The 71,864-nt window shown below is 44.6% G+C and overlaps 1 protein-coding gene across 1 annotated transcript; it reads right to left on the reverse strand.

Annotated features, from left to right (window-relative positions):
- Window positions 1-28,764: 28,764 nt before the first annotated feature.
- Window positions 28,765-43,147, reverse strand: CD2 (CD2 molecule). Its single transcript, XM_032249619.1, has 5 exons — window positions 42,982-43,147; window positions 42,526-42,846; window positions 36,975-37,208; window positions 33,041-33,163; window positions 28,765-29,508 (listed from the first exon to the last, which is right to left on the reverse strand). The coding sequence occupies exons 1-5, from the start codon at window positions 43,040-43,042 to the stop codon at window positions 29,189-29,191; spliced, it is 1,059 nt and encodes a 352-aa protein (XP_032105510.1). The 5' UTR covers window positions 43,043-43,147; the 3' UTR covers window positions 28,765-29,188.
- Between the last annotated feature and the right edge of the window lie 28,717 nt (window positions 43,148-71,864).

Consider the following 71,864-nt stretch of genomic DNA (forward strand, 5'->3'; position numbering starts at 1 on the left):
ATGTACCCAGAATGAAAAAAAGGTAGAGACAGAAATATGAGAGATAGGAAATGGAAGTTAACAGACATGGGAAACAGAATGATGTCTGACATCTTAATTAGAATTCCAAATTTCCTGTCTTTTTTTAATGTTTTTTTGTTACAGGGGTCTCAGCCATGAATCTAGGTGGGTCAAAAAAGATATTTTTCCTCCCTTACAGTATGAGTGTGTGTGACTGCCTTTTCAGTGAGAGTATAAATGGTGGTGTCTGATCCTGCCCTGTAAGGAAGTGGGAGCACATCTGGCTCTGAGACCCTGCCAGAAGGCAGAAAGAAAGCTTCCTTTGAGGAATGCTCCTCATGAAGACTTCCCCTTAAGAGAAGTTACCCCTGAGGAGAATTACTCCTGAGGAGTGTTCCCTCTGAGAAGAGTTCCCTTTAAGATGTGCTCCTCCTAAGGAGTGTTCCCCCCTGAGGAATGCTCCCCCTGAGGAGTGCTCCCCTGAGGAATGTTTCCCTTGAGGAGAGTTCCCCCTGAAGAGTGCTCCCCTAGTAAGCACCCCTGAGAAGTGTTCCCCTGAGGAGTGCTCTCTCAAGGAGTGCTCCCACTGAGCAAGACTCCCTTAGCCTTTCCACACAGACTATCCTCTGAGCTGTAGCTTGAGAAGAGAGTCCCTTCCCTGGAAGAGGGGACTTTCTGGCTTAAAAAAGGGTGGATTTCTCTTCCAACTTCTAGACAGCTCTTGGAGGCTACTAGTGGAGGGCTCCATGGGATTGACAGCTACTCAGGAGAGCCCCGGGCCAACTGCCCTGCCAGTCACGGCCCCATTTCCTCTGCCATGGGGCCCTAAGGCCCAGTATGTTCTCAGCAGGGCTGGCCACAGGCAGGGCTGTGAACGGAGAGCGTTTCCCCAACTCCCTTCCCCACAGTAGCCTCCTGCCCCTTGCTACCGTTTCTGTGCCTTCAGCACCCTTGCAAAAATGCTCTTCTTCCCACACAAAAAGGGCTGCACTCAGCTTTATACATAACAACCAATACTTGAAAGCACCCAAGATACCCTTGAGTAGGTGAATGTGTAACCGAACACAGGTCTGGCTGCTTTGCCACTTGGAGGGGCCGATGACAAGAGTGAGGTATGGTAGAAAGAAAGTGACTTTCTTAACTAAAACTAGTAAAGGGGAGGTGACCAGATCCCCAGCCAAAGTAATCACTTCAAATTTCTGGGGAGAAAGCAGGAGTTTACAAAGGGGACCTTCACGTAGGAAGCACGCAGGAGTTGTGCTGAGTACAAGATCCGCATGTCCTGTTCTTGGTGGCTCTCTTGGGTCTCAGTCCACCTGCAACAATTGGCCGGGTTGTTACTGAGCTGCCTTGAGGTAATCTCTGGAATTTGGTAGGTGGGTCTCCAGGCTTGGCCTGTCAAGATTAGCCCCTGGAAGGCAGCTTTGATAATTTTTAGATGACACTGTATTAAATCCCTGTGTATTCCATAAAAAAAAAAAAAAAAAAAAAAAAATTAGCCCCTGGAACTTCTAAATGAGCACACAATTAGATACAAGCATACAGTTGTATGCTTTGTAAAATGCAAAGGGAGTACATGGTGGGAAAGGGCGGGACACACAGTCTACTTTAAGCTTAAGGGAAAAGGCTTCTGCGGTTTGCTTCCAGGCTGTATTTCAAGACTAGGGAGAAAAGAGAAAGGGGACATTTTTAAAAAATGCATGTTGAAGTTAAGCTCTTTGGTTACAAATGGATAAATAAACTATTGTACATCCAGACAGTGGAATATTATTCAATGCTAAAAACAAATGAACCACCAGGCCATGAAAAGATGTGGAAAAACATGAAATGCATATTAATGTGACTTGGTAAAAGCCCCATAAAACTGCATACCTCAACCATATGTCGGCTTTCTGTTGAAACTGCTCTCTGTAACCCTGATGTGACAGGCGAGCAGTCCAAACCCATGCCATCTTGGCCCCTGCGACTTGTAATAAGTAACTAAGGTCTGTCATTTCCACGCTACCCAGGCAATGTGTAAACTAACGCTTATCTTGACTTCTGTGAACCACTTAAGTAACAATCAGAATGTCCGAAGCCTCACCCTCATCTCCGCCCAGGACGTGATTTACAGAATGTCCAAGTCCATTGGCCTTCGGAGTGTCTGAAGCCCCTCACCCCCACCTCTGCCCCTCACCCTCACCCCCAAGGTGGTTTACGGTTATAAAAGGTCTTGACACCCGCCTTTCGGAGCCCACGGGTTGGAGAGACGTGCGTCCTCCGTGGCCGCCGGCAGTAAAGACCCTGCAATTTGGCATACTTTTGTCTTGGTGTTGACTTTCTATGCTCGCTCCAGTACAACATTACTAAGTGAAAGAAGCTAATATGAAAAGGTTACATACTGTATGACTTTCTGGAAAAGGCTAAATTATGGAGGCAGCCAAAAGATCAGTGGTCGCCTGAGGTTAGGGGGAAGGAAGGATGAACAAGCAGAGTGCAGAGGATTTTCAGGGCAGTGAAACTACTCTGTATAGCACTTTAATAGATACATCTCATTATACATTTGTCCAAACCCACAGATGCACTTAAAGAGTGAACCCCAATGTAAACTTTGGATGGCAATGATGTGTCAGTGTGGGTTCATCACTGTAACAAAGGTACCACTCTGTTGGGGATATTGATAATTCAGGAGGCTATGCCTTTATAAAGGCAGTGGGTACATGGGACATCTCTGTATCTTCCTCTCAATTTTGCTCTGAACCTAAAACTGCTCTAAAAATAAAGTTTTTTTTTTTTTTTTTTTAAGCAGCACTTTTCTGGGATGATTTGCATTTTAACAGAGTTCAAACCCTTAAACCAGAGGTGAGCAGCCTTCTTTGCATACCATTTCCTGTCCATTGAAATGAAAATGCAAGGAAACCAACAGGGATTCTCAAGACTTGGAATACTTGCTTTACTGAATAAAGGAAATGTCAATGAGGAAACTGGCGTGACTTTTTAGTCACTAACAAGTTAGTATCTGGACATTCATCCTGAAAATCATTCACCAGTCTGGTGGTTCTTCCATGTAGATGTCCGTCCTCAAGTTGCTTATCACTGCTTTATGCTGAAAAACATAACGTGTTTGTTTTTGTTTGTTTGTTCAAGACAGGGTCTCGCTCTGTCACTCAGGCTGGAGTGTGGTGGTATGATCACGGCTCACTGCAACTTCTGCTTCCTGGGATCAAGCAACCCTCCCACCTCGGCCTCCTGAGTAGCTGGGACCACAGGTAGGCACCATGACGTCCAGCTAATTTTTTTGCATTTTTAATAGAGACAAGGTTTTGCCATGTTGCCCAGGCTAGTCTTGAACTCCTGGACTCAAGAGATCTGCACTCTTCGGCCTCCCAAAGTGCTGGGATTACAGCCATGAGCCATGGCATGCAGCCCAACGCGAAGCTTTAATAGTGGAATTTCAGTTATCATATGGTGGTATGGGAGCCACCAAGGCGGCAGCAGGGCTTACTAGTCTCTCAGAAACCACACCTGGGCGCTGTGTGTGTCCAGGGCTCTCCTTGGACATGGCCCTGAGTCACTAATCTTTGTGAAGCATAGATGGAGATTTTCTTCCTCATCTCTAACTAAAGCTTCCAAGAAAATCCTGCCACTGAGAGGTCAGTGGTATGACACACTGCTGACAAGTGAGCTAGTCCCTAAGCAGCTGGAATTTCTGTTCTTTTGTTCCTCCTTGCTTTCTCAAGGAAACATATTTTTATGGTGTAACCAATATTCACAGCTGAATCTCTCTATCAGCTCTGCAAGGGCAGATGATAACACAGTGACCCATCTAGGTCACAGGCACCTGGTCTCTTCCTGTCCAGGCTTGCCTCTCCTAATAGACATATTGGTGTGCGGTCCATTTATTCACTGGAACACTCACTGGGCCTGTAGCAGTCTTTCCTCAGGTAACTCTGGTGTCACTGGGCTATTTCTGATGTTGGTACTCTGGTTTTTTGTTGTTGCTGTTGTTTATTTGTTTTGTTTTTATATTTGGTTTTTGTTTTTTTAGACAGATTCTTGCTCTGTCACCCAGGCTGAAGTGCAGTAGCAGGATCTCAACTCACTACAGCCTCAACCTCCCAGGCTCAAGTAGTCCTCCCACCTCAGCCTCTCAAGTAGCTGGGACTAAAGACATGAGTGCAGCACCACGCCCAGTTAATTTTTTTTATTTTTATTTTTTGTAAAGACGAGGTCTCACTATGTTGCCTAGCCTGCTCTTGAACCCCTGGGCTCAACTCATCCTCCCACCTTGGCTTCCCAAAGTGTTGGGATTATAGGCATAAGCCACCACACCCATCCTAATGTTAGTACTATTTTTTTAAGTTAGTTTATTTTATTTGTTTATTAATCTCAGTAGGTTTTTGGGAAATAGATGGAATTTGGTTAAATGAATAAGTTCTTTAGCAGTGATTTCTGGGATTTTGGTGCACACATCACCTGAGCAGTGTACACTGTACCCAACGTGGAGTCTTTTATCCCTCATCCACCTACCATCCTTTCCCCCGAGTCCCCAAAGTCCACTGTATTCTTCCTGTGCCTTTGTGTCCTCACAGCTTAGCTCCCACTTATGAGTGAGAACATACGTTGTTTGGTTTTCCATTTCTGAATTACTTTACTTAGAATAATGGTCTCCAATCTCATCCAGGTTGCTGCAAATGCCATTATTTCATTCCTTTTTATGGCTCAGTAGTATTCCATGGTATACATATACAACATACTCATTGATTGATAGGCATTTGGGCTAGTTCCATATTTTTGCAATTGTAAATTACGCTGCTATAAACATGTGTGTGCAAGTATCTTTTCTATATAATGACTTATTTTCCTCTTAGTAGATACCCAGGAATGGGATTCCTGGATCAAATGGTAGATCTACCTTTAGTTCTTTAAGGAATCTCCACACTGTTTTCAATAGTGGTTGTACTATCTTATATTCCCACCAACAGTGTAAAAATGTTCCCTTTTCACCAGATCTATGCCAACATCTATTATTTTTTGATTTTTTGATTACGGCCATTCTTGCAGCAGTAAGGTGATATTGCATTGTGGTTTTGATTTGCATGACCTTCACAATTAGTGATGTTGAGCGCTTTTTCATATATTTTTTGGCCATTTGTATGTCTTCTTTTGAGAATTGTCTACTCATGTCCTTAGCCCACTTTTTGATGGGATTGTTTGTTTTTTCTTGCCGATTTGTTTGAGTTTCTTGTAGATTCTAGATATTAGTCCTTTGTTAAATATATAGGTTGTGAAGATTTTTCTTCTGCTCTGTGGCTTGTCTGTTTACTCTGTTGATTATTCTATTGCTGTGCAGAAGCTTTTTAGTTCAATTAAATCTCATCTGTTTATCTTTGTTTTTGTTGTGTTTGCTTTTGGGTTCTTGGTCATGAAGTCTTTGCCTAAGCCAATATCTAGAAGGATTTTTCCTATGTTATCTTCTAGAATTTTTATGGCTTCAGGTCTTAGATTTAAGTCTTTGATCCATCTTGAGTTGATTTTTGTGTAAGATAAGAGATGAGGATCCAGTTTCATTCTTCTACATGTGGCTTGCCAATGATCCCAGTACCATTTGTTGAATAGGGTGTCTTTTCCCCACTTTGTGTTTTTGTTTGCTTTGTTGAAAGTCAGTTGACTATAAGCATTTGGCTTTATTTCTGGGTTCTCTATTTTGTTCCATTGGTCTATATGTTTGTTTTTATACCAGTGCCATGCTGTTTTGGTGACTATGGCCTTATAGTATAGTTTGAAGACAGGCAATGTAATGCCTTTAGATTTGTTATTTTTGCTTAGTCTTGCTTTGGCTATGCAGGCTCTTTTTTGAATCCATATGAATTTTAGGATTTTTTTCCTAGTTTGGTAAAGAATGATGGTGGTATTTTGATGGGAATTGCATTGAAATTCTAGATTGCTTTTGGCAGTATGGCCATTTTCACAATATTGATTCTACTCATCCATGAGCATGGGGTGTGTTTCCATTTGTGTTGTCTCTGATTTCTTTAAGCAGTGTTTTGTAGTTTTCCTTGTAGAGGTCTTTCATCTCCTTGGTTAAGTATATTCCCAAGTTTTGTTTTTGTTTTCTTTTCTGTTACTGCTAAAGGGATCGAGTTCTTGATTTGACTCTCAGCTTGGCCGCTGTTGATGTATAGCAGGGCTACTGAGTTTTGTACATTAATTTTGTATCCAGAAACTTCGTTGAATTCATTCATCAGTTCTAGAAGCTTTTTGGATGAGTCTTTAGGATTTTTTAGGTACACAATCATGTCACCATCAAACAGTGACAGTTTGACTTCCTCTTTACGAATTTAGATGCTCTTTATTTCTTTCTCTGGTCTGATTGTTCTGGCTAGGACTTCCAGTACTATGTCGAATAGAAGTGGTAAAAGTAGGCATCCTTGTCGTGTTTCAGTTCTCAAAAGAAGTGCTTTCAACTTTTCTCCATTCTGTATAATGTTGGCTGTGTATTGTGATAGATGGCTTTTATTACCTTAAGATATGTCCCTTCTATGCTGATTTTGCTGAGGGTTTTATTCATAAAGGATGCTGGATTTTGTCAAATGATTTTTCTGCATCTATTGAGATGGTTGTGTGAATTTTGTTTTTAATTCTGTTTATGTGGTGTATCACATTTACTGACTTGCAGATGTTAAACCATCCCTGTATCTCTGGTATGAAACCCACTTATCATGGTGGATTATCTTTTTGATATGCTGTTGGATTTGGTTAGCTAGCATTTTGTTGAGAATTTTTGCATCTATGTTCATCAGGGATATTGGTCTGTAGTTTTCTTTTTTTGTTATATCCTTTTCTGGTTTTGGTATTAGGGTGATAGTGGCTTCATAGGATTACTCAGAGAGGATTTTCTCTTTCTCCATCTTTTGGAATAGTGTCATTGGGATTGGTACCAATTCTTTGAATGGCTGATAGAATTCAGCCATGAATCCATCTGGTCCTGGACTTTTTGTTGTTGTTGGTAACTTTAATTACCATTTCAATCTCACTGCATGCTGTTGGCCTGTTCACAGTTTCTGTTTCTTCCTGATTTAATCTAGGAGGGTTGTATATATCCAGGAATTTATCCATCTCTTCTAGATTTTCTAGTTTATGCATGTAAAGGTGTCCAGAGTAGCCTTGAATAATCTTGTATTGCTGTGGTATCAGTTGTAATGTCTCCTGTTTTGTTTCTAATTGAGCTTATTTGGATCTTCTCAATTCTTTTCTTGGTTAATCTCACTATTGGCTATCAATTCTATTTATCTTTTCAAAGGACCAGTTTTTTGTTCCATTTATCTTTTGTATTATTTTTGGTTTCAATTTCCTTTAGTTCTGCTCTGATCTTGGTTATTTTTTTTCTTTCCTTTTTTTTTTTTGTTGAGACTGAGTCTTGCTCTGTCACCCCGGCTGGAGTACAGTGATGCAACCTTGGCTCACTGCAACCTCTGCCTCCTGGGTTCAAGCAATTCTCCTGCCTCCGCCTCCTGAGTAGCTGAGACTACAGATGCATGTCACCACACCCAGCTAATTTTTTGTATTTTCAATAGAGATGGATTTTCACTGTGTTAGCCAGGATGGTCTCGATCTGATGTCATGATCCACCCACCTCAGCATCCCAAAGTGCTGAGATTACAGGTGTGAGCCACTGCACCCACCCAGTTATTTCTTTTCTTCTACTGAGTTTGGGTTTGTTTTGTTCTTGTTTCTCTAGTTCCTTGAGGTGTGACCTTTGATTGTCTCTTTGTATTGTTTCAGACTTTCTGATGTAGACATTTAGTACTATGAACTTTCCTCTTAGCACCACCTTTGCTGTATCCCAGAGGTTTTTTAGGTTGTGTCACTATTATTTTTCAGTTCAAAGAATCTTTTAATTTCCATCTTGGTTGCATTGTTGACCCAATGATCATTCAGGAGCAGGTTATTTAATTTCATGTATTTGCATGGCTTTGAGATTTCCTTTTGGAGTTGATTTCTGATTTTATTACACTGTGGTCTGAGAGAGTACTTGCTATAATTTCAGTTTTCTAAAATTTGTTGAGACTTGTTTTGTGGTCTATCATATGGTCTATCTTGGAGAATGTTTTATGTACTAATGAATGGAATGTATTATGATGAATAGAATATATTCTGCAGTTATTGGGTAGAATATTCTGTGAATATCTGTTAAGTCCATTTGTTCTAGAGTATAGATTAAGTCCATTGTTTCTTTGTTGACTTTCTGTCTTGATGACCTGTCTAGTGCTGTCAGTGCAGTATTGAAGTTCCCCACTATTATTGTGTCGCTATCTCATTTCTTAGGTCTAGAAGTAATTGTTTCACAAATTTGGGAGCTCCAGTGTCAGGTACATATATATTCAGATTGTGATATTTTCCTGTTGGACTAGTACTTTCATCATTATATAATGTCTCTCTCTTTTTAACTGCTATTGCTTAAAAAAATTTTTTTTTCTGGTATAAAATAGCACTCCTGCTTGTTTTTGGTGTCCATTTGCACGGAATATCTTTCTCCACCCCTTTACCTTAAGTTAATGTGAGTCCTTATGTGTCAGATGAGTCTCTTGAAGACAGCAAACGCTTGGTTGGTGAATTCTACTTCATTCTGCCATTCTCTACCTTTTAAGTGGAATTTGGGCCATTTACATTCAATGTTAGCATTGAGATGTGAGGTACTGTTCTATTCATTGTGCTATTTGTTGCCTGAATACCTTGGGGTGTGTGTCTGTGTGTGTGTGTGTGTGTGTGTGTGTGTGTGGTGTATAGGTACTGTGATATTTGTACTTTAAGGAGGTTCTATTTTGGTGTATTTTTTTTTTCTTTAAATTTTATTGCATTTTAGGTTTTGGGATACATGTGAAGAACATGCAAGATTGTTGCGTAGGTATGCACGTGGCAGTGTGATTTGCTGCCTTCCTCCTTATGACCTATATCTGGCATTTCTCCCCATGCTAACTTTCCTCAATTCCCCCCCTCCCTGCTGTCCCTCCCCTATTTCCCCCCAACAGACCGCAGTGTGTAGTGTTCCCCTCCCTGTGTCCATGTGTTCTCATTGTTCAACACCCACCTATGAGTGAGAACATGTGGTGTTTGATTTTCTGCTCTTGTGTCAGTTTGCTGAGAATGATGGTTTCCAGGTTCATCCATGTCCCTATGAAGGACACGAACTCATCATTTTTGATGGCTGCATAATATTCCATGGTGTATATGTGCCACATTTTCCCTGTCCAGTCTATCATTGATGGGCATTTGGGTTGGTTCCAGGTCTTTGCTATTGTAAACTGTGCTACAGTGAACATTCATGTGTATGTGTCCTTACAGTAGAACGATTTATAATCCTTTGAATATATACCCAGTAATGGGATTGCTGGGTCAAATGGAATTTCTATTTCTGGGTCCTTGAGGAATCGCCACACTGTCTTCCACAATGGTTGAACTAATTTACACTCCCACCAACAGTGTAAAAGTGTTCCTGTTTCTCCACATCCTCTCCAGCATCTGCTGTCTCTAGATTTTTTAATGATCGTCATTCTAACTGGCGTGAGGTGGTATCTCAATGTAGTTTTGATTTGCATTTCTCTAATGGCCAGTGATGATGAGCATTTTTTCATATGTTTGTTGGCCTCATGTATGTCTTCTTTTGTAAAGTGCCTGTTCATCTCCTTTGCCTACTTTTGAATGGGCTTGTTTGTTTTTTTCTTGTAAAGCTGTTTTAGCTGTTTGTAAATTCTGGATATCAGCCCTTTGTCAGACGGATAAACTGCAAAAATTTTTTCCCATTCTGTTGGTTGCTGATTCACTCTAATGACTGTTTCTTTTGCCGTGCAGAAGCTGCGGAGTTTGATTAGGTCCCATTTGTCTATTTTGGCTTTTGTTGCCAATGCTTTTGGTGTTTTGGTCATGCAGTCCTTGCCTGTGCCTATGTCCTGAATCGTTTTGCCTGGATTTTCTTCTAAGGTTTTTATAGTGTTAGGACTTATGTTTAAGTCTTTAATCCATCTGGAGTTAATTTTAGTGTAAGGTGTCAGGAAGGGGTCCAGTTTCCGCTGGTGTATTTTGAAGATTTGTTTCAAGATTTGGAGCTCCTTTTAAGCAGTTCTTACAGTGATGGATTGTTAGCGGTGAATTCTCTCAGCATTTGTTTGTCTGAAAAAGACTGTATCTTTCCTTCATTTATGAGGCTTAGTCTCACTGGATACAAAATCCTTGGCTGATAATTGCTTTGTTTAAACAGGCTAGGAGGATAGGGTCCCAATCCCTTATAGTTTGTAGGGTTTTTCTGCTAAAAAATCTGCTGTTAATCTGATAGGTTTTCCTCTATAGGTTACTTGATTCTTTTACCTCACAGCTCTTAAGATTCTTTCCTTCATCTTGTCTTCAGATAACTTGATGACTACGTGCCTAGGCAATGATCTTTTTGTGATGAATTTCACAGGTGTTTGTTGAGCTTTCTATATTTGGATGTTTAAATCTCTAGCAAGGCCAGGGAAGTTTTCCTCGATTATTCTTCAAATGTGTTTTCCAAACTTTTATATTTTTCTTCTTCCTAAGGAACACCAATTATTCTTAGGTTTGGTCATTTAACCAAACTTGTTGGAGGTGTTGTTCATTTTTAAATTCTTTTTGTCTTTGTGAATTGGGTTGATTCAAAAGCCTTGTCTTTGAGCTCTGAAGTTCTTTCACTTGATTCTATTGCTGAGACTTTCCAGTGCATTTTGCAATTCTCTAAGTGTGTCCTTCATTTCCAGATGTTGTGATTGTTTTTTATTTGTGCTATTTTACCAGAGATGTTTCCATTCATATCCTATATCATTTTTTAAAATATCTTTAAGTTGGACTTCACATTTCTCTGGTGCCTCCCTGACTGGCTAAATAGTCAACCTTCTGAATTCTTTTTCTGGCAATTCAGAGATTTCTTCTTGGTTTGGATCCATTGTCGGTGAGCTGACCTTTTGGGGGTGTTAAAGAACCTTGTTTTGTCATATTACTGGAATTGCTTTTCTGGTTCCTTCTCATTTGGGTATACTATGTCAGAGGGAAGATCAGGGACTCAAGGGCAATTGTTCAGATTCTTTTGTTCCACAGGGTGCTCCCTTGATGCAGTGCTCTCTCCTTTCCCCTAGGGATGGGGCTTCCTGAGAGCTGACATGCAGTGATTATTTTTCTTCTGGACCTAGCCACCCAGCGGAGTGGCTCCAGGATGGAACTGAGGAGTGTCTGCAAAGAGTCCTGTGATGTGATCCATCTTCAGGTCTTTCAGCTGTGGATACCAGTACCTACTCTGGTGGAGGTAGCAGGGGAGTAAAGTGGGCTCTGTGAGGGTCCTCAGTTGTACTTTTGTTAAATGCACTGGTTTTGTGTTAGTTGGCTTCCCACTTCTAGTTGTATATGCTGGAAAGTTGATGACTGCGACCACCCATGAGAAGCAGGGCAGGTAACAGCCAGAAAAGAGCCCAGGGGTCTTTTCTCCCAGAGGTGGAGCTTGCAAAAGCGCATCAGCTGCGGTTGTACATGCAGTACACAGGCTTGCCCTAGGGTCAGGCGGTGGGCAGGGCCATAGAGCTACCAAGGGATTGTGTCCTTTGTCTTTGACCACCAGGGCAGGTACAGAAAGACCATCAAATGGGGGCAGGGTTAGGTGTGTCGAGTCTCTTTGGGCAAGGCATGCTGTGGCTGCTGTAGGGAATGGGGATGTGGTTTTCAGGCCAATGGAGTTATGTTCCCAGTGAGATTATTGCTTCCCCTGCTATATCACACAGGTCTCCAGGGAAGTGGGGAAAAACCAGCAGCAACTGGCCTCACCCGGATCCCACACAGCTCAAAACACTGGTCTCACTCCCACTGTGCCCCACCACAACACCAAGTTTATTTCCAGGTAGTCAGTGAGTATGGCTGAGAACTTGCCCCTGGCTACAAGCCCCTCAGCTAAGAAAGCAAACTGATTCACTGCTCCTAGGCGGTCCGACAGAGGCTGCAGTGGCAATCCACCTCCTTCCAAGGATCTGTGGATTCTCTCAGCTTTCCTGGTATGTTCCTGTGGCAGTTCTTGGAACAAAATTCACGATGTGGATCTCCACACACTGCTCTGTTCATCAGTGTGGGATCTACAAGATGATCCTGCCTCCTATCCGACATTTTCCTCGGTTTTCCCTAATGTTAGTACTCATAAAGCCAAATTTGCTCCCAAGGCATCCTATAACATTAACCTCGATGCCCTTGACCTTGAGACAGGAGTAAATGGGGCAGCTAAAGTATCTGTGGGCTGCTCTCTGACAAGAGGAAATCCACTTCTTGAGAGCATCACCTTCTTTTTTTTTTTTTTCTTTTTTGAGATGGAGTCTTGCTCTGTTGGCCAGGCTGGAGTGCAGTGGTGTGATCTTGGTTCATCACAACCTCCGCCTCTTGGGTGCAAGCGATTCTCCTGCCTTGGCCTCCCGAGTAGCTGGGACTACAGGTGCATGTCACCATGCCCTGCTAACTTTTGTATTTTTAGTAGAGACAGGGTTTTACCATGTTGGCCAGGCTGGAATCGAACTCCTGACCTCGCGATACTCCTGCCTTGGCTTCCCAAAGTGCTGGGGATTACAAACATGAGCCACCGTGCCCGGCCTTTTCTTAAGCACCCCCATGAAGGCTAATGGGCAACCTGCTGATTGTGAGGGTGGAAGAAGATTCAAACGTTCAAACTGATGTCTTTTTTTTCTGGGAATTGTGTCTCTATTTTTTCCAAGCCACGTCATGCAGGGATCATGTCGTGTGAGTGGGGAGCCTGCCTCAGGCCCCTGGGCTCTTTTCTGGCTGCTACCTGCGCTGCTTCTCATGGAGGGTCCCAGTCATCAACTTGCCAGCACACACAGCCCTGTGCCAGTTCTCAGATGAGTCCTGGCCAGCCCCATTTTCACACAGGGATCTGGTTCTTAAAGCAGACCCCTGGCTCCCAACCGTCACGCCCAGGCAAACATATTATTTAAAAATATTTATTAAGCATCTATTATGTTTCAGGTGCCATGCTAAGCACTGGCAATTCTAAAGCAAACAAGACATAGCCCAGCCTAGAAGGCAGGCACTAGTAAGTGACCGCTCTGAAATGTCAAGATGGTTGTAAAAGGGGCTAGATATCAGAGTGCTATGGGAAATTCAGGAAGTGGGGCAGCTGGCACTCTATTCTAAGGTTAGGGAAGATGGTGGGGGTCTTAGGTTTTTGCCTAAGATGTTTAAGCTGAGATCTGAAGAACACATAGTAGTTGGTTAAATAAGGCAGTAAGGATGGCATGGACATAGGGTCAGAATGAGAGAAAGTGGCATAATTAAAGAACCAGATAAAGTTGACTATGCCTGGAACTCAGACATGGGGTAGGCATGCAAAGCGCCGCCATGGAGAAGCATGCAGGGGCCAGGCTGGGAAGTGCTTCAAACAATGGCCGTAAAAAGTTGGTCCTTTTTCTTTGGAGAAATAGAAATAAGATGAATTTTAAGTAATGCTGTGTTTTTCATAACTTTTTTTTTTTGAGACAGAGTCTCACTGTGTCACCCAGGCTGGAGTACAATGGCACCCTCTCGGCTCACCACAACCTCTGCCTCCTGGGTTCAAGCAGTTCTCCTGCCTTAGCCTCCCAAGTAGCTGGGATTACAGGTGCACGCCACCACACCTGGCTAATTTTTGTATTTTTAAGTAGAGTTGGGGTTTCACCATGTTGATCAGGATCTCTAACCCCTGACCTTGTGATCCACCCACCTCAGCCTGCCAAAGTGCTGGGATTACAGGCATGAGCCACCATTTTTTTTTTTTTTTTTTAATTAAAGGCTAGAGTTTATTTACTGCTATCAAAGAGAGCAGAACATACTTTGTTGTGATGTTACAGAAATTCCTGAGCACCAAACTCTTCACAGTCACATTCTTATAAGCCAAATAGCAACTTCATGCCACAAAAATATACCATAAAATTCATGGTCAGGAAATGAACTTAAACTAAGAGAACAAAAATCTAAGTATTGTTTTTAATGATATCCCTCATGTTCTTTCTCCTAGATCTGCAATTATTGCAAGACTCTGGTTCTATCATATTTGTATGGACAGTTTTTGATGGCCTTACTTTGGGCTTCCCCTAATTGTCTGCAGAATGTCTAATTTGTCTTGGAATAGTCAGTACACCTACCCCCCCCAATTACACACTCCAAGGAAGTTACGAAAATCAGACCTGGAGTCCAGTGGACCCTTAACCCAGCTTTCCCCAATGGTGGGAACTTATATATCAGCATTGCAATATCAAAACCAGGAAATAGGTATTAGTGCAATACTATTAACTAAATCACAAATTTTAATTTGGTTTCACATGAACTATATGTGTGTGTGTGTGTGTGTTCCTATGCAATTTAATCCCATGTATACATTCATGTAACCACCACAATCAAGATTTTGAACTGGGCCATCATCATAAAGGAGCTGCCTCACACTATTCCTTTCTATTTGCTTTCCTTTGGTAACTACTGATTAGCAGGATTGTTTTTAAGGTATCTTCTTGTTGCTGAGTACTGTTTTAATCTGTTGTTTCTAGTTGCTAATAAAATTCCATGCAAGTATCACATTTCATTTACCCATTCTCCTGGTCATGACAGAGTACCTACAAATCTTTATAAGAACAGACTTCATGGGCCCATGTGGGTACTTCTCTAAGATGTATTAATATATAGCCCAGAGTGAATTTTTTGGTGCCAAATGCTGTACAATTTGTTGATTTGACTCAGCAGTGCCAGATGCTCAAAACGTATTCCTTTGACCAGAGCCTGAACATTTAACACATAGCAAGAGTGGATGGGGCCGGAGATGGTAACTCAAGTCTATCATCCCAGATCATCCCAGTACTTTTGGGAAGCGGAGGCAGAGGATTGCTTGGGCCCACGAGGTTGAGACCAGCCTGGGCGACCTAGGAAGGCCCCATCTCTACAAATAATAATAATTTAAAAATTAGCCAGATGCAGTGGCATGCACCTGTGGTCCCAGCTACTCAGGAGGCTGAGGTGGGAGGATCACCTGAGCTGATGAGGTCGAGGCTTCAGTGATCGTGCCACCGTGCTTCAGCCTGGGTGACAGAGCAAGACTCCTTTTCAAAAAAACCAAAAAAAAGAGTGGATGAAAACATAGTCTTAACTTCACAACCACGTGTCCAGGTAAACTGGACATTCATCATTAGAAGGGGGCCAATTAACAATGATGGCAAGAGCTTCTATTCCTAGCCTATTAAGGCTTTTGATTAAATGCTTGGTTTTACCCCTTCCATCCATGCATACATTAGTATAATCATAGTTTTTCTCCTTTAGACTATGAATGTTGTGATTTTATTGATAGATTATTTTTATGTTGCATTTCCTTACATTACTTGAATAAACTCTACTTCATCATGATATGTTCTTAAAAATACAGTGTTGAATTTGTTTGTTAATATTTCATCTAGGATTTTTGCATCTACATTTATATGTGAAATGGGCTTGTACTTTTAAAAATCTATTCATTTATAGTTAATTGTTCACAATATTAATTATTAATTTTAAAATCTCTGCTGTGTCTGTGCTTATTTCCCTGTTTGTATTCAGTTTTTAAATTTGTGCTTTCTACCTCTTTTTTTTTCAGTTTAGTAGCCTTGCCATGAGTCTATCTTATTAATCTTTCTGAAACACCAGTTTATGGTTTTATTAGTTTTCTCTGTTTTGTTGCTGTTTTTCTCGAGGTCATTGATATCTGCTCTATATTATTATTTCTTGCTATCTTTCTGTTTCTTTGCTTGTCCTTTCCCCATATTCTTGAGTATTACTCTTTGTTTTCAATCTTTCTTATATCTTGATAAATGTAATTAAAGTTATACCTCTGTCTCTAAAAGCTACCGTAGATGTGGCCTTCAAATTTTGATAGGTAGTGTTTCATTGCCAGTTTAATATATTTATTAGCTTCCTTTGTTATTATTTTATTATTAAAACTTTCATTTTACTATTAGACCAACTATTAACAATTTGTTTTCTGGGCTTTCTAGAAATAATACATTTCTAGAAAAAAAATTATATTTCAAGAAATAACATATTTTTAGAAAAATGTTCCCTAGTAATCTGTTTTTTCACTACCTTTTTGAAAAATATTTTATAATTTTAATTCATTATGATTGAAAATATATTCTTGATAACATTAATTCATTAGACTTTCTTTTGTAACTTTGTGGCCTAATATATGATTAATTTTGTAAATTGTTTCAGATATGTTCAAAAAGAATATGTGTTCTCTGTTGGCTATAAATAAAGCTTATTAATTAAAAGGCTCAGATTTCTATATCAGTGCTTTTTCCTGCTCAACCCATTCATTCTGAAGACTCCATTTCCTCCTCAATAATTTTTTTGTGTTAAACTTCCAATTAAAATTATTAATTTATTTGTTATGAAGTTCCATCTTTTGCCTTATTTTTTTGTTGCAATATTATTAGATGCATATGTGTTTGCTCTACTATTCTTTCAACCAGCATGGTTTCCTTCTTTGTCCTTCGAATATTTCTATTAGATATTAAGATTGTTGCCTCAGCTTTCTTTTGGATCACATTTACTTTATTTTCAACCTTTTTGTATTCTTTTGTTGTAAAGTTGTCTTTTGTAAAGAATATATAGTTGGATCTTTTAAAATGCCCAATTTGAGATGCTCTCTTTTGATTGGTTGTTTAACCTATTTACATTTCTCATAATCACTTTATATTATTACTTGTTTCTTCCATTTTATTTCACATTTTTCACTACTGATACCTTTTTCTAAATTTTACTCTTCACTGAGTAGAGATGATTTTCTTTTTCTGGTTTAAAAGAACATGTTTCATTTTGGGTTTTACGGTGGTTAAGATACACACGTGTTTGTTTATTTATTCAACCTGACTTATTAAACTTATGAATGCCTATTTCTTTCCTGTAGTTTAGCACGTTCTCCTATGTCTTTGGATTCTTCTTTCTCTCTCCCCCACCAACACATATAACAACAACAGCAATAACACACACACAACTGATATGGTCTAGATAGAATTTTAGTTCTGGGTTTTTGTGAATGTGGTTTTTAATTTTTTCCAACAGCCTTTGCTTTTTTAAGACAACAATTAATTTGCTAAGTTATTTAATTGCCCTAACTTCGCATTTCTATACAACATCTGTTATATTTGTTTTCCTGTAATTTGAATATATCTTCCAAGGGTTTATCAAAGTGAGTCTTGTATGACACAGATCCTGAGATTTTGTATACCAGAAACTATGGTTTTTATGTTCAGATTTTCAAAATTATACCTTCACATTTCATTGTCAAGTTGTCTATAGATAAAATTCAATGTACAGTAGACCCTTGGAAAATTTGAGTGTGAACTGCAGTGGTCCATTTTATGCAGATTTTTTTTCAACCAAATTAGATGAAAAATATGGTATTTGTGGGATGTGAAACCCACATATACAGAGAGACAACTTTTCACATACATGGGTGGGTTCTGCAGGGCCAGCTGCAAAACCTGAGCATGTGCAGATGTGGAGATACGTGGGGGTTCTGGAACCAGTCCTCCACATAAACTCGGGGATGACTGCACGGCCCGTTTAAAATACCACTTCTTTGTCTTCTTGCATCCAGCATTGTTACTGAGAGGTCTCCTGTCAGTCTAATGATAGTTCTTTTGTATGTTTTTCTCTCTGAAAACGTTCTGAAAAATTCTTATAGTCTTTGATGATTCTAATTCACAGTACAATGTCTAATTTTGAGGTTTTCTCTCTCTCTTTGGCTCTATATTGTAGGCTCAGTTTTCAGCTTTATGTTTTTCTCCCATGGAATCTCTATTATCTGAATATCAGTATTTTTATCCTTCGTATCTCTTATTTTTTTCTTTGTTAAAAAAAAAACCCTTTTTACTTTCCCTGCATCCTTGCATAGGTCTTTGCAATGATTTTGCAGGTTCTTAATTCAATCCTTAGCTGTATCTATCCTGATTCACACTTCAGCTATTGTGCCCTTTGTTTCAACAGTTATATTTTTCATGCCTGATATTTCCTGTTGGTTGTTCTTGCATCATATTGCTCACATCCTCCCTGATCAGGTTTTTGACAAGCCAGTGAACCAGCTTGTACTGCTGGTACCTTCCTTCAAAACTGCAAACTACAGAACTGTAGATGAGAAAAGCTACAAAAGAGAAATAATCATGGACATGACAAGCTAACATACCATTGAGAACTTTCTGAGAAGACTGAAGGCTCTTTTGAGCCACAAAGTGAGCAAGCACATGTGGGGGGATGGATGTCTGCAAACTGGGGCAGAGAAGGGCAGGCCAGGGGAGAGCTGGTAAACTCTCTCCTTCACCCCCTTCCTGCCTCATCACTGCAGCAATCATCAGCAACAGTGTTGCCGGCCCGGTGGTGGAAAAGGGGATATGAGGAGAGGTAATCTGAAGGCAGTGCAAAAAGAAAAAAAAAGAAAAGTGTATGCAGCCAATTCTCACTATTCATGGTAGTTAGGCTCTATAAAGTTATTGCAAACACTGACTTAGCAAACAGTGAAACATTGCTCTCAGGGGAAATACAGGGTTAGATTCCTGTGAGCCTTAACACTGGGTGAGGAAACAGTGAGTCAACTGATCAATACAAAACCTAATTTTACGTGTTTCTGTTTAAAGACATCTTATTTGAGATATATTGTTGATGCATTAACATTGAACTCATGGCCAGGAGCACTATGACTCATGCCTCAGAAAAGCTTGTATAACACGTGTTTTCTCTGTAAGCCACATGCATAGTTGATAGTTTGCCTAGAATACTAAGCTGAAAACTTCCCAGAATTTAAAAGCATCACTTTGCTGTCTTCTAGCTTCCAGTATAGTTGTTGAGAATCTGGTGCTATTCTAATTCTTTCTAATTCTTGATCCTTGATATTGTGTCTCTCTCTGTCTCTCTCTCCACTGTCTTTTCTCTTCTTCCTCCCATTACCTCTTTTTCTCTTTCCCTTTCTAATCTTTCTCCCAGTGTTCCAAAGTTTTACAGTCATACGTCTTGGTGTGAATACATTTTCTTTCGTGGTACTAGGTCCTTGGTAAGCACTTTAAAGAAATAGATTTCAGCTGGCTGAGCATGGTGGCTGACGCCTATAATCCAAGCACTTTGGGAGGCTGAGGTGGGTGGATCACCTGAGGTCAGGAGTTCAAGACCAGCCTGGCCATCATGGTGAAACCCCATCTTTATAAAAAAAGAAAAAGAAATAGTCTTCATTTTTCAGGACAGTTTTAGATTTACAGCAAAATTCAGCGGAAGTTATAGAAATTTCCAGTATTCCCCCACCTGAGCTCACACACATAGCCTTCCCCATTATCAACATTTTAGACCAAGACTGGTGCATTTTTTAACAATTGATGAGTCTACATTGACAAATCATTATCACCCAAAGCCCATAGTTTACAGTAGGATTCACTCTTGACGTACATTCTGAGTTTGAACAAATGTGTAAAGGCATGTATCCACCATTACAGTATCAACTGAAGTATTTTCAGAGCTCTGAAAAGTGTCTCCTCCTCCCTTCCTGCCATCTGACACCTGGCAACCACTGATCTTTTTACTGTTGCCATAGTTCTGCCTTTTCCAGAGTGTCAAATAGTTGGAATCATATGGTACGTGTAGCCTTTTTAAATTGGCACCTTTTACTTAGAATATGCATCTAAGTTTCTTCCACGTCTTTTCATGGCTTGATAGCTAACTTCTTTTTGTTTTCTTTGAGACAGAGTCTCACTCTGTCTCCCAGGCTGGAGCACAGTGGCGCAATCTCAGCTCACTGCAACCTCTGCCTGCCGGGTTCAAGCGATTCTCCTGCCTCAACCTCCCGAGTAGCTGGGACTACAGGCACGCGCCACCACGCCCAGCTAATTTTTGTATTTTTAGTAGAGAAAAAGTTTTACCATGTTGGCCAGGCTGGTCTCAAACTCCTAACCTCAAGTGATCCACCTGCCTCGACCTCCCAAAGTGCTGGGATTATAGGCATTGAGCCACTGCGCCCTGCGATAGCTAACTCCTTTAGTACTGACTAATATTTTGTTGTCTGGATGTACTACAGTTTATTTATCTATTCACCTATTGAAGGGCACCTTGGTTGCTTCCAAGTGATGTCATTGTAAATAAAGCTGCTCTGAGCATGTGTGTCCAGGCTTTTGTATGAACACAGTTTTCAACTTCTTTCAGTAAATACCAAGGAATATGGCAGCTGGATTATATGGGGCAAGTATGTACAGTTTTATAAGAAATTGCCAAACTGTCTTTAGAAGTGGCTGTACCGTTTTGCATTCCCACCAGCGATGTTTGAGAGTTCCTGTTTGTCTACATCTTCACTGGCATTTGGTGTTGTCAGTATTCGGGTGTTGTCATTATTCTGGCCATTCTAATAGGCATGTAGTGGTATCCTAATTGTTGTTTTAATTTGCATTTTTCCTGATGACATATGATATAGGGCATCTCTTCATATGTGTACGTGTTTGTTGTCTGTATATCTTCTTTTGTGAGGTGTCTGTTAAGGTCTTTGGCTCATTTTTTCCCCCCATTTATTTATTTTATTGCATTTTAGGTTTTGGGGTACATGTGAAGAACATGCAAGATTGTTGCATAGGCACACACATGGCAGCGTGATTTGCTGCCTTCCTCCCCATCACCTACATCTGGCATTTCTCCCCTTGCTATCTCTCCCCAGCTCCCCACCCACCACCGTCCCTCCCCTATTTCCCCCCAACTGACCCCAGTGTGTAGTGCTCCCCTCCCTGTGTCCATGTGTTCTCATTGTTCAACACCGGCCTATGAGTGAGAACATGCGGTGTTTGACCTTCTGCTCTTCCGTCAGTTTGCTGAGAATGATGGTTTCCAGGTTCATCCATGTCCCTACAAAGGACCCAAACTCATCGTTTTTGATGGCTGCATAATATTCCATGGTGTATATGTGCCACATTTTCCCTATCCAGTCTATTGTCGATGGGCATTTGGGTTGGTTCCAGGTCTTTGCTTGGCTCATTTTTAATACGGTTGCTTGTTTTCTTATTGTTGAGCTTTAAGAGTTCTTTGTATATTTTGAATAATAATCCTTTAGCTGACATGTTTTTTGCAAATATTTTCTCACAGCCTGTGGCTTGTCTTTTTATTCTCTTGATTGTCTTTCACAGAGCAAAAAATGTGAATTTAATTTAATTTTATTTATTTTTGAGACAAGGTCTTGCTCTGTCACCCAGGCTGGAGTGCAGTGGCATGATCACAGCTCATGGCAACCGCTGCCTCCCTAGCTAAGATGGTTCTACATAGCCTCCTTAGTAGCTGGGACTTTAGGTGCAGGTCATCCTGCTGGGCTAGTTTTTAAAGAAAATTTGTATAGAGACAGGGTCTCACTGTATAGCACGGGATGGTATCAAACTCCTAGGCTCAAGTGATCTTCCCACCTTGACCTCTCAAAGTGCTGGGATTACAGGCGTGACCCACTGCCCCTGCCCAAGAAAATTTGAACCTTAATGAAGTCTAGCTTACTAAGTTTTTCTTTCATGGATCTTGCCTTTGATGTTGCATCTGAAAAGTCACTGGCAAGCCCAAGGTCCTCCAGATTTTCTCCTATGTTATCTTCTAGGCATTTTATAGTTTTGCATCTAATAATTAGGTCTGGAGGCCTTCTTGGCCTGGAGTCACCGCGGTTTCCTGCTTCACCTGCGCTCGGTGGGAACCTGCGCTCTTCCCGCGACCCGGAGGCTGGGAGCTCAGATCCAGCGCTTCCACCTCCCCACCGTGCGCTGGGACCACCCAGAAACCCCCCGTCAACCTGGAGCCCTAACATCCCACATCTTACTGCTTTCACCGCCATAACGTAGCCTTGAAGAACTTTGCCAAACACTTAGGTCGTCACTCATCTCATGAGAGGGAGCAGGCCGAGAAGCTGATGGAGCTGCAGAACCAACGGGGGCGGAGTGTTCCTTCAGGAGTCAAGACACCAGGCGGAGAGCCGGCTGATCGAGATGGAATGCGCCTCGCACGGGAAAAACGTGAACCGGTCACTCTTGGAACTGCATAAAACCGCCCGCTTGTGTCACCTCCTTGAGACACATATCCTGAATGAGCCGGTGAAATCCATCCAAGAACTGGGTGAGCACGCGACCAACTTGAGCAGGAATCCCGTGCGAGGCGCACTCCATCTCGATCAGCCGGCTCTCCGCCTGGTGTCTTGACTCCTGAAGGAACACTCCGCCCCCGTTGGTTCTGCAGCTCCATCAGCTTCTCGGCCTGCTCCCTCTCATGAGATGAGTGACGACCTAAGTGTTTGGCAAAGTTCTTCAAGGCTACGTTATGGCGGTGAAAGCAGTAAGATGTGGGATGTTAGGGCTCCAGGTTGACCGGGGGTTTCTGGGTGGTCCCAGCGCACGGTGGGGAGGTGGAAGCGCTGGATCTGAGCTCCCAGCCTCCGGGTCGCGGGCCTGGCAGGGTCTGTGGGAGAGACGGATAAAGAGAGGCTCATTTCCCACAGCCGTGGGGTGACCTCGCCACCAAAGCGGGGCCTGCGTGTTGGGGTTTCCTTTACCTTTTCTGTAAGTTACACCAAAACATTTATGTGAGTTCTGTGACTTGTACCCTTCCTTAAAATAAAGAAATTAGGTCCCCTGCCCCCAAATTTAGGCCTGTAATTAATTTGAATTAATTTTTATGAAATCTGTTAAATCTGTGTCTAGATTCATTTTTCTTTTCGTGTATGTGGATGCCCAGTTGTTCCAGCACTATTTGTTGAAGAGACCATTCTTTCTCCATTTTATGGCCTTTGCTCCTTTTTCAAATCAGGGGTATCCAATCCTTTGGCTTCCCTGGGTCACACTAGAAGAGGAAGAATTGGGCCACACGTAGAATACACTAACAAGAGCTGATGAGCACAAAGAAAAATAAATTGCAAAAAAATCTCATAATGTTTTAAGAAAGTTGACGAATTTGCGTCAGACCTCATTCAAAGTCATCCTGGGCTACATACTGCCAATGGGCTGAGGGTTGGACAAGCTTGGATTAGATGATGAAATTTATATGAGTCTCTTTCTGGCTCTCCATTCTGTTCCATGTAATCTGCTTATCTCTTCTTCTGCCAGTACCACACTATCTTGACTACTGTAGCTTTATAGTACATCTTGAAGTGGGGTAGTTTCGCTCTCCAATTTTGTTCTCCTTCAATATTATGTTGGCTATTCTGGGACTTTTGCCTCTCCATAAAAACTTGAGAATCACTTTAATATCTACAAAACAATTTGCGGGGATTTTTTTTTTTTTGATGGAGTCTCGCTCTATCTCCCAGGCTGGAATTCAGTGGTGCATCTTTGCTCACTGCAATGTCTGCTTCTCAGGTTCCAGTGATTCTCCTGCCTCAGCCTCCCAAGTACCTGGGATTACAGGTGCGTGCCACCACGCCCAGCTAATTTTTTGTAGCGATGGGGTTTCACCATGCTGGCTAGGCTGATCTCAAACTCCTGACCTCAAGTGATCTGCCCACTTCAGCTTCCCAAAATGCTGGGATTGCAGGTATGAAGCACTGCACCCAGCCCAACTTGCTGGGATTTTGACCAGAATTACGCTGAATCTATAGATTGAGTCGGGAAGAACTAACATATTGGCAATATTGAGTCTTTCTACCCGTGAACATGAAATACCTCTCCACTGATTTGGTTCTTCTTTAATTTTGTTCATTAGAGTTTTGTAGTTTTCTTCATGTAAGTCTATACATAAGTATTTCATTTTTTGAGTGCTAATGTAAATGGCATTATGCCTTTAATTTCAAATTGCACTTGTTCATTGCTGGTATATAGGAAACTGATGAACTTTTTAATATTAACCTTGTAAAAATTAATTAATACAATCTTGCTATTAATATAATCCCTTATTAGTTCCAGTATTTTTTTGTGTGGATTCTTTTAGATTTTCTACACAGATGATCATGTCATCTACGAATATAGTTTTATTTCTTCCCAACCTGCATACCTTTTATTTCCTTTTCTTCTCTTATTGCATTAGCTAAGATTTCTAATATGATTTTGAAAAACAGTGGTGAGAAGAGATCCTGATTCCTGATTTTACCAGGAAGTTTAGAGTTTCTCATTGTTAAGTAAAATGTTAGGTGCAGGTCTTTTTTGTAGATTTTTCTAATCAAGTTGAGGAAGTTTCCCTCGGTTCCTAGTTACCAAAAAAATTTTTTTAATAAGCAAGTGTGGATTTTGTCAAGTTTGTTTTTTGTGTCTACTTATATGATCATGTGATTTTTCTTCATTAGCTCTTGGATGTGATAGATTATACCAATTGATTTACAAATGTTGAACCAGCCTTGCATACCTGAGATTAATCCCGCTTGGTTGTAATGTATAGTTCTTTTTATAGATTGTCAAATTTGATTTGCTAATATTTTTTGGAAATTTTTGCATCTGTATCTGTAAGAGATGTTGGTCTGTAGTTTCTTTTTTGTCGTGTCATTGTCCGGTAGGCAATTAAAAAGACCAGCATTAGGCCAGGCACGGTGGCTCAAGCCTGTAATCCCAGCACTGTGGGAGGCCGAGGCGGGTGGATCACGAGGTCAAGAGATCGAGACCATCCTGGTCAACATGGTGAAACCCCGTCTCTACTAAAAATACAAAAAATTAGCTGGGCATGGTGGCACGTGCCTGTAATCCCAGCTACTCAGGAGGCTGAGGCAGGAGAATTGCCTGAACCCAGGAGGTGGAGGTTGCAGTGACCTGAGATCGCGCCATTGCACTCCAGCCTGGGTAACAAGAGCGAAACTCCGTCTAAAAAAAAAAAAAAAAAAAAAAGACCAGCATTTTCCCCTGTTCCCTCATCCTTTTGCTCTGTGTTACTGTAAATAAACTAGCAGGATGCTTTGTGAAATAAGGTCCTGATATTGTTTTCAGGAAAACCCTGCTTATGAGGCCAGGGAGGTGACAGAAGGCTGGTGACTCAATCTAGACTTTGCGAGTTAGTCTCACTGATCTGTTCTTTAGCTTTAAATGCCTCTGGTACAGGATTTTATCATCCATTTGTTCCATTTGAGCCAAAGTTAGGAAACTGACTCGGATGAATCATACTCATAGCAGACTAAGTCACCACCTTACAGAGTGCTTACTTATCAATTTATAATGGGCCGTGTCTCTTTCCAATAACTAGTCCATTTATATGTGCTATCTGGGATATTCCTTCTTGCGTATCATGCAAGAAATAAAGCTCACAGTTTTCAGATGCATTCTGTACACAAGGATCTATTAGTTACATGACATACATCATTTCCATTTAGTCCTCACTCTAAACTTGTGAGGTGTTATCCTCATTTAACAGATGGGAAAATCAGTTTTCACGGAAGCTGAATAAATTACTCAAGCTTACAAAGCCAGTGAGAGAGAGAGTCAGAACTTCCTGGCTTCGATACCTGTGGGTCTTCTACTGCATTGAACTTCATGGGCACAGAACTAGACACAGAGACGATCTCACACAAGATTTACATGACAGTGGAGTTCAAGAGTTAGGAAAGGTCTCTCCCGGGAAATGACGTTCTGTCTGAGCTCTGAAAGAAGAACGTGGACAGGTGAAGAGCCAGGTGAAAAGTGTGGACAGTGGGAACAGCATGTGTGGTAGGAACAGCGTGTACAATGGTCCTGAGGTGGCAAGTTTATTGGTGAACTTGAGTCTGAGTAACTGCAACCCACTGAGCATGGGTAAGAAGCCTAACAGTAGCAAATGAACAGAGGACGAGGAGCAGGAGGACTGAGATGAAATTGCCAGTTTTCAGTTGAGACACTTTTGGAGCTAAGTTGCTCCAGCTGCGAGGATTAGACTACTATTTAGGGTGGACAGATAGGCGATCAGAAACCTCTAAATTTTCTATCTTCATACAACCCTCTAGGGTGTTCCAGTACCTTAATCTGTGTGGATATTTTTTCCAACATGGCTGGCCTTCTCGTACTGGAGATTTCCTTGTGGAGGAATAGTTAACCGGGCTAAAGCTGATGATTTTTCTTACAATACTGCATTATCTACAGTCTCCAAGGTTGCCTACAACTTGAATGCCCTTCGGAATCAGCTGGAAAGATTGTTAAAAAATATATATATATTTGACCCCCAACCTAACTTACAGAATTGTCAGCCTTTTTTTTTTTTTTTTTTCCCCACAAGCTCTATAATTTATTCCTATGCAGCTGGCCTGACCACTTCTTAGAATGTCCATGCTCTGGGACAAGTTCAGTGGGACTTCACACAGTGTCAGACAGGTGGGTGACAGCAGCATAAATCTTAAGCAAGGTTCATGTTTCTCACCTAATGGTGGAGTTTCCAGCAGGGCAGAGAATCCATCTTACCCTCCCTAGGTAAGGAGGACAAGAATGTTGTGTATGTTCACTTCCCTTCTTTTCAGCAGGACTGTGCTCACGCATTGAATCAATTGGCTAGTGACAGCTTCAATAAAGGTGCTGGGTATGACATCGAGACATGGTCATTGTACTCAAAAAGCTTCTTTTTTTTTTTTGAGACAGAGTTTCGCTCTTGTTACCCAGGCTGGAGTGCAATGGCGCGATCTCGGCTCACCACAACCTCTGCCTCCTGGGTTCAGGCAATTCTCCTGCCTCAGCCTCCTGAGTAGCTGGGATTACAGGCATGCGCCACTTTGCCCAGCTGATTTTTTGTATTTTTAGTAGAGACGGGGTTTCACCGTGTTGACCAGGATGGTCTCGATCTCTTGACCTTGTGATCCACCCGCCTCGGCCTCCCAAAGTGCTGGGATTACAGGCGTGAGCCACCGCGCCCGGCTCAAAAAGCTTCTTTACCATGCATTTCAGTAATTTCAAAATGCACATTTTTTTCCCCATTTTAACATCTCAGGAATGGGATTGTGACTAAAAACGGACTGTATCTTAGTATTTGTTATAATGCAACTGAGAAGTTTTCTTTCTTTCTTAGTGCTATGTAAAAGAATGGTGCCACTTAAAATCAATGACATCTTTGAATCAGTTAAATACAGTAGCTGAAAAAGAAACCATATGTTTATGTAAACAGGAAACCAAATGAGCCTTGCTCATGCTGTTTCCTCTACATGGGTAATTCTGCACCTCTTCTTCATCCATTCGATTAACCTATTACAACTTAACCCAAACGTCCCTCCTCCAGGAAGCCCTCTTTGTCACCCCGGTCCCACCACTCAGCCTGGGTTCAAAGTCCTTCCTCCAGGTTCATGCACTTGCCTCTGACCTATATTTTCACACTGTTTATATTTGTCCCATGGTTGGTCTGCACTTCATCTACCAGGTAGTGAGCTCCTTGAAAGCAGAGATGCAATTGTACTCCTCTGCTTTCCTAGTGCCTAGCACAGAGCCTGACACGTAGCAGAAGTTCAAGAAATGTTTGTTGAAGGTATGAACGATGAAGGACTGAATGGGATGTATGTATTTTGTACCATATGTAATGCCACAGGACTTCAGAAGAAAGGCAGAGCCCAGGGCTGGATAGACCAGGGAAGGTTTTCTTAGGGGAACGGCATATGAACTACTGTGGCAAGATAGCCAATGAAATTGCTCATGGGTGTCATTTTTAGACAGAGTTATTCTCTTTCGCCCAGGCCAGAGTGAAGTGACGCAATCTCAGTTCACTGCAACCTTTGCCCCCTGGGTTCAAGCTATTCTCCTGACTCAGCCTCCTGAGTAGCTGGGATTATAGGCACATACCACCATGCCTGGCTAATTTCTTTTTTTTTTCAGTAGATACGGGTTTTCACCATGTTGGCCAGGCTGGTCTTGAACTCCTGACCTCAGGTCATCCACCTGCCTTGGCCTCCCAAAGTGTTAGGATTACAGGTGAGAGCCAACACACATGACCAGAACCCTCATCTCTCTACTGGGTAGATCTTGTGGTGATTGCTACCTAGCTGGATTTTGTGTTTCGAATTTTGGAAGGTTACGAGGTTTCATTCATCCTTGCCCTTAGCAATTAACTCTGGGTGCTGGAACAATAACAGCCTCCCAAAATCAGAGGAAAAAGTAGTTCAATCCTCAGTGAACTGTCACAGGAAGTCCTGAATATGTTTAGTTTTTGTGGTTTAGACCTCAGAGCTTCCTGCCAGAGCTTAACAAGGTCTAGAAAGTCTGAGAAGGCAAGGAGAAGGCGGGCAGACAGGACCACAGACATGGCACCAACATTTCAAAGCAGTTGACTTCTCACCACCTATTGTTTTAGAACTCTAACTGAAAACTATTTTTTTCTCCCCACTTCCCCCAAACTACAGCTAGCATGACTGCTAGCTGGGGTTGGGGTCTGACCTTTTAATTACAGTCATTTAAGACATCAAGATTTGATTCAACCGAGTTGTCTCTTAGCCTGTCCTTTTGTATGTCATCTGATGAGTTCATGACACCTCCAGCATCCATAGATTCCCCTGTTTTCAAGGATGACAGTACAGATCATTATGACCATGTCTGAACAGTCAAGAAAGTAAGACCCAAAAGGTTAAATTTTCTGGTGACTCCTGTTAATGTTTGTGCATGGAGGCCTCAATTCATTCTGGGAATCTACAAATAGGTTTCTGGACCTGGCTTTGCAGTTGAGACCTAGGGAGAACGTTCTGGTCATTCCAATGAGGACTAAGGAGGTCTCAGCTGGATTAAGTTGGTTGAATTTGATCCTGCTGTCACACCAGAGAGGCTCTTTCTGATTCAGCAGCTTCCTCTCCTCGATACTGGGCTGCCTCACACAATGAGCAGATGCGGGTCTAATCAAAGCTTTTATTTCACTTTTACTCACAGGACAGTGGGCAAGTGTCCGCCGGGGCACATAAGAAAGTCCACAGTCTCTCAAGCAGATAGACTGCTTGTAGCGAGACCCAGACACAGCAATCACTTGACTGATCGCATCTGCACATGACCTGAGGGGGGACAAGACATCTCTAAGATTTCTGTGCTCGGTCATCTACCATTCTCACAATGACACTTTTATTGCTTCTCCTTACTGGTATGATGGAGCTCTCTGAGGAGACCAAAGATTCTAGAAGTTGGCCACATGGCTGAGTTCGAAGATGCAGAGATGGGTGTGGCCCACAGCCTCAGGAGGCGACCATGTTCTGCACGTAGAAAACACGATCAGAAGTGCAGAAATCCACAGTGCTTTTTATTGGAAAAGACAGTTTCTATCTTTTTTAATTAGAGGAAGGGGACACTGAGTTTTCTGCTGCCCCATGGGGAGGTTTTGGCTGAACTCGAGGTCTGGGGAGAGGTGGGCCCTTCTGCTGGTGAACTTGTGTGCCCGACGGAGCAGGAGGCCTCTTCTGAGGCTGGTGCTGAACACGGTGTCCAGGAGGCAGGGGACGATGACTAGGTGCCTGGGAACGATGGCCAGGTGGTGGAGGAGGATGTTGGGAAGCTGCTGGATTTTGAGGGGTTGAAGCTGGAATTTGGTGGGGCTTCCGGCTCCTTTCTTCATTAGCGACTCTGTGCGCCCTTATCTCCAGCTCCTCATCTGCAACAACAAAACCTCAATAGAGTTCATCTTGGCCAGGTGAAATCAGTGGAAATATTGAGTGTCTTTCTGTGCAAGGTGCCATGCTAGCGGCTTTGGGGGATGCAATGAGGAAGCAGAAGTTGCCCCTACTCTCTGAGAACTCTGAAGCTTGTAGGAAAGAAAGAGGTGCTCACCACAAGGTAGAGTGAGAGCCCAGGACTTCAGAGAACTCAAGGAACCAGCAGGAAGAAGACACATGGGTGGAGGGCTTTGTGCCTGGGGCTCCCGTGATCAGAGAGAGCACTCAGACCTGGAACCCTGCCTCTGTGCTGACCTGGATACTGTTCCCTGAGAGCAAGAACCCTGTGGTTAGAGGGCGTGGGAAGAGGATACGTGCAGTCATGGCGGATATTAGCAACTACATTCCTTCCGAGGCATTTCTGTGTTAGATCTGCCTTTCCCAAATTCTACTGTCATGCAACCCACCTTCTGGCAAGAAGTTGGAATACATGCAAGGGACCTTTTGTCCGTAGAAATGTGCTAGCTCCTCAGAAATGCATGACCTGTCCTCTTGGCCTTAGGAGGGAAAGAATTCCTCCTGTCCTCACCCTTCAGGATCTTCTGCTTTGTATGACTTAAGTCTGTGAAGGCAGGCCCACAACCAGTCATAATGTAGTTATTCCTGTACTCTTAAAATCACAGGGAATCTGTGAGCGTACCCAGCTGCTAGAGGCCTGGAGTGCCCTGCCGGCCCCTCTGGACTTGTTTAGGCTGTAAGTTAGGTATTTCAGTCCCTGCACCCAAAGCCATCTTTGCAGCGGCTCCATAGGGAGGTAGGAAGAGAAGTTTCTCCCGGGGGTGAAATAATGGCCTCCTCCATCTTTATGGAGATGCGTGGCTGGGGAAGCACAGGCCCTCTCTAAGCGTCACCCTCTAACTTCCAGATGTTGATCCAAACCAGATGGCCTCCTCTGACTACAGGAAATGTGAGCATCAGATGGCTTTGAGTACAGAGTCAAAGTCAGGCAATATGATTTTGATACTTCAGTGGCTCATGTGCTCTAAGCACAAAGAGGAAAGAGCCTCCAGAAAGGACAAAACACATCCTTTACGTCATCTTCCGTGCCCTGCAGTCACTTAGGTTATGTCAAGGAGGCTGGAGAGGACTCTGACCCCGACCCCAGTTCTGAACTATGGAGAGTGGGTGGCCCTTCCTCATCTAGGTGGCAAGCTTGCACTGGCCAGTGGTTTACTACTCTGTTCACCCACCATTTACCATTTTTGTTTTTTGTTTGTTGCGTTTTGTTTTGAGACAGGGTCTTGCTCTGTTGCCCAGACTGGAGTGCAGTGGTGTGATCATATCTCACTGCATTCTCGACCTCTGGGCTGACATGATTCTCCCACCTCAGCTCCCTGAGTAGCTGGGACTACAGGCATGCGCCATCACACCTGCCTAATTTTTTTTTTTTTAAGTAGAGATGAGGTCTCACTATATTGCCCAGGCTGGTCCCAAACTCCTGAGCTCAAATGATCCTCTTGCCTTGGCCTCCTAAAGTGCTGAGGTTATGGGTGTGAGCCACCACACCTGGCCCTCCCACCATTTTGTTCATTTGTCCTTCCAACATTCATTCCTCATCTTCTAAGTGTTGAGTGTCATTGTGACTCAGACACAAATTGTCCTCAGGAAGCCTAAAATCAAGTAAGAGGCGAACAAGAACGGAAAATCACAATGTCAGTTCCGTGAAGAGCCCAGGGCCACCAGAGAGTATAGACAGAGGCATATGGGTTCTGGTAGGAGGAATGGGGTGTGGCCATGTGGCTGAGACCACAGGCAGGGTTGGACAGACAAGGCTGGCTATGACTCTTTGTACCCTGCCTGGTTCGAGCAGGATGGTGGGTCCTCAGCCTGCCCACCCCAGCAGCTGCAGCTGGCACCTAAATGTGCGCTCCCAGGAATTCCTCCAGGCTCATTATCCTTCTCCCTCATTTGCATCTCCTGGTTACTCAACCCAAGATGGGACTGGGTTGAGGCAAGCAAGGCTGATGGGCAAGAAGTTTAAGCAGACACCCACTTTCAGGGTTGTGAAAGGGCAGGTCATCTTCCTGAAATTCTGTGCTGGGGGCTCCTGGCCTCAGCCTAGGCCTGACTCAGCCTTCTGGCCATAGGATTTAAGGCGAATAATTGAACTTGAGCTTCCTCATCTGTGTCTTTATCTCTCTCCTAAGATCACTCTCAAAGCTGGATGCACCAATGGATGCAAAACACAGAGACGAATGTCTTCTTTATCTGCATGAACTAACCATCATGTTGGTCTCTCAGCCTGGTGATGGCAGAGATTGCCTTGCTCTGGAGTGACATGTGAGGTTCCCCTTGGAAGAAGATGTGGTCTTTGACCATTGGGCAATGGAGATGGGGTGTTTGCTGGAGAGCAACATGGAGAACAGCCAGAGCTGGGCACAGAGGAGGACAAGCCAGACGTGCCCAGGGGCCCTGCCGGCGATTCCCCTGCACTGTGGTGGAGAGTGTGGGACGTGGTGTGGAAAGAATGGGGCTAGGTCCAGGAAGATGTTTCGGGGCCTGGGCTGGGGGCGGTGGCATGATGGGACATGGGGCTGAGGGACCGCAGCCTGAAGGAGAGGCAGAAGGAGAACTGAGGAAGAAGTTTGAGGTGAGGAAGCCAAATCCAGAGGGCACATGGCCCCAGGCCATGGTGGGCTGGGGAGGTTCTGACCAGCTCCCTGGGCAGTGCTGGAAGCAGCTGGTGTGGCTGTGCCTGCTGGTTCTAGGGGAGACCAAGCTCTGCTGTGAATGTGAATTGCAGAGAACCCCAGGCCCTGCTTCCCTGGCTGCAAGTCCTGCCAATGGCTGACACCCCACCTGCGCCCCCACAGTGACCCCCGGTTTGCCATTAGCTGGAGTTTTCTGCCTCGGGTGGCCTGGATGCTCCCTGAGCCAGCTCCCCACTTGTGAGCATGAACTTTTCATTGCTGATAGGTTGTAAGACAGGCCTGATCCGAGGAGAAACACTCTCAGCCCTAACACATCCCTCGAACAGAGAATTAGCAAAGGGGACAAGTCACCTTGCTTTAGAATAGCTGTTTTCCTGAGAGTACCAGATGGCCTGAATGATTTTCCCTGTGTTTCTAGGAGCTTGGTCCTGAACTCACCTTGGGCCACCCATAGACAGGACATTTATTCCTGGAAACAGTGTTTTTGAGCTGACCTTTCTACCTATCTATGCAGAGAAGTGTGGCTCATTCAAAAGATGTTGACACTAGCCTGTCACCAAGTGGGCCTCGGTGGTGGATTCCAGTGAGGCCAACTGGATTCAGTGTCTCAAAGCTGCCACATTGTCACTACTAAGAATTTGCTTTTCAAAAATCAAGCTAACCACAAAATGACACAAGCTATAACCGCTGGCTACAACGCTGACATTCCGAAACTACCTATTTCCATTATTTTCTCTGCAGATTCAAGGTGTCATCCCCATGAGCTGTTTCCTGGGGATTTTGCTGGGGCCTGCGGTGGGACAAAAGAGGGGGAGCTTACCATTTCTCCGCCTGCTCTGCTTTTTCCTTTTGCTGATGTAGAAAACGAGCAGTGCCACAAAGACCATCAAGAGGCTGCCTCCTCCACAAATGCCGATGATGAGATAGATGTCCAGACGTTTTTCTGCAAGAGGAAGAGACATGGGATGACCGGGAGGGGTTCAGACAGAGAGGCCATTGCTCTGGCCAAGGATGCCGCCTCCTGCATCAAGCAGATAAAGGAGCTCTGTGGGACCTTTCACCCCATAGCTCCCATGCTCACAGAGGGTGGTGAGTGGTGTTAATGCTGGAAGGGCCCAAGGTCCTGAGGAAACTCCCTCTGCAGGCTCCTTGGGAAATTGCTCTCGGGAACTGGAACTACGCTATTCACACACCAAGGCCTGCCCACTGCCCCATCATGGAGAACATCAACGGAGTTTTAGATCTGAGGATCTTAGAGATACTCTAATGCAACCTCTAGTTTCAAAGATGAGGCCCCGAGAGGGAGAATGAGTTGCCTAAAGCCACGCGATACCTGTTCCTGTGCAGTCCCCTTAAGCAGCCGCTTGTCTCGGTGTTTCTGTACTGCTGATCCTGCTCTCATCCCTGGCTCCCTTCCTGTACCGTGATTCTTTCTCACCCTCTCAACCAGGCAGTTTCCAAACACTCAGCGTAAATATTTCCCTTGTCCAGCCCCGCACTCTGATCTCACGGCCAGCACCACATTGCAGAGTTTCCCTGGAGCCATAGAAGAAACCCGGGTGCACAGCATGTTAGTAACAGCGGCAGATTTAGTAGTCAGTTGCCAGACCTTCGGTCGCTGCCATGCAATGAGGAAAACAATGACTTCAGTGTTAAGGGAAATGGGTTTGGTGCAGGCTTTTCTAGGCAAGAGCTGTGTGAACTTTGGAGAGTTCCTTCACCTCTCTGAGCCTCTTTCCTTCTTTGTAAAGTGGAGAAAAATGAAACCTACATCACAGCTGGCTGTTGGAAGTCAATCAGATAAAGGATGTGAAAGTGCTTTGTAAACTGTAAAACAATACACATGCGAGGTCTTCCTCTTACTAGTGTTCTTTGCACTGGTGTTGCTGGGAGCTGTTTCCCAGGAGGGGTGCTGGGCTGTCTGCCCTTTGTGCGTCAATAGCAGTTAGAGAAGTAGCAGTGGGGCTGGGGTCAGCGGACAGGGTCATCTGAAGAACAAACTGGAACTTGGCCCAGCATCACAAAAGAAATGCTTCTCCAGGCAAAAAAAAAAAAAAAATCCTAGGGAGACGCTGTCATACATGAAGCCCAGGATGGGCCCCGAGGAGCAAGCCAGAGGCTCAGAAACCAAGTTTAGCAGATCATCAAACTGCGGTGGCGTGTTCATCTTGGCTTTCTTTCCTCGAGTCTCTCTCTGACCCATTCTTTGCCAGTCAGTTACACAACCTCTCTAAGCTCTACTGATGAAGAGGCCTCCACCAGAGAAGGAGGCATAATCTTAAACCATTGAAATTGGGTTAATAAAGGATTCAGGGCCCTTTCGACCCTGCTGGCTTGGAGGAGGGGCAGGAGATACCAGAGGCCACTTCCTGCTGAGCTTGAGAACTTCTCAGATTTGACCCAGGGTGGGGGCCGGGCAGGCCTGAAATGCTTTGGGAAGCACATGGCTAAGTCACGAAGCCACCAGTTCCATCATCTCTCTGAGTCGTTGGGTAGGGTGGCCACGACTTTATCTTGGGCATATGCAGGAATGTAGGCAATGCCCTACACAGCCTGTTCTCATTTGTCCAGGGTACTCTTGGACAAACACCTGGTGGTGCTCTTGGTGGGGAACGTTTCTCACGTTTCAGAAGCAGCTGTGGCACTGTCAGTCAAAAATACGTCCTCACAGTGCCTAAACCCAGGTATACCGTCTTCCTACAGTTTCTCTTGGTGATCACATGTCCACGAGTTTATGTGATAAAGTATTTTTATGCATCTGAATCTGTTCCTTCCTCCTAGTATTTTGGTTTTAAGTATGTAAACACTCACCTGATCTGAGCCAAATTGTTCTAGTCTGATAAGTGCTCCCTTTAGAATAAAATGTCCAAACCACTTTTTGGACCTTTAAGAGCAGCCCCTCCACCCCGATCTCTCCCCAGGTATTCTTCCCATCTCCTTAGTGGTCCTTCTCCCAACCAGCTGCTGCTCTGCACCACAGGATACGGGACGTGTTCCGCCTTCAAACCTTGGCTGCTCCCAAGGTCCTCCCTCTCTCCCTCCTCCCATCCCTAATACACACACGTTTTTATACACGTGGGCTCCAGTTAAAATAAACATGAAAAGTAGAGTTTCCAGATAAAATGCAAAACACCCACTTAAATTTGAATTTCAGATAAACAATGAATGATTTCTAGCTTATGTGCCATGCAATATTTGAAACATACTTAGACTGTAGTTTTATTTGCTATGTCTGGCAACTCTAAACAAAGATATCCCGAGGCCACTGCAGCCACTCATGCCTATAATCCCAGCACTTTGGGAGGCTGAGGTTGGAGGATAGTTTCAGCACAGGAGTTCGAGACCAGCCTGGGCAACATAGTGAAACCTTACCTACAAAAGATTTAAAAATTAGCTGGGTGTGGTGGCATACACCTGTAGCCTCAGCTACTGGGGAAGCTGAGGTGAGAGGATTGCTTGAGCCTGGGAGGTTGAGGCTGCAGTGAGCTATGATCACACTACTGCACTCCAGCATGGGCAACAGAGCAAAACGCTGTCTCAAAAAAAAAGGCGGGAGGCTTCTTGAAAGGGAAAAAAAAGTTGTGAAATCAAGGAGAGGCAACTTAACCCACTGTGCCTTTGTGATGGGGGGATGTGGGGGCGTGACTGGTAGGAAAACAGGGGGTGAAGTAATGCTGGTCAAGTTAGTGATTGGCAGACTCTCGAATGCCTTCAATGACCCCTGCTTCCTGGTATTCTCACCTATGTACAATCCCCTCTGAATGTGGGCTCGACTTTCTAACTTGCTTCTAATGAATAGAACACAGCAGACATGATTGGGATATTACTCCTGAGATTAAGTTATAAAAAGACCGTGGCTTTTGTCCTGAGCACTTATTCCTGCTCTTTTTTAGAGTGCTCCGAAGGAAGCTAGCTGCCATATTGTGAGGCAGCCCAATGGCCCACATGAATGAACTTGGAAGTGGATCCAAGTGCCTACTCATCTGATAGATAGTCTGTGAACATGGAGCTTATTTTCTTCGTGGGCCAGGGAACTGAAGCCTAGAGAGGGGAAAAAACTCTGTCAAGGTCCTCTGGCTAAATTTGGGCAGACCCAAACTAGAAGTCCAGACCTCTGCTCCCAGGTGAGAGCTTGGGCACTATAGCAGGCCACCTCTCAGAATTACTTCTGGCAGTCATGTCAAGCTGGGACACTGGGGATCCATTGTGTTCTTGGAGCTTTGAGACTTTCTGGAGCTAGTTCCCAAGCCTTGCTGTCCTGCGGTGTGCCAGGACTGTATCCACAGTCTTCTTTGGCCTCGAGGGCTCCATTCCCCCATGCCCCTACCTCCCAGGTTTTCTGCATCCTTCCTCCCTTTACTCCTGATAGGAGGCACTGACCACTGACCATCTTTAAGGGGGTAGTTGGAATCATGTAACTGACTAGCCGAGGGACCCTGGCCAAGTCAGTTCCCCTCTCTGGAAAATGGGGCTTTGCCTGACATACACTCTATAGCTCCTTCCTCTTCCATTTTGCAATTCTTTCTCCCAGAAGAGGATCTTTAAAATTGCTTGTTGTCAAATTGTATTCAGTGGGAGGACACCCAGGATGGGTACCCATAGAACACCACCTCCCCTGAGGCTTCCCTTGAAGATTTCCAGGAAGACGTTTTTACGCCTCATCCGGAGCCAAGGCTGCCTCCCAGCAGGAGCACCTGTGACCTGGAGCCGTGTGCCTCTGCCTACCAAGGGCCTGACCGGCACCCGTCACGCACCTGGACAGCTGACATCCACCACATGGTATTCCTCGCTGACTTTGTTGCTTGCTGTGCAGTTGAATTTCCTACTCAGCCTGGGGGTCCACTTGTATGTGATGACCCTCTGAGAACCTTTTGAGAGATTGCTCCCATTTTGATACAGGTTTAATTCAGGGTCGGTTCCATTCATTACCTTACAGGTCAGGATTTTGTTGATACAAGTCCAGGAGATAACTGGTTTTGAGACTCTCTCTGAAAAGAAAATAAAGATCCAGTTCAAGTTAGACAATTTGCTGATTTTAATAAGCATATCTATTTATACAGTGGGGGATGGAGTCAGTTAGGGACAAGGGAACAATTTCAAAGACCTCTAGCAACTTTTGCAAATTTTATTTTATTTACAAAGAGCATTCAGAAAAAAAATGATTTCTGATGAAGTCCATAGATACATTATGCCACAAAATAGTGTAGCACATGTAATGTTTATGTGCTGTCTTGTACCTTAAAATGCTTTCACATATTGATAGCACCTCCTAGCAGAAAGGCTGATGTTCTTCTTCCCATTTACAGGCAAAATGCTCAAGGCTTTGAGAGGTTCCGTGGGTGGACTTGGGGCACCACTTAAAACACGGCAGTTAGGGCTTGGGAGTACGGGTAAGAAGCTGTCCCTGGAGTTTGAGGAGGGCAATGCTTTAAAAGTAGCCAGGGACCCCATCCTAAAGGAACTGTCACACTGACATGTGGCCAGGGACCTTGGTTACCTCTGCCCCCATCAAGTTCCCGGAGCAGAGGGCCAGGTAGGTACATGTGGGTGTATGAGTGTCCAAGGACCTCAAAGCTCTGGGGAAAAAGAGCACCTGCCTGGGAACCAGACACTTGGTTCCACCTTTTCCCAGCCCAGAGCTGCTCAGCTGCTCACTGGGTCTACGCTGCCCCTCCTCAGAGCATCAGAAAAGGATAGAAAAGCATGCCTCCGCCTGTCAGAAAAGAGGCAACATGTGGCAAAGCTCTGGGCAAATGTCAGGCAGTGACATTAGGAGTGGTAGCTCACGCATTCAAAAATCACAAACTTCTTGCCTCTCCTCTTCCGACATGCTAAAATTTAAAGACTGCACCATTAAAGTAAAATGCCTAGCCTTGGTGTTAGACGGCTCAGGTCCATGTCCTAGCCCCATCGCTTCCCAGCTGTGTGACCTTCTTTTCCTCTTCCTCTGTTCTTTTTCTTATTCTTTACTTTGTTTCCCCAGACTTGCCACTTTTCCCTCTCAGTTTCTCTCTGTTCGTAATACAGATGGACAGCTTATTTTCCAATGATTCCCTCCCACTCTGATCTTCCCCATGGACAATCCCAGCCAAACTTCATTTCTGTCTCACTATATATAGGGATGCAGAAATTAAATAAAAGTTTTCTTCTCATCCCAAGATTCTGTGTTACCCAGAAGAAAGAAAATGGCAAGTATCAACATTCAGCAGCAGAGTTAGTACATAGTCTAGGGGTGGCGTCACGGAGTTTACCTGTCTCTTCAAAATGGAAATATTCTTTTTCTGCTTATAACAATAACATCCAATCATTGTACAAGTTGATAAAATATTTTCAAAAGTTTAAAGTAGATTAAAAATTACCCACAATGCCATTACTCAAAGTCAATAATGAATAACGTTTTCACGTATATCTGTATCAGATATTTTCTATTTACATGTACATACATAAATTATATGATATTTTAGTGGGGTGAGGTGGCTGACATTTGTAACCCCAGCACTTTGGGAGGCTGAGGTGGGCAGATCACTTGAGGCCAGGAGTTTGAGACTAACCTGGCCAACATGGAGAAATTCATCTCTACTAAAAATACAAAAATGAATCAGGTGTGTTGGCACATGCCTGTAATCCCGACTACTCAGGAAGCTGAGGCATGGGAATCACTTGAACCCAGGAGATGGAGGCTGCAGTGAGCCAAGATTGTGCCGCTGCACTCTAGACTGGATGACAAAGAGAGACCCCTCCCCATATATATGTAATATTTTAAAAATTAAAATGAGTTTATGTGAGCTTACAGTCTGCCTTTTCCCCTTTACTGTGAAATTATATTATGAAATTCTTTTCTTAATGAACAGCAATAAATGCATATCTCCATCTTTTTAAAGGATGCATTCTTAATTTAATGAATAAGTTTCTCACTACGACTGTTCCTGTATTTCACTAACATGAACAACACAGTGACCGGCAGCCTTGTGGAGTGATACCTCTGTATATATTCACTAAGACAGCGCCTTAGAATTGGTCCAACCTAAGGCCTTCCACGGATGAGAACTCCTTAATTCTGAGTGGCTGGGATTAACCCCTTCTCTACTAGCATCTGCTTCTAAGGGGCCCTCCACTATCTCTTTAGCCCACAGCCGCAGCCCCCTCATGAAGGAAAGGCAGTTACAACTACAGAAGTTTGAGAAGTTTGGGAAGGCCGGGTGTCGTGGCTCACACCTTTAACCCCAACACTTTGGGAGGCTGAGGCAGGCGAATTCCCTGAGGTCAGGAGTTTGAGACCAGTCTGACCAGCATGGCGAAACCCCGTCTCTACTAAAAATACAAAAATCAGCCAGACATGGTGGTACATGCCTGTAACCTCAGCTACTTGAGAGGCTGAGGCAAGAGTATCGCTTGAACCCGGGGGGCAGAGGCTGCAGTGAGCTGAGATTGTGCCCATCTCCAACCTGAGCAATAGTGCAAGACTCTCTTTCAAAAAAAAAAAAAGGAAAGAGAGAGAAGTTTGGAGAGACGAAGAGGTGTGGGAGGACATTAGCACTGACGAAACAGGTCTTGTGCCCCAGGCACTGCAGGGCGCTTGTGACCACATTGTCACATTGAATATCCCTTGAAGCTGGCATTGGGAAATCAGACTCAGAGCAGACAGGGAATTTTCCCAAGGCCATGGTGACCTTAAGTCTGGTAATGGTGACCAGCTGCAAGTTGAATTAAGACGTTGTATGACACTGGTGTGCACACACACAGCAGCAAATCGCTGTCTTTCGGCTAAAGGGTGAAGGGCTTCTTTTTGGAGCAATGAAAATGTTGATTTTGGTGATGATTGCAAAACTCTGAATATAATAAAGGCTATTTTAGTATACGGACAAATTGAACAGTATGTGGATTATTTCAATGAAGCCGTTCGGAAGGAAAGAAAAGGTCACCATCCTTGCCAAAAAGCCCTCTGAGTTTGAATCCTGACTTTGCTCCTGTCAAGCAACGAGACGTTGGACAAGCTGCTTCTCACTAGGTCTCTGTTTTCTTATCCATAACGAGAAGATAATAACAAGTACGTCTTAGCATCATTGGGAGCTTCAAATAAGAGCATGTAAGCAAGCACCTGACCCCTAGCTGGTAGCCATTATTTCCACTGCAATGCTAAATGCGACCCAAATGTGAAAGCACCAGCATGGTCCCCTCGGAGGGCTCATACTCCAAACAGGACACTCAACTTGTGCTGTTTGGAGTCCCGAGATCTGTGGTTTCCAGAGCCCAGAATCAGAGGCCCCCTTCTTTCTATACTCCAACTCATGAGATCTCCAACAAATATTTATCCTTAACTCTACTACAAACTCTTTCCCCCTGATAAGCCTCCTTCTAGCAGCAACAGGAAAGTCAGCCCAATTTGGCCTCCACCCATGACTTCCCTCCGCCATAGAAGGGCCCACCCCAGTATCAGCACTACTTCATTCCAGTACAATAGTCGTCGCAGGTATTTTTCTAATTACCCGCTTTCACCCCCTAATTGAAAACAACTTGCTTATCCAAACACTCACCCTATCACTAGGAGCCATTACTACCCTATTTATAGCAATCTGTGCTCTAACACAGAATGACATAAAAAAAATTGTAGCTTTCTCAACTTCAAGCCAACTGGGCCTTATAACAGTAACAGTCGGCATTAACCAACCACACTTAGCCTTTCTCCATATTTGCACTCACGCTTTCTTCAAAGCTATGCTATTTCTATCCGCAGGGTCCATGTGCTCAGGCACACTGCATTTCTACAAGGTGCTCTCCATTCAAGGGTGCAGGACTAGGGTATGGAAAGCTGTGACTGCAGCGGGGCTGACGGTGTCTGGGATTGCTGGAGTGGGTTATCTGACAATATCTGGGATTGCTGGTAGGCCCAGGTGCTGAGGATGGGGCTGGAGAGAGAGAGGAAGGAGGAGGGGGCCCTGCTTCTGGCAACATTTTCTGTGTGAGTTGGAGAACTGCTTCGTTGCTCATGGAATGGCTGGCCGGTGCTCATGCTGGGGTTCATGTCTTTGTCCCCCAGCCAAGGGCAGCTTCCTCTTTTCCTCTCTTATCACTCCCTGCCCAGCGTCTGTGGGTTTTCAACTTCAGTCATTGTACAAGTTGATAAAATATTTTTAAAAGTTTAAAGCAGATTAAAAATTACCCATAATGCTGCTACGCAGTCAACAATGACTAATATTTTGATGTATATCTTTGTCAGATATTTTCTACTTATATGCACATATATAAATAATGTAATATTTCAGCTGGTTCAGATGGCTTATGCCTGTGATCTCAGCGCTTTGGGAGGCCGAGGTAGGCGGATCACTTGAGGCCAGGAGTTCGAGACTAGCCTGGCCAACATGGTGAAACCCATCTCTACTAAACATAGGAAAATGATCACTCCCTGCTCAGCATCCCCTGGGCTTTCAAGCTGAGTGGCATTTCGGTTCCACTTTCTCTTCCTTCTCTCCCTTGCCCAAGCCACCTGTCCATCCTTTCTCTAAGCCTGACTCTTCTTATCCCCATTCTTCCTGTTTGACAGGCATCCTTTGGTCTAGGCCAGTGGTGATTAACTTTGACTGCTCATTAGAATCCCCCAGGGAGCTTTAGAACTTATTGAAGCCAAAAAATTCCGATTTAATTGGTTCTCACTCCACTTGGATTGCAGCAGCAGCTTTCAGGCTAGTCTCCCTCACCCCATCCTCAATACCCACTCCTGCCCGACCAGTACATGCAGAGACATCCCAAGCCACACCTTGTGCATCTTCTACACATAGCAGCAAAAATCACCTACCACCTTGGATCACTCTCACAAGCAGATCCAAAACAAGGGCTGTTGATCCTTAAATATGTTGTTTCCAGCCTTCTTCTGCCATATAACTCCTCCTTCATATAACCCTGGCTTAAAATGAGCTCTCTTGGTGAAAGGCCCGCTGCCCTCCAGTCAGCCTCTTCTTCCCACCCCACTTTTAGGTTGTCCTGTCATCAGCCACTGGAACAGTTGCCTCTTCCCTCTGCTCACCTGTCCCCTCCTGATTAAGGCCACATTAATCCAGGTTTTTCACCCCGCCCCACCGTCCTGTAACCACCTGAAGAGAGAGTTGTAGGCAGGTAGGCTTGAGGGTCTATCAGATGTGTGGATCCCGTTCCCACACTGGACCACTGCGGCAGGAGATGCACGTCTGATTTCCCGTACAGCCCCCCTGGAGGCAGAGGTCAGTGCTGAGGAATATTATAAATGCTATTTTCCAACTTGCCAAATAGCACTCATACTAAAATAAAGCAATTTAAGGAATGAACACTTACCTAAAATCTTCAAATCAAACGTTTCTTCCAACACACTTTTTCCTTCTGAATCGTATATTGATACCTTGTACGTATTCTGATCATCCATCTTTAGATGCTTGATTTTCAGAGTTCCATTTTCTAATAGCTTATATGTATCTTTTTCCTCAAAAGTAAACTTCTTTTTTCTGAATTGTGCAATCTTTTTCTTGTCTGAACCTTTTTCCCATTTTATATCGTCAATATCAGTACTCATTTGAAAATCAGGAATGTCCAAGTTGATGTCTTGACCCAAAGCACCCCAGACTTCCAAGGCATTCCTAACATCTTTGGAGATTGCACCTATAAAAAGCAAAAGAATTACTGAGATTCGCTTCCAGAAAAAGCTATGTTGGGACTTCTTTGATCATTATGCCTACTTCAGGATCTCTGAAGAAGCTTCTAACGGTGACAATGGAGACCCAAGCACCAACTTACCTTTGGAAGAAATGTTGAAAATCAGAAGGAAGCTGGCTACAATTTTACATGGAAGGCTCATCTTAGGGGTTAGTTTCCTCTTTTGATTCTGAGCTCTTCATGCAAAAGGAACTGAAGTGAGACTGGTGAAGTCCACACCCCGAGAACTTAACCACGTGCCTCTCTTTACACGTTTTACAGTAACATAGAGCATGTACACATACACAGAGAAAGAGAGCGCACACACAAGCCAGCCCTTCTGACGTGCTCCTTTGCCTAAGCAGATGAGTATGTGTTTTCTTATGAGCATGTGTTTTCTTAACACATTTTAATCCCCACACAAAAAAATTGGGAAGGATGAGTTTTCTCATCCCAGTGAAAGAGAAAAGGAACGGAGAGACTACGTAGATCATTCAGGATCACTTTTTTGAAAAAAAGAAGCCAAATTCAGCCACACAGTCTTTTATCCACTTAGGTATACTGACTCTAAAACGCCACATAGAAAAATAGGTAAATGTTCAAAGCCAATAACAGAATGCAAATATTTATCCTATATGATTATAAATATTGAAAAATGTATACCCTTAGAATGATTAGAAAATTGATTTTTTTTCTGTTTCTTCAAAGACATTTTTCATGTTCTAAAATCATTTTTGTGATTAAAATAAAAAGAAATTGAGCATTAGCTGTAAATGCTTGCAATCCCGAAATCCTATGTTTGGCATACATTTTACAACTCTAGTGAAACTGATAGGTAAATAAAAACTTGTTTCAAAACAAAGAAGCGTAGACACTATGAAATAAAATTAAACCACCAAAACAAATGAGTCAACAGCATTTAAAGTGATTAACATTATGGATGGTTAAGAAAAAGGAGAGATTAGGAGAAAAAAAGGAAGTGAGAGGGAACAGGGAGAGAAAAAGAGAACAGAAATTTGTGAAACAAGGAAAGAGACAGCGGCGCAGAGATCGATGTGACTTGAGAAGACGCCTAGGGAGAGCAAGTCACGGAAAAGAGGAGCAACTTGACAGACTTCCAAAGCACAGTTTCAGCGCTGCAATTCTTTAGCTCACAGTGAGTAACAATTGTAACAGTGGTGCTTGTTTTCTTTTTCAACTCCAAGTACAAATATGGATATTATCTGTTAAAAAGTTACCGAGGAAATGAAATTACATCAAAGCAGTTGTTTGCTATTACTGGGTAAAAGGAAGCCCAAATATTTATCTCACGGTTGTATGAGCATCATCCACAATAATGCATTACAGTTGGATTAAAATTTTAAATGCAAAAATATTATAATAATGCTAAAAGGTGGCTGGGAGCGGTGTCTGATGCCTGTAATCTCAACACTTTAGGAGGCCGAGGCGGGCGGATCACCTGAGGTCAGGAGCTCAAGACCAGCCTGGCCAACACGGCGAAACCCTGTCTCTACTAAAAATACGAAAAATAGCTGGGTGTGGTGGTGGGCACCTGTAATCCCAGCTACTCAGGAGGCTGAGGCAGGAGAATTGCTTGAACCCAGGAGGCAGACATTGCAGTGAGTCGACATGATGCCATTGCACTCTAGCCTGGGCAATAGAGTGAGACTCCATCTCTTTATTTATTTACAAATAAATAAAATATTAATAGTAAATGCTAAAAAGACAATATAGAAAGATATTCCTTTTTTTTTTTTTGAGATGGAGTCTTGCTCTGTTGCCCAGGCTGCAGTGCACTGGTACTGTCTCAGCTCACTGCAACCTCCACCTCCCAGGTTCAAGTGATTCTCCTGCCTCGGCCTCCTGAGTAGCTGGGATTACAGGCATGCGCCACCACACCCAGCTAATTTTGTATTTTTAGTAGAGACAGGGTTTCTCTATGTTGGTCAGCCTAGTCTGGAACTCCTGACCTCCGGTGATCTGCCTGCCTCAGGCTCCCAAAGTGCTGGGATTACAGGCATGAGCCACCATGCCTGACCCTAGAAAGATATTTTCATCGCTTGAGTATAGAAGGCCTATTTGCATATACCATATCATCCAAAGTAAGAAAGAAAAGATGAACACAATTGATGATGTAAAAAAGTAAGATTTATGTGCAGGCAAAGAGATAAGGATCAAAATGAAGAGGCATGACAAATCTTTGCGATATATATAAAATTATTAATAGTCAAGGCATAGAAATAATTCTTATTAATCAATAAAAAATAGTTTTTAAAATAAGAAAAGGATATAAATGATCAGCTTTCAGAAGAAATACCTCACAGAAGAAATACCAAACCTACGAGAAGCATCTAATGTCACCAAAAAAATATATATATCATAGCCATAAAATACCATTTTTCACCATCAGGTTGGTAAAGTTAGACAAGATGATAATTTACATTATTAACATGAATGTGTAGAGAAATGAACCTTCATACAACATCAGAGGGAATGTAAATCAATACCTTCTGAGGAAAGGAATTTATCATTTCCACCAAACTTTAAAATGTATGTCTTTTATTTAGGCCGGGCACAGTGGCTCACACTTGTAATCCCAGCACTTTGGGAGGCCGAGGCCAGCAGATCACGCAGTCAGGAGTTCAAGACCAGCCTGGCCAAAATAGTGAAACCCTGTCTCTACTAAAAATACAAAAAATTAGCCAGGCGTGGTGATGGGTGCCTGTAATCCCAGCTACTTGGGAGACTGAGGCAGGAGAATTGCTTGAACCCGGGAGGCAGAGGTTGCAGTGAGCAGAGATCACGGCATTGCACTCCAGCCCAGGCAACAGTGTAAGACACCATCTCAAAAACAACAACAACAACAAAGTATGTCTTCTTTCTAGCCTAGTGATTTTAATTTGAGAAATCCATCCCATACAAATGATTGCACAGATCTTTTAAAACTCTATTCAAGGGCAGGCCATGGTGGCCTGTAATCCCAGCACTTTGGGAGGCCGAGGCGGGTGGATCACAAGGTCAGGAGTTCGAGACCAGCCTGGTCAACATGATGAAACCTTGTCTCTACTAATATTACAACAAAAATTAACCAGGCATGGGGGTGGGTGCCTGTAATCCCAGCTACTGGGGAGGCCGAGGCAGGAGAATCACTTGAACTTGGGAGGCAGAGCTGAGATTGTGCCACTGCACTCCAGTCTGAGTGACAGTAAGACTCCATCTCAAAAAAAAAAATCATGTTCAAGGACGTTTGTTGTAGCATATTTGTAATAAACAATTGCAAACAACTAAAATTATGGTATATTTATGTTGTGAAATATTGTGTAACTGTCAAAATAGTATAACATAGGCCTAAACGTAAGACATGGAAAGATGTTTTTGGTAAATCACATGAAAAGAGCAAGTTGAAAAACAATACCTATAGGAGTAGCCCATTTATATGAGACCATGTTTATACCATGCTAGGGGTATACCAGCAGACTGCCCCATGCTATGTTTTATTCATGTATGTGCAGGAGGAAAGGCTGAAAGGGCAGCTGCCGGGCTTTTTTCCAGCGCTTGTCTTCCAGGTCTTAGATTGTGAGAGAACTGAAATGAAATTTTCACTTCGTACCTTTGTAAACCAAAAAGTATCTGAGACAGGTCTTAATCAATTTAGCGGTTGATTTTGTCAATGTCAAGGACAAAAAGGAAGACAGAACTACAGGAACAATCTGTGGTTTGTGCCTTTTGCTCAAGCTGGTTTTGAAGGCTTCAGTATTTAAAGGGGAAAAGCTGGCTGGAGGGGCAAGAGGGTAAGTATAGTTACATTACTGAATCCATATGTTGCAAGGGAGAAGAAGCCGGTAGGGGAATGGTCCGTTGTGTATTCTCGTGCTCAGTAAATCGGCACTTTCATGAGGTAAGGGGAACATGGGGCAACTACCCTTGGAGATGGCTGGCCTTTCATCTGCAGCCGTCTGCCTAGGAACTCAAGGAAAGTCAGTTTCTTGCGTGACTCAACTTTCAGCTTAATTTTTCCTTTTGACACAGTGAATTGGGGTCCTGGGATTTTATTTTTGTTTCACGTTTTATTAATCTCTGTGAAGTTTGAAATTTTGGAAATAAACTTTTTTTTGTAATAAAAATGTTGTTTTTAAGATGGGATGCTTATGGCACACATATTTTTTCAAAAGTATCTGCCGACCTAGAGGAGCAGCACGGAGCTTCCCTGCTTGTGAGTGGCTGACCCACCGGCCACCGTCCAATCCAGCCTGTGAAGGCCTGGTGGGGACAAGGTGGTGCCTGCCATTCTATGACCTGTCTCAGCTTTTGAGGGCGCTTGCCCTCTCTTCCTCTCACTTTCCTCATGGAGCACGTGAAGAGCAGCTTTCCGTTCCTCTATTGGGAACATTAATTTTGCTCCTCCCAAACTAACTCAATTCTGAGTGATGAGCATGACTCTGAGGGCAGAAACCATGAAAAAGAAAGAGATCGATAGATCTGACTCTGTTAAATGTGGAAACTTTTTATGTAAAAAAAAAAAAAATTAAAAAATTAAAAGACAATGTACTAAAAGGAGCAACTTACTTGCAAGATACATGACAAAGACATAATTTTTTTTTTTTTAATTTTAGGGACAGAGTCTTGCTGTCTTGCTCAGGATGGAGTGCAGTGACATGAGCACAGCATACTGCAGCCTCAACCTCCTGAGTTCAAGTGATCCTCCTGCCTCAGCCTCCCAAGTAGCTGGGAACACAGACATGTGGCAACATGCCTGGCTAATTTTTTAATTTTTTGTGGATACGGGGTCTCACTATGTTGCCCAGGCTGATCTTGAACTCCTAGACTCAAGTGATCCTCCCACCTTGGCCTCCCAAGTTTTGGGAGGAGAGGTGTGGGCCACTGTGCCTGGCCAACATTAAATTTTTAATATTAAATTTTTCTTGTAAACATAGAAAGAAATAGACACCTTAATATTAAAATGGGTCAAACTCATAAAAGGAGCAAGCCACACAAGAAGAATTTTATTTCTATTCATTAATAAAGAAATGTCAGTTTGAACATAGATGCATTTTTCATCTTCATTTCAAAAATGAAAACATAGCGTTGATGATGGTGAAAATGGGCATTCTTGTATATGACCAGGAGAATTGCAAATAGTATATTTTCTGGTGGGCAATTTGTCAGTGTGAATTAGAAGCATACAAAGTATGTGGATTTCTAACAAGTCCACAAGGATGATTTTATCACAAGGAAATAATGAAGGCTACTTACTAGACTTGGCTATAAATTTATACACTGCAGTATTTTAAAGTCAAAATTGGAAACAATTTAAATGTCTAAGAGAAGGAAATTGGTTAAGTAAATCATGATCTAGACAAGCTGTGGAATATGACAAAAACAGGTCCCGGTTGTAGGAGAGGAGAAAAGTAATCTTTTTCCTCTGTTCGTCTTAGGTTCTCTGGCTGGAGCTCTGTAAATCAGACTAGGAAAAGACAGATTAACAAGGGAAAAAAGCACATAAAAGTTTACTAAAATGTGTATCCCTCGTAGACTGTGGGAGCACCCAGAGGTGAGTAACCCAAAGGGATGTCAGAATTTGGACTTATAGAGTATCTTAGGCTAAACAAAGAAAAAGGGATTTGGGGTTTCTGGGTGGGGGAGGCAAGTTACCCAATGACCAGGAAAGGTGTGGCAAACAACAAGAGCTAAGTAAGGTTTGTTGTGCAGATGGAAGCCAACGCCTTCTCCATTGATAAGAGTTGTTAAGAGTCCTCTTCTCAGACCTGGCGTGGTGGCTCACATCTGTAATCCAAGTACTTTGGAGGCCAAGGTGGGTGGATCATCTGAGGTCAGGAGTTCAAGACCAACATGGTGAAACCCCATCTTTAAAAAAAGAAAAAAAAGAGTCTTCTTCCTGATACAGGAGAGAGAGAGAACTTTTCACAAATGAGTATTTTCTTCATAAATTGTAAATTTTCTTTACAAAAGGAAAACCTTGTGCTGTGTTTTCAAAGCTTTTACTGCCTCTGCTGGTTCATGATGGCCTTTTGCTCAAAATAATCCATATAGTAAAAAGGCATGTTATAGGGTGGTGTTGAGGAAGGAGGCGGAACTTGACTCTGAAGGTGGGGCTTGGACGCTGGACCAAATTGAGAACTAGCTAAAACAGAGATGGGTGGAAGCAGCTTTCCATAAAACATGCCCAGCAGCGTGCCATGTCAGTTTACTGTTGCCTTGGCTATACCCAACCTTTACCACCCCTCTCCATGGCAATGACCTGGCCACCCAGAAGTTACCACCCTTTTCCTAGAAAATTCTGCATAATCTGCCCTTTGATTTGCATGTAATTAAAATGGGTAGAAGTAGGAAGCAGAACTGCCTCTAAGCTGCTCCTCTGGGCACACTGCCTGTGGTGCGGCCCTGCTCAGCAAGGAGCGGTACATCTGCTATTGCTTCAATAAACGTTGCTGTCTAATACCACCAGCTGGCGCTTGATTCTTTCCTGAGTGAAGCCAAGAACACTCCCAGGCTAAGCCCCAATGGAGGCTACCTGCCCTTCATCAGCATCTTCTGGTACCCCTCACAATCAACAATATAGTCCCACTTGATGTCTCAAAAAGTGTGTGTTGGGTACGCCTCTTGGCAGAATGTCTCCAGGGTGTTGGACCCTGCGTGGTGGATAATAGCTACTCTCCTGCCCTCCTCGTTTACTTGCTGTTCTAATATTTCTAAGTCGAACGTGTATTGTCCTTCAGTTGAATTCTGTTTAATTCTAAGTGGACCTCCCACTTGAGTAAATGCCCTGAGCATACTGAACAGTCCCTGCCTTTGAGTGTTTGCGTTTCAGCAGAACACGCTCTATTTGGGGCTCATGCCGGTTTCTGCCTTACCACGCTCATGGCAGTGGGCAGGCTGGCTCTTGCACTACTGTCATTGACTCTTTTTCTTACCTAAGCTCTCACTCCTGCGGAAGTAGGCTACAGGAAAGAGAATAAGAAGCCGAGAAGGAAGAAAACATTCTTGGAGGTCTTACTTTAGGTTGACCTCTTGTTTTCTGACTAGTAAAATATTGATGATTTGGACTTCCACTTCCCTTTCCCTTTCTCCAGGGACAGCCTTAACAAGGTTCAGGTCAAGTCAGGACTATGGTCAAAATTGCCATTTCTGTACTTCACACCCAATGGAATTTTTTGAACTGTGGACTTTTAAAAGAGAAAGAAATTCCAAATGGGATTGGATCCCTTCATGTTTCAGTGGCGGACCCTAAGCCCCAAGATGTTCTGGGGTGTGCCTGTCTCCTCCATCCACACGTTCATCGCCTAATCCCCAGCCCCTGGGACCTGCACTCCAAACTTGGGGACACTGCTTGCTTCTTCCTGAGACCTTGGTGTCACCTTTGCCTCACACGCCTCACTTGTCCTTAGCTGCGGCAATCCCTGCGTCCCACCTCACCTTCCTGCCTCACTTCCAGCTCCTCTCTTTGGTGCCTTCACTTGCACCCTCATTACACCTTCCCACAGACTCAGGGGAGGAACACAAAAAAGGAGCCAAGCATCTAGCATTTCTTTTTTTTTTTTTGAGACAAAGTCTTGCTGTGTCGCCCAGGCTAGAGTACAGTGGCGCCATCTCGGCTCACTGCAACCTCCACCTCCTGGGTTCAAGCGATTCTCCTGCCTCAGCCTCCTGAGTAGCTGGGACTACAGGCATGCACCACCACACTCCGCTAATTTTTGTATTTTTAGTAGAGATGGAGTTTCACCATATTGGCCAGGCTGGTCTCGAACTCCTGACCTCATGATCTGCCACCTTGGCTTCCCAAAGTGCTCCCAGAGTGGGAGATATCAGCTCACCTAGGCCAAGAGAGCGGTCACTGGGTGAGCCACTGCACCCAGCCGCATTTTTTACCAAAAACTGACATTTGCCAGGGCTGCAGGGATGATCGGAAAGGCCACACTGTGTGTCTGGGGCCAGGACCTATTGACGTATCTGGATGATTGCTTGGTTGTATCTGGATGATCATAGAAGAATTTCATTGCCAGTATCAGCAGCAAAATCAGATTCCACAAACCTCATCACTGCCAGGCAACGAGGTGAATGTTCTCACAAAAGCAGCCTTATGTAGTCGGTCCCCAATGCATGCACCATGGCGGCCCACATGGTCTTTTCCAACCAAAAAGCCCATCTCTGAGAGTTTGTTCTTTTGCCAGATTGTATCTCCTCCAAGGCAAAAACTGAGTTTTCGTTTCCTCTTGGGCTTCTTACCCACAAAGCAGAGAGGACAGAATCAACCTACGGTGCCAGTTCCGGTGTGAAGCCTGGGTTCCCGAGATGAGAGTCACTCAACCTGAAAGTCCCCTGATGCCCCTGAGAGAAGAAATGTTACATGCTGGTTGCTAGCTGCATAATCATGTGCTTTCAGGGAAAAGAGCTTTGCGCCACCACATACCAGATACACAAATCTAGGCATGCCATTTCATGTCTTTGGGTCTCAGTTTCCACATTTGTAAAGGAAGACAAATGCTTTGTTCTCAAGCCTATTGTGAGAGTCAAATGAAGTGACGTGTGTCCAGGGTCTAGCATGACAACTGACCCCTAGGAGATGCTCAACAAATGTCAGCTTCCTTCCCAGTTTGCCTCTACGTTCCTGATAATGAGGCCAACTTAATAAAAGAAGAGACAAAATGAGGAGGTTTCACCTTCGGAAATAAGCCAGGAGAGTTCAAGCTCAGGGCCTGCACTTCGCAGCAAAGGAGTTGTGGACTGCCGACTGAGAAGAACGGGGAAACTTTACGGGATTCCTTAGGTATGCGTGACTTTCCTCTGCTCTTTACTTTTGTTTTTGTTCCCTCCTCTTCCTAGTTAATTTCTCAGAATTGCCTCAGTACAAAGCCAGCAGAGTCTGTGCGATTGTGATCTAAGAAGCTGTGATGTAGGGAGCAGGGGAGACAGGGCACTGCTCAGCTGTTGGGCTTCAGCTATGAGCCCCAGAACACCAAGGAGGTGGCGCCTACTGCCCAAAGCAGAGGAAGATAGACTGAGGCCCTACCTCTGAGCAGGAAAGGTGGGAGCTATCGGCTTACCTAGGCCAAGAGAGCAGCCAGCATGGCTAAGTAGTGGGAAGTCTATGCAGCTCTCCAACCAGCTGCAAGAGCCCCCAAAAAATGCTGGCTGTTTGAATAACTGAAAAGCAGGTGAAAGAAGTGATGATGTAATGGAATTCAAGCTAAAAAAAAACCCCAAGCTTAAAATGCGAATTCTAACTTTTTCCTATTTAGCATTTGTGTGATCTTCAAAGTAACCTCTGTGGGCCTCAGTTTCGTCATGTCTGAAACAGTGAGGCGCAGCCGGGTGCGGTGGCTTATGCCTGTAATCCCAACACTTTGGGAGGCCAAGGCGGGTAGATCGCTTGAGGCCAGAGTTCAAGACCAGCCTAGGCAACATAGTGAGACCCTGTCTCGACAAAAATGAAAATTAAAAATAAATAACATGGTGCTCTGGGGAAGGAGTTATAATTTGGCCTGCTCACTTAAGCTCAACACCAACCAAAAACCTACACCGTTTGCCGGAAATTTCAGGACAGCATTGTGATGGTGAGGGTGGCCGTAAAAGACATCTGGGGAAAATCACTCAAAGGAAGGCTTCTGGGGTTTGGTTCAGCCCTGGCCGGATCTCACTCCATCTCCTCACAGTCGGATGAGCTGATCGTCTCAGGGCAACCCCAGGAATGTTTCCCTTCCCGCCAGCTTCTAGGATTGCTTCTTTCAGAGGACTGAGGGCCAAAGTCCCTGCCTGCTGCTGCCACCCTCTGGCAGCAACCTGAGCTGCATGCTTGTTAATTTCACCAGTTAGAGGCCCTAACTTTTGCAAGTCGTTTACATTTGCATAGTGTTTTTCCGTTGGCACTTTTTCCCGCCTCAAGAATGATATTCTTTCATCCAAACAATATCCTTGTGGCATAAACATTTTTGTACATGAAGAAACCAAGACTTGGGAAATGTAAAGGGTTTGTCTAAGGAGACTTATCTAGGAGATGGGACCAGACTCTTTGATTCCAAGACCTGTGCTCTTTCCAGTGTCATAGGGGCATGCTGGTCAGTTCTACTGCCATTGTTGCAGTTCCCAAACCCTAACAGAATCGGATATGAACATGGAGCTCTTCTGACCTCCTCTCTCACCCCATCGCTCCAACACATCCCCAACTTCTCCAGATCCCATCTGTACCTGCAGCTGCCTATGAGTGAAGGGGGGTAAGGATTACAAATATGAACAAGGCAGGGCAGCACCTGCTCTTCCCTGGGACTCAGACCAATGAAGGACGTGAGACAGATACGCAGGGACCTCAGGACCTGGGAGAAGTATACATGGAATTCACCAGAGGTCAAAGGGACTCCAGCTCGGTGGTACCTCAGCTGGTCCTGAAAAGACAAAAAGAAGACTTAAGTTAACAAAGAGGTAGATGCAGGACCTCCTAGGCAGAGGACCTGGCAGGAGCCAGGCTTCAGTGCACTGAACCAGGAGATACCTGCGCCGGTTGGGCAGAGAGAGGCAGGTGGTGAAGCTGGAGAGGGAGGTTGGAGGAGATCTCAGCAGGATGAAATTCACACTGTTTTCTAAAGGCAGCGATAAACCAGCCATTCTGCATATCTCCCGTTTATTCACTTAACAAATATTTATTGTGATAGGCATATATTCTGCTTGTTTCTCAGGATAAGAGCAAAAGCATGCCTTTGTTTCGCAGTACTCATTTATTTTCTCAATGGATGTTGACTGCCTACTTTCCCCGTGCCAGGTGTGCTTCTAGGCCCTGGGGGTGGATTTCTGTGCATGTTGAACTTACGCTCTAGTGGGAAAGGCATAACAAACAAGAAAAATAAGTAAAAGAGGAATATTTAGATAGCGACAAGTGTTCAAGAGAAAAATAAAGTAGAACAGGAGTCTTGTAAGTGAAGGATGTGGGTGGGGATTTGCCCTTTGGAGAGCACGGCCACAAAGGCCTTCTGAGTAAAGGCCTGAAGAACTGGTTTCCCACCTTCATGGCACCAGGGGCCAGTTTCGTGGAAGACAATTTTTCCATGGACCGGGGGTTGGGGGAGGATGGTTTCAAGATGAAACTGTTCCACCTCCCACCATCAGGCATTAGACTCTCATAAGGAGGGCAGCCTAGACTCCTCAAATGCGCAGTTCACAATAGGGCTCGCGCTCCTAGGAGAATCGAATGCCGTGGCCCAGTTCCTGACAGGCCAGGGACAGTACCAGTCTGTGGTCAGGGCTTCCCTGACCTAAAGGAATTGAGACAGACAGCCAGCAAATATACAAGGAGGCACAGTGCAGGCAGGGGAAGCTGGAGAACAAAGGCGCCGAGGTGGGAGCATATCTGGTGTGTGGGGGGCCGGAGAGGGGGCCGGGATCGCTGGGGAGTGAGCGAGGGAAGGTGGCAGGACCGGAGGCCCGAGACGCCCAGGAGGGACGGGCGGGCTGAGTAGGAAGTCACCGCAGGCCTTGTTCAGCATGAGAGCGAGTCAGTGCTGACTGCCGCAGAGTCTGGTTCTTTCCGCAGTTTTAACAGTGGACAAGGAGTCTTTTCTGCAGTCTGGCCCTATAGATTTGATGAGGTGTGGGCAGTACGGCCAGGGCGCCGGGCAGGTCTAGCTCTTGGCGTGGACTCAGGGCCCTTTTCACGCTGAGCATTCACCTGGCCATGGGCTCGCTTCCTCCTTCTGCAACCACCCCACACACACTCAGGGGCAGAAACGGCTGCCTTGTTACGTTGGCAGAACCTGTGGGCCCTGCCCTTCCCTGCTCTGCTGTGTCTGGAGCGCTGCAGGGAAGACTTGAATGGCCAGGGTGATGCCAATGGCTGAGCGCTGGGTGAGCTGGGGCTGGGAGCTATGTCTCCAAGGGAGTGGCCTCACTTGCATGCCCAGGGCCTGTGACTGGAGGCTGGAGGACAGTCAGCCAGAGCACCCCACACAGCCTCTCCATGAGACCGGGCTCCTTGCAAGGCGGAAGCTTCCTGCTGGCGGGTATCCAGAAAAGGGGCCGGCGAGTGTCCCAAAAGCTGCAGATGGAGTGGGCCTGGCCCCTTCTGACCCAGCCTTGGGCGGCCACAGTGTCCTCCTACTGCACTCACTTGGTGGGAAGGGTCACAGAGCCCAGATTTTACCTGAGGAGATGCTGACCCCACCTCTTGATGGGAGTGTGTAAAGGAATTGGTGGCCTCTTTAAAACACCACTGCAAGCCGGGCTCGCTCCTGTAATCCTAACCCTTTGGGAGGCCAAGGTGTGAGGATCCCTTGAGCCCAGGAGTTTGAAACCAGCTGGGGCAACAAAGCAAGATCCCATCTCTACAAAAACAAACAAACAAAGAAATATAAAACATAGAATAGGAAGAAGACTCAAGCAAACTCTAACGCTGTGCCCACGTGAAGAGGCCTACTACCTGGATGTCTCTGGGCTTCAGATAAAAGCACAAGCTTTGCAGGAGGTTCCTGGGACGGGGGCTGTGTCCTCGCCCCTCCCACCGTGGGCTATGTCTATAAACATATAACTCATCCCTGTGGGGGAGAGGGCAGCGTTGTGTGCCAAACTTGTGCCAAATATGTATTAATAAACTCTGGACCATATTGGCAGCTTTGTGGTTTTCTGTAGCCTTTTGCAGCCTGCAAAACATTTTCTGCTTAGAAGCCCCCGCTGTTTTATCTATTACATGTGACACCAAATAAGCCTCTGCATATCCACTGGGGGTTGGTTAGTAACATCAGAGCGTGCAGCGAGGGGAAAGGAATTAAAAAGGGAGCTAATGTCATCCGTGGGGAATAGCTGAGGAAGGAAAAATCCACTCTGGAAGACAGGGGTTGCAGAAGGATTTTTTGCGATGTATTATGACCGCTCAAGGCAGGCACACGTGTGTGTCTGTTGCCCCAGCCCCAAAATGCAAAATGAAACTCCAAAGAACGTTATACCATGGGTTAGTTGGGAGGGTGGGGGAGAAGGAGGGAGATTTTTATCTCACAAGGCAGATTTGATTTTCTGAGAGCCATATGTTTGCTTTTCTTTTTCCCAAAAAGCCCACAGTCTCATGTGGAAAAAATTTAGAATTCTATTGGCTTTCAGGAAAGAGGGAATTCGAAATGTTAGATAAGTAGGTATCACATGGAACAGGATTTCGTAGCACTCCCCCAGGCCTGTGGGTGAATGCCACGCTAGGAAGCTGCAGAACTGTGGACAGAAATGCAAACCTGAGATGTGGCAGGAGCTGTGGGCTGGGGACAAGGTGTGGGCTCCAGTCTCTGCTTTGCCGCTTAACTCTACCAAACCACATTCACTTTTCCCGAAATATGGGGGAAGGCACTATTTGCCCTGTTGATGTTATGAAACCAATGTAAGTTTCTAAGAGGGCCCTGCATGTGGTGTCTTGGCATTCAACAGGGACAGTCACATATTGTTATCTATGAGGATGTAACTTACAACCCAACCTAAGTGAAGGTATTGATCCACTGTCTAACCAAACATATTAATGAAATCCTGTATGAGAATACTTTGTAAGTGGCAGAAACTCAACTGAAAATACCTCTGTGCAAAAATAGGAAAATGATGAGCTTGCGTGTTCATTCATCCAATCAGCAAGCTGACAACACTCCACTGAGTCCCTGCCACTAACTACTATGAGGCTTTTTTCCCCGAGGGTTAAAAAGAAACCAGTCCTGTTTTGATACAACAAGTAATCAGAGTTCCTTCCTCGTAAGAGACCACTGACCATGGGGTGGTTTTGGCCAGTCTGCAGAGGCTGCACACAGAGGGCCTTTTGTCCTCTGCTTCACCTTTTGACATATAGAGCCGAACTGTAATACATTTAAATGTTGTTTCCACCCCAGAGTGAACGCAGGATGCAGGTTGCATACGTGTCAGCCTGCTGTGCATGCCCCTGCCTCCCCTTTGCGAGTATTTATAGATCCTTCTATAAACCGTTGATTATGGATATTTGACCACCCTCTTCAGCATAAGAATAAGCATAACTTATTCTTCCCACCCTTAAGTACTTGCTTCTGGCTTTTGACCAGAGGCTACACTTCCAGCCTGTCAAACGGTCACCTGCAGGCTCCAACCCTTTATGAGAAACACAGCTCTCTTCCAAATGTATCAACCTTGTCAGTTCTTCTGTTGACGATATATAGTTTTTTCCCATGGTCGTAAGGGTTATAAATAAAGATAAAGCAAGGCAAGGGGATACAGAGTTATAAGGAAGTGCTATTTTAGGACAGAGGTGTCATGGATGGCCTAACTGAAAAGGTAACAGTTGAGCAGAATACTGAAAGAAAGAGAGAGCAAACCATGCACCTATCTGGAGGAAGGGCGTTCCAGGGAGCTCGATCGGCAAGTGCAAAGGCCCTGAAGTGGGAGCTGAAATGCTGGTGAGGACGCAGCGGGCTGAGTGACGGCTGGAATGGTGGGAGGGGAGGACGGGGGAGCAGGCAGGCCATGTAGGACCTGAGAGTCATGTCAGGATCTTGGAGTTGGATGGGGAACCGTTAGAGGGATCTGGAAAGAGCGGTAGGGTGATCTGACTTACAGTTTTAAAAGGATCTCCTGGGCCACTTGTGGGAGGAGGAAGAGCAGTGTGAGGGCTACCGCAGAAGTCTGAGCAGGAGGACTGGGAAGGAGCAGCAGACATAGAAGGAATTGGATTCTGAATATTCTCAAAGGCAGTGCCGGTGGGATCTGCTTATGGAGTGGATGTGGAATGTGCATGCACAACAAGGTCTGGGAGGGGTTCAGGCACAGCTGGATCTATGCGCTCGAATAATAAAATCGGGACTCTTCATCTTTCCGTATCTCTTGTCTCCGCTTTCTTCTGCATTGATTTCATTTTCAGGTTGGCTGTTCCCATACAGTGGGGAGGGTGGCTGCCAGCACCCGGCAACTCAACTCTGGAAGTGCTCTCAGGAGAGCAAGGAAGCTTTTTGTTCCCAAAGTCTTCAATAAACGTCCTCTCTAGCTTCATTGGCTTGAGCTGGGTCATGTACTCACCCTGAACCAATGAGAATAATGGGGATCGTGAGGGAGTGCGGTAGAATTAGGCTGACTGAATTAGGCCTAAGCCACAACCTTCATTCCTAGGGTTCTGGGTAGCTGGCATTCCCTTAAGTAAATGGGGAGATGTGGGTGATGGAAGGAAAGCCAAAGGTGGTTATTGAGAGAAGGGGCTGGGTGTAAGTCGGCCACCTCATTGTGCACCATGTCCAGAGAACGTTTAATGAAGGGTATCTAGTGTCAATGAAAAGGAGGGTACTCATAAAAACGCAATTTGGTGCACAACCTATTACGTGTGATCTATTATGTGTGAAGGCTGAGGGACAAAGGAGGCTGTAGATGGTTCCAGAATAGTCTAGGCAATGATGTTAGTAGAAATAGGGACTATGGGATCCAAAGCATGCTGGGGTTGCGAAGGAGTGAGATGAGTTAAATTTTACAGCATAAGAGAGACAGACACGTAAGTGACAAACCACAAGTCAGGCAGAGCAAAGTAGGTGTTAAATGAGAAGACTAAGCAAAATATTCAAGGGAAGCTGTAGCTGTGGTACCTGCAGGCCTTAGAGAGAGAGATGGATGCTGGCTTCTGGCTCTCAACAAATCAGAAGTGAAGCTTGAAGGTCTTTGACTAGGAGCACTTAATTACCCACGGCCCGCAACCCCTGAGACCCCTAGCATCTTTGCTGTTTGCTTCCCCTCCAGCCTGTGCACCCGCGCTGCTAACAGGAAGCCCATCTGACTGCACCGTTTCCCTTCATCCTTCTTGCCCTAGGCACAGCCTTCTGTTCAAGCAGAGAAACAGCAGGGGAAAGAGTTACCTGCCACTGAGGGACAAAGAGCACTTTGTCTGGCTGCAGATGGAAGACTGGAGAACCTGAGTGGTTTGGTTTCAGGGGAGGAGACTGTGGACATGGAGGGAAGCCCAGCATCCCCCTTTTTTTTTTAACTTTTTTTTTTTTTTTTGAGAAAGAGTCTCATTCTGTTGCCCAGGCTAGTGTACAGTGCAGTGGTCTCAGCTCACTGCAGCCTCCGCCTCCTGGGTTCATGTGATTCTCTTGCCTCAGCCTCCCCTGAAACCAAGTTCCTGGGACTACGGGTGTGTGCCACCATGCCTGGCTAATTTTTTTATTTTTAGTAGAGATGGGGTTTTACCATATTGGCCAGGCTGGTCTCAGACTCGTGAGTTCAAGTGATCCACCTGCCTCAGCCTCCTAAAGAGTTGGGATTACAGGTGTGAGCCACTGTGCCCAGCCCCAGCCCAGGACTCCTAAAGGAAAGGCAAAATCTAATCAGCACAACTTCTCCCAAAGACTGGTAGGAGATCTATGGAGAAAGAAATACACTCCAGTCTGCTGAGAAAAAGGGAAAGAATTAAACAAGAATATGCTGCATCAGTTAAAGCTTCCTGAGAAAAGATAAGGGTGGCTAAAAATCAGAATTAGATCACGGCAGCCAAAGCAATTAAGGAAAATAAGATGTGCTTTTACAAATATCAGGGGAAAGAAGATTATGGAGAAGAAATAAGACTTAATAAATGCAGAGGACCATGAAATTAATGATGACCGCAAATGCCTAAAATACCCAATTCATTCTTTGTTAGCCTTTAACTAGGAAAACAAAGGAAAGAAATCTAGCAATTAAAAAGTGAGGACTAAAAGAAAAAAGTAAGAAAAACTTTAGAGAAGAGTTAAGTAGACGCTGGCAGGGAGGAGCTGTCTGCGCCCTGTGGTCCTTAAACTCTGCAGGGACCTTCCTGAGGCATAAATGTCATGGGCTCAGGAAACAGCCCAGCCCCGCATTGACACAGGGCTGGTCAGCAGGATGCCTGAGATTCTGAGCTCAACCAATTGGCAGAACTTCCCCCACTTTCTGGGGAAAGAGAGTGAGCGAGGAGGGGAGAATGGGAAGGAGAACCAGGCAGAGTCTTCAGAGAACAGTGACCTTGGAGCCATCGTGACAGCTCCAGGATAAACACAGAGGCAGGTTCCACTGGGCTTCCGCATCTCCCCTCCCTTCCTATTCCTTCCCTCTCCTTCCTCCTCCAGCGCTCACCACCCTGTGTTCAGTGCACATCTGTTGAGTTCTTCCCTATGAAAAGCACACCGACAAGACTGTCATGTTTCATGAGAAATGGAAGGAAGTACAGAGCATGCCGAGGGAACAAAAATGGCTTGTCCTTTTTTTGCTTGAGGGGAGAGGTCGCGCTGATTTCTGTAACTTGTAACCAAAGGTCTTTATTCATACAGCCCTGTTCTGCAACAGGCACTGGGGCTACGAAGACGTGAGACACGAACTCACGGCCCAGGAAGGAGACAGCCACACACACTCATCTTTGCAATATGGTGTGGTGCACGCAGTGATGGTGGATGTATGGACAAGGCGCCTTGCTGGCTCAGAGGAGGAGTTAGCAACGCTGCTCCGGTAGGCCAGTGAAGAAGGCTTCTAAGGGTTTCTTGTACTTGCTCCTGCAGGATGACTAGAATTTTGACAACTGGCAAAGGAGCACTCTTTAGACAGCAGGAAGCCCGTGTGCAGAGGCCAAGGGGCACCGATACCCTGCAGCATGCAGCATACAAATCATTCCTTTTTCTTTCTAAATCTTTCCAGGCAAACCCTCCAGCTGCCTAATATTCTCTTATAATTCAGATGTTTCTTGCTAGAGAGAGTTTTAGGAATAGGTTCAACTTTTAGCTAAACTCAAGGGTTAGGCCACTCTCACCTCCCTTGATTACATTATAAAAGGAAAACTGAAATGTGAGGACAATGCTTACCCAAAGCATGGTGGCCTTTCTGGCAGTGACTGATTGCAGAGGGGAGCTGGGGCAGTGTGCAGGCTCGGGGAAGGTGGGCTGCGGAGGCCTAGTCCTACACTCTATCCCACCAGCAATGGGAAGCTGCTGAGAGCTCTACGTAGCAGGTGACAGGGCAGGTTCAAATTTTATTTTCTTTCTCTTTTTCCTTTTTTTTGAGACAGAGTCTTGCTCTGCCACCAGGTTGGAGTGCAGTGGCACGATCTCGGCTCACTTCCACCTCCACCTCCCAGGGTCAAGCGATCCTCCTGCCTCAGCCTCCCGAGTAGCTGGGACTGCAGGAGCGTGCCACCACGCCCAGCTAATTTTTGTATTTTTAGTAGAGACAGAGTTTCACCATGTTGGCCAGGATGGTCTTGATCTCTTGACCTCGTGATCCACCTGCCTTGGCCTCCCAAAGTGCTGGGATTCCAGGTGTGAACCACCATGCCCGGCCAGTTCAAATTTTTAAAAAATCACTCGGGTTTTGGTGTGTATATAAATTGGAGTGGGCCACCTGATGCCACATAACACGAATACAGGTCCAGGTGACAGATGAGCCTGGGGCTTGGATTAGTGCAGAGAAGTGAAGATGGGGGAAAAAAGTGGGCGGGAAGTGGGGATGGGTTGAATAGGATGGTGTGACGTCCGGGTATGGAGAGGAAGGTATCAAAAGGGACACCTTGGGATTTGGGATCATGTACCTGGGTGGGAAGGCACTAACCAAGATGGAAATCCCTAGAAGACGACCCATGGCAAGCCTTACCCAACCCTCAGCTCCCCTCATTCTTGCACATAGACCTGCCCAAGGTGATGCTGCCACCATCATCCTAGCTGACCCCTAGACCCCCTACTTTGATAACCAACAGGCCGTGTCCTGTCCAGCTCCCCCAATGGAGGGACATGGCACTGTCAGACAATGTGGCCTTGGTGTTTTAACTATTGTCATTCTGTATTGTGTTTGCTAACTTGAGAATGGAAGTGGGGAGGAGGAGAGGCTAATAATTAAGAGAAAAGAAATAAAAGGAGCTTCGACTTGGCAAAAACGTATTAAGAGTTACATGATTAATCAGTCATAAAGTGTTAAAATTGGAAGGAAACTTAATAAAAACATTTTTTTCCGGAGCAGTTTTGACAGTCTTTTAAATACCCTCTGCTTTCAGTGTTTCCAATCCCTAGGAGCAAACGGGCTCAAAAAGCAGCCGGCTCCATTGTCAGAGGACTCTACAGAAGGAGACAGGGTTTTCTTGTACTGAGTTGGAATTTATCTCTGAGCAACTTCCACTCATTTGTCTTGATTCCATTCTCTGGAGGCAGAGTAGGTCAACGTCCCTTTTAAAATGTGGTGCCCAGGAAACAACACAGAGCTCCAAATGTGGTCTGATTTCGTTAAAGCCCTGCGGGGAATTTAGAGGGGGGAGAAAAATAAAGCCACGGAGTTAACCAGCTTTAAAAAATGACAGACATAGAAAGCTCCCATAAGTGGAACTTTAGAATCATAACCTAAAGGGAGCCTTTGAAAATACCCAGCTGGTTCATTTCCTTGCAGAGGAAAATCACACCTAAACCTGTCTAACCCAGAGATACTGACCTATTTTTTTAAGATCTCTGAAACCAAGGGTTCCACTGATGTTTATGGCAGAGAGATTTCTTACAAATCAATCATTATAAAATATCTTCAAATCAGTGTTTTCTAGTAGACTAATTTGTTTTTACATTTTCCTCTTTCTCTTGCTATTATCTTTCCTACCACATAAATTGCCTTCCTAATGAAGCCGCTTATTGTATCATATTCTGGGAGTGCGTGTTCATCTGCTCCTGTAGTGTTTCAGCTCCTACTGCATTAATTAACCGAGCTTCCTCTATTATTTTGCTCTTTTTTGCATGCAATCCATGGCATTTATCCTTATATTGTTGCATAATGCTTTGTGCGATGGATGTGTTCTCAAAATTGTGTGCAAATCTAATCTTTGTGAATTGAGTCTCTTCAATTAGAAGTGCCTTCCAAACGCATGTCAAATGTTCATTATGTAAAGTCATTCTGTGAGAGGTGGCTTGGCAGAATGGGAAACACAGGGCCTTTGGGTCTTCCTCTTACAAGCTGCATAACTTTTTGTGGTGACTATCTACATGAGCCCTAGTTTCTAATCCACGAAATGGGGATGAAAATGCCTCCTCTCAATATGTTGTCGTAGACAATAAATAAGCTAAGAAAAAATTACTGCAACCTAGAAAATAGATGTCTTCTTATCTTTAAGTGAAGAATTGTTTTTAAAGACAATAATATTCTCAAAAGTCTGTTTTGCAGGTTTAGATGTTTTTGCATCACATGTTCCGAAAGAAGAATGGAAGCATATATTGACTTTACTGTCTGGCTGCGGTAGCTTCCTACCAAACTTCTTGGATTCATGCCTCTAGGACCTCATCTTGTCTGGGCCGACTTTCTCATCTGCAGAAGCGAACATCTGCAGTGCTGGTGGCTGTCTTGCCATGTCTCTGCTTTTACCACTATGCTTGAGGTATTAATGCTTAAGTCACGTTTCTTCTGTTTTCACTAACATTTAAATGTCTCTTTCTGAATATCCTGACCTGTCCATATCCACGTTATCCGAGTGCTTTTTGTTTCCCCAAGAATCACCCATCTCTCCTACCTGACTCTGAGTTCCTTGAGACGCCATGTCCACAGGCCAAGGGTAGTGCATGAATGAATGGCTAATGACCCTCACTGAGAAGTTCCTTCTACAGCCTGACACATGGAGCAATTCACTTCAACTCCCTGAGGTTCCTTTTTTTCATCTGTAATATTAGGATATACAATGATATCAGTGGTTTCCAGGAGGTTGGGGTTCCTTCTCCTTAGGAGTCTACAGTGATAGCACTGGAGCAATGTTTTTAAAAGCTCGAAAGAAAGTGTGTGTGTGTTACCAGTTAAGGCTATGTTGGCGAATGTGAACGCTTTCTCTTGCTCTGGTTGAATGATGTCAACTCTGCGGGTATCAAAGATATAATCATGTTGCTTAGCATGTGTATCAGTCAAGATTCTTGGCTGCATGCAATAGAAACCAAGCCTAGTTGATTTAAACAGAAAATAATTGCTTTGGGAAAACTCCTGCCAGCTCCAGAACAAAAGAAAAGGCAGGAGGACCAGGCTCTGGACATGGGCTGTAGCCAGGAAGAGCTGAGTGATGAGGAGCTCAACCAAGGTCACAACAGGGAAGCGGCATGGTTGGGATGCCACTGGACACCAGACGCTGACCCACTGGACCCACCAGGACATGGGATGCCACTGCCTCCAAACCATGGTTGCTGCTTTGTGCCACTTGCAAAGTTCCTGGTGAGACCATCCAGTTGGCAAATCTTAAGCCTCGTGTGCCCTTATCCAGTTGCTGAAGGACAGGGACAGTATCAGGCCATCAGAGGCTCTATTTTATTAGGAAAAGTCCCCAAGTATAAGAGGGAGATCAGCTGCTGGACAGCCCACAAAACAAAACAAAATCCGCTATGTTTGTTAAATGTTTATTTTTTGTTTATTTTATTGACTTATTTTTTTGAGACAGGGTCTCACTCTATTGCCTAGTGCAATCATAGCTCACTGCAGCCTCAAACTCCTGAGTTCAAGGGATGCTCCTAAGTCTCCCAAGGGACTAGGACTATAGGCATGCACCACCACGCCAAGCTTGCTAAATGTTTTTCATGATCAAAAACCCAATAGAGTTAACTGATGGTGGGAAAATGTATTTTGAAACACAAGATCAATGGAAGAAAAAAAATAATGAACAGGTTTAACTAGGACTATAGGCATGCACCACCACACCCAGCTTGTTAAATGTTTTTCATGACCGAAAAACCAATAGAGCTTAACTGGTGGTGGAAAAACATATTTTGAAACACGAGATCAATGGAAGGAAAAAATAATGAACAGGTTTAATAATTAAAAAAAAAAAAAAGATTGACTAGAACAGGGGTGATCTCTAACGCTGTTCACAAACTTAGACGCCCCCTGCAGGCAGGATGAAGGAATAAAGACTGGACTGATTTTCTCGAGTCCTTTCTTTCATTGAATACATGACACAATAACCTGGACTTGTAGAATGAATCACTGCTTAGAAATAACTAGCTCATAGCTGCTACACGTAAGAGAAAACAAAAATAATAATGCCTTAACTTGGTATGGAGGTGCTAGAGTTTGGATGTGTCTCTCAAACTTCATGCGTTAGAAACTTAATTCCCAGACCAACATTATTGGGAGGTGGAAGCTTTAAGAGGCTCTGCTCTCATGAGTAGATGAATGCTTTTATCTCAGGAGTGCATTCCTGGATAAAAGGATAAGTTTGGACAGCTTGCTGGTGTCTCTTGTGTTCATGCTCTCTTGCCCTTCCACCTTCCACCGTGGGATGTCATGACAAGAAGCCCCTCGGCAGGTGCAGGCCCCTGTACCTTGTACTTCCCAGGTTTCAGAGCTGTAAGAAATAAATCTCTGTTTATACATTACCTAGTCTCAGGTATTCTGTGATAGCAGCATGAAACAGACAAGTGGTTTCTTCTACGTAAAAGAAATCTGAAGGCGGGCAGTCCAGGTTGGCATGGTGATTTCATGGTGTCCACGAGCCCAGGCCTCTTTTATTTTTGCTCTGCCATCATTAGTAGTACAGGGCTCCCTTCCTCAAGGACACCTCCTTAAGGCTGCTGGAGCTCCAGCCACCGTGTCTGAATTCCAGATAGGAAGTAGGAGGAAAGGTGAAGAGACAAAATGCAAGAGAGAACATATAAACTCTCTTACCCCACTTAAGACTTCCTGAAAGTCCTGAAATCTAATCTACATTTAGATTTACATCTTATCGACCACCCCTAACTGTAAGATAGCCTGGGAGTTGTGGTCTTTTATCAGGGCCCACGGTCACTCAAATGTGGGGTGAGCAACTAGCCGTCTTGGCTTCCCCAGAGAAGCCTCAGAGGCAGTGAGAAGTTTGGTTTAGTGGCTTTTGACTCTCCCCCTGCTCCAACTTTGTCTCCCCCGTGAGTCCACTTTATGTGATATCACTCAGGACAAGGGAAGATTCCATGGAAGACACCAGCACTGAGGCCTTAGGACCACCTTTCTACAATGTCTAGAGAGTGGTATGAGCATTTTTGAGGAGCTTCCTGGGAAATAACCAAACACTGAACATTTCTTAGGCATTAACCTTCTGCCAGGCACTCTGTGAAGTGCTTTATCTCCACCCCCTTACCTCATCCTCACAACTGCTCCATGAGGTAGGCACAATTGTGCCCATCCTGAAAATGAGGGAGCCAAGGATAAGTGGCAGTAACGTGCCTGATCACAGTTAGTGAGTGGGGACTAGGGGGCAAGCCTGTATTTGTCTGACTTCTGAGCCCAGGATCTTAACACACTGCAACTATGCTGTCCCCTGCAGTGTCACCAGCCACACGTAGCTGTGTACACTTAGATTTAAATGAACTAAAGCCAAGCCACATTTAAAATTCAGCTTTTCAGCCATGCTGCTTACGTCTCGAGTGCTCCGTAGCCGCGTGTCGATAGCAGTTACCATCTTGGGCAGCAAAGCTATGGAACATTTTCAATATCACAGAAAGTTCCATTGGACAACGCTGTGCCAGAGGAATGGATCTTCACTGACTTTCCTTCATCATCATAAATGGGGTGATGAGATACTTTTTTCTTGCTCTGGCCTCTTTTCCTGTTTTCCAATTGTCTTATCTTGACATATTATACAGCCCAGCCATACAAAGAGTCGGGAGAAATTCTAATACCAACCAAAGTTGAAAGTGGCCACTTGTGATATTTCTGCTGCAACGATACTTTTCACTCTGGGGCAGGGGACCATTGTGGAGGGCAGGGCAGGCTTGGTGGAGAGAATGCAGTCCGCTCAGCTCACAGGGTGAGCACTAGAGTGGCATGAATTCCTGAATATGAAACCTTCTTATCTTCTCATCCTGTTCTTTAACTTTTTTCTCCTTTCCCCATTTCAGCACATGCCAAATGTGTTTTAGTTTAAACGTGCACTTTTAAAAGGTTGCCGAGCTCCCAGCTGTTGCAGAGTCAGGTTTTTCAGAACACATTTGCATCTTTTCTCAGCTGCTGCCTTAATTACACATAATAAAGGTATTTAGTTATAGACGAATAGCTGATGAGCCTGAACTATAATGAAAAGGTCTTGCCAAAAGCCATTTCCCTTGTCAAGAGACAACTTGCTCAAAGACAGTGGGAAGCTGTGATTCATTCTTACCCCGAAAATGTTACTACAAGAAATTCGGTTCACCGGGAGTGGCTGGCGCACAAACTTCAAGCAGTGACAAAGTCCAGAGTTCTCAGCCGTTTTCTGCAGCCACCACTGATGCCTTGACTGGAGATGTGTGATGACAGAAGAACAGCACCCTTTGTGATTGACTTAGCAGGAATCAGTAAACTTTGCAGGTGATCACCTCTTTTTGTTAATAAAGTTTTATTGGAACACAGTCACGCTCATTCATTTACAGTCATGCTCATCTTTTATGGCTGTTTCATGGGACAACAGTAGAGGTGAGTAGTTGCAGCAGACACTCTATGGCCTGCAAAGCCTAAAGTACTCACTAGATGACCCTTTCCAGACAAAGTTTATTGGCTCCTGGCTTAGAAGGTAGGAGCTGGATTAAATTAGGGGTCTCAGCCCTATCTCTGTGTGTCTCTGTAGGAGGGCTGGCACTGACCTTTTCCTCTCACCTGGCCCAGATGGCCATCTCTCCCCTGTATGACAGCTCTGCCTTCTTTCTGCCTACTTGTCTACCTCCTGGCCTCCTGCAGCCTATTCTCCTCACCACAGCTAGAGTGCACCCCTTTGAAACATAAGCCATTTCATGCCACTCCCTTCCTCAAAGCCCTTCAAGTGCTTCCCATTTCATACGGAGTAAAATCCAAAGGCATTATGGCTCATGCCTATAATCCCAGTACTTTGGGACACCAAGGAGGGTGGATCACCTGAGATCAGGAGTTTGAGATCGGCCTGGCCAACATGGTGAAACCCTGTCTCTATTAAAAAAAAAAAATTATTAAAATCTGAGTTATATATATATATATATATATACATATATATATATATAAAAATAGCTGGGTGTGGTGATGTGTGCCTGTAATCCCAGCTACTCGGGCAGGTGAGACAGCAGAAATCACTTGAACCTGGGAGTTGGAGATTGCAGTGAGCTGAGATCATGACACTATATTCCAAGTCATGCAACAGAACGAGACTCCATCTCAAAAAAGAAAAAAATCCAAAGGTCTTCAAGTGGCCTGCGGGGCCCTATATCAGCTTCCCTGGCTATCCTACCCTTCTCACTGAGCCTCAAACTGGCAGGCATGGTCTCCACTCAGAGGCAGAGGTGGCCCGCTCACCACCAGAAATGCCCGTCACAGTGTGCCCTTGCTGCTGGGGGCAGCTGCCCCGTGAGATGCCTCAGCATTCAGGTGTGGCTGAGGACTGGTTCTTCCCAGCGGAACATAATGTGAAGTGGTGCTTGTGACTTCTACTGGGGGTGAGGGATAGGGTGTCTTAAGAGCCATCCGTGCCTTCTCTACTCCCCATCTGCCCACTTACTGGGGAGGAGTTTGGGACCTTTGGAAACAGGAAAGCCACGAGATGGAAGTTGTGTGACTATCAGGACCCAGATGAAGACTGCTGTCCATCACCAGTGACATCATGTGGAACTGGAGCATGAGCGAGAAGTAAACATTTACTGTGCTGTGTTCTTACTGTGAAGTTTGGGGATGTGTGTGTCGTGACAGTAGTGCTATAACTCACATAGAGCCTTCGCACCTGCTGTTCCCTCTGCCTAAATGCTCTTCTGCAAATACCTGCATGACTTTTCCCTTCCTTCAGGTCTCTGTTCTGATGGCATCTTACCCGAGCGACTTCCCCGAATTACCCAGAGAGAAGAGCAGCTCACCCGCCCCAGCGTTCCTCCCCGCCTGACCCTCTTTTCCTATTCCTTTTGGCCCCCATCGCTTGACGTAGACTTTAGCAGCTCGTGCTTTGGTGCCTGAGCTGTTTGCTGTCTTTCTCCCTCCGCTAGAATATAAGCTCCATGAAGGCTGCCATCCGCTCAGGGTATTTCCCACATGCCCCCACCACTTAGTACGGTGGCTGTCACAGTGTGGGGTGCTATAAATGTTTGATGGATGAGTGAAGAAATGAGTGAGCAGACCAGCAAGCCCGAGGGCTGTCTTCCTGATTACGTACACAGGACGAATGGGGGAAAGAGCAAGGTTTGGGGTAGGTGGCAGGGAGGAGAGAAGCAAGCATCATGACATAAGCAGGGTGATTTTTTTTTCCATAATTTTTAATAGTATTATCTGATGCCAGACATAAAACATGCGCCAGGCAAGGCGGGGGCCCAACGGCCAAGGCGCTGCAGGTCCATGGAGGTGTGAGACTGGGAAACAGGAGGCACACACTGGGAGCATGGCTGTGTGTTCTACAGGGATTTCTGAGGCTCAGGGATGAGCATCATGACTAGCCTGTGGGTCAGGGAAAGCTAGGCAAGCCCTAGGAGGCGTCGGCAAGAAAGGAATCCAGAAAAGGAGCTCCGGGGATCGGAAAGAACAGGCGGAGTTCCACAGCCCGGGGGGTCGGAGGAGCCCTGAGCAGTCTGAAACCGCAGGAACCTAGGGGAAGGGGCGGGGAAGGGAGGGGAGGGCAGGCAGCCCTGTGGGGCCCAGATCAGGAACAGACTTGTTTGTTATACTCGGAAGTTTGAACTGTATCCTGAAAGCAATGGGAATCAAACAAGAGAGGTCCAAGCAGGCCGATGGCATAATCAGATATGCATTTTATGAGGCTCTCAGCCTGGAAAAGGATTGGCATGGAGGCAAGATTAGAGGCCAGGTGAGGCAGATATATCAACATATCCTAGGGGTAGTTTAGGAACCCAGCCCCAAACTGCTGCAAGGCAAGGCAAACCGAGTGGCCTAGCTCTGCCACGGGAGCCTGGGAAGCTGTTTCCACTTTCTTCCTTCTGTGCCAGGTGAGGGGTGAGTGCCACCTAGATCCAGTTTCATAAAAGCTTGGGGCTCCAGGAGAAGGCAAATCACATTTGAAACCCTGATTGGGCTTCATGTTTTACCTTTCTTCACCGTCCAGAAGGGTCCCTGTAGGGATGGCGGAGCCCTGATGAAATATTACCACAAGCCAGTGCTGGGGCACAGGCCAAGGACCTTGGGGTCCAGCTGAAAGGGAAGACATTTAGGAGGCCCAGATGCCAGGGGGATCATGTTGTAAACTAAGTGTCTCAAACCATCTGAGGGGTGGTCGGAGAGGGGACATTGAGGATATGTAGACAAGGCAGCTGCATTTCAGCTGATTGGGGTTGGCATTCTCCAGGACAATCAGCTGAAATGCAACTGACTGGGGTGCATCCTTCCCAGGAGAGGCCAAAGAAGGCAGGGGAGACGTCAGGAATGGGTATCTGTAGCTACCCAAATGTCAACAGATCTTCCGAGACTCGTGGTTTGCTCCCAGACGCTTGGTAGCTTCCATGTAGCAGTGTCTACGCCACAGCAGAACTCTTGATAACTTTCATTTCCATTATCCCCCTGAGCTCATCCACCCATGTAGCCCTTGTTGAGAATTCCAGGAATGGGAGAAAAGGTTGAATGGGGTCTCTCAGGGTATGTTAAAAAAAACCCGGGAACTCTAGGGGCCTGGCTTCCAACAATGAGTCATAAAAACTAGGAGAAGGTCAGGATTCAAGATAGCCCTTGTTTTTCATACAGTTTGTGCAAAGCTCCCGTGCTGGGAGAGAACATTCTGCATTCAAGGAGTTAGACATGTTCAGGGTAGCTGGAACGAGAAGCGCAAGGAGGTGGGCGTGTGAGCGAGGTGGGGAACAGAGGCCAAGTCAAACAGAGCTTCGTAAATCTTGTCGAATATTTGAACAAATGTCTGAAACGGGTGCCCATAACTGGCTTTTACAGGTTCCCTGTGGCTCTTGTTATACGTGAGTGGTATGGAGATTTCAGTTAGGAGCTTAGAAGGGCTGGGGTTCAATGTGATGCTTTGATATATGTATATATTGTGGAATGACCATATTAAGCTAATTAACAATCTGTCACCTCACATACTTATCACCTTTCATAATGAGAACATTTAAAGTCTACTCTTTTTTTTTTTTTTGAGATGGAGTTCCACTCCTGTTACCCAGGCTGGAGTGCAATGGCGCGATCTCGGCTCACCGCAACCTCCGCCTCCTGGGTTCAGGCAATTCTCCTGCCTCAGCCTCCCAAGTAGCTGGGATTACAGGCACGCACCACCATGCCCAGCTAATTTTTTGTATTTTTAATAGAGACAGGGTTTCACCGTGTTGACCAGGATGGTCTTGATCTCTAGACCTCGTGATCCACCCACCTCGGCCTCCCAAAGTGCTGGGATTACAGGCTTGAGCCACTGCGCCCAGCCTAAAGTCTACTCTTTTAGCAATTTTGAAGTTTATAATATATGATTACTAACTCTGGTCACTACGCAGTACCATGCCGAGACCATCTCAAAGGCATCTCCCTCTTGTATAACTGCAACTTTGTCCCCTTTGATCAACACCATTTGTTCCCCACTCCACTGCACTCCTCAGCCTTCAGTAGCCACCGTTCTCCTCTCTACCTCTAGAAATTCTACTTTTTTAGATTCCACATATAAGCGAGATCTTGTATGTGCTTTTCTGTGCCTGTTTATTTCACTTAGCGTTATATTATCCAGGTTCACCCACGTTGTCACAAATGACAAAATTTCCTTCTTTTCAAAGGCTGAATGTATTCTATTGTGTATATTGTGTATACATACCACACACTCTTTATCCATTAACAGGTTGATAGACAGATTGATTCCATGTCTTGGCTATTGTGAATGATACTGCAAGGAGCAGGAGAGTTTAGATATCTCTTCAGCAGAGTAATTTCAATTTCTTTGGACATATACCCAGAAGCTGGGTTACTGGATCATCTGGTCATTCTAATTTGCTTTTTGAGAAAGCTCCATATTATTTTCCATAATGGCTCTACTAATTTACATTTCCGCTATCAGTGTACTAGGGTTCCTTTCTTTCCACATCCTTACCAACGTTTCTCTTTTGTCTTTCTTATAATAGCCTGTTAGAAACAGGTGTGAAGTGATAGCTAATTGTGGTTTTAATTTGCATTTCCCTGAT

Source organism: Sapajus apella, unplaced genomic scaffold, assembly GCF_009761245.1.
Source record: "Sapajus apella isolate SASKATOON/1434 unplaced genomic scaffold, GSC_monkey_1.0 scaffold69, whole genome shotgun sequence".
In the NCBI taxonomy this organism is placed as follows: domain Eukaryota; kingdom Metazoa; phylum Chordata; class Mammalia; order Primates; family Cebidae; genus Sapajus; species Sapajus apella.

What these genes read in the sequence shown, in the direction of transcription:
- CD2 (XM_032249619.1), bottom strand. Translation starts at nt 43,042, where the DNA reads ATGAGCCTTCCATGTAAAATTGTAGCCAGCTTCCTTCTGATTTTCAAC. An exon ending in GTTTGATTTGAAGATTTTAG is followed by an intron (nt 37,209 to 42,525) that starts GTAAGTGTTCAT and finishes TTTTCTTTTCAG; the next exon opens with AGAGAGTCTCAAAACCAGTT. An exon ending in GCAGAGCAGGCGGAGAAATG is followed by an intron (nt 29,509 to 33,040) that starts GTAAGCTCCCCC and finishes TTGTTGTTGCAG; the next exon opens with ATGAGGAGCTGGAGATAAGG.